This window comes from Microcebus murinus, chromosome 1 (genome assembly GCF_040939455.1).
Source record: "Microcebus murinus isolate Inina chromosome 1, M.murinus_Inina_mat1.0, whole genome shotgun sequence".
Taxonomy (NCBI): domain Eukaryota; kingdom Metazoa; phylum Chordata; class Mammalia; order Primates; family Cheirogaleidae; genus Microcebus; species Microcebus murinus.
The window spans coordinates 153953430-154021957 of record NC_134104.1 but is presented as its reverse complement, the minus strand read 5'-3'; the positions used below and the strand labels follow the sequence as shown (position 1 = coordinate 154021957).

At 51.1% G+C, this 68528-nt stretch overlaps 3 protein-coding genes and 1 pseudogene across 14 annotated transcripts in view; 3 read left to right on the top strand and 1 right to left on the bottom strand.

Annotated features, from left to right (window-relative positions):
- The window catches only part of CCDC51 (coiled-coil domain containing 51), a 16675-nt gene extending 8738 nt beyond the window's left edge, over positions 1-7937 (top strand). For 3 of the 10 annotated variants that reach the window (XM_076007375.1, XM_076007382.1, XM_012771159.3), the window contains 3 exons: positions 5285-5607; positions 6293-6457; positions 6971-7937. In XM_076007375.1, the coding sequence (XP_075863490.1) occupies positions 5293-5607; positions 6293-6457; positions 6971-7723 (1233 nt within the window). In that variant the 5' untranslated portion in view covers positions 5285-5292 and the 3' untranslated portion in view covers positions 7724-7937. Of the gene's footprint in view, positions 4-4275; positions 4345-5284; positions 5608-6292; positions 6458-6970 lie in introns of those variants that run through there. The other 7 variants (XM_076007371.1, XM_076007365.1, XM_012771164.2 and 4 more) reach the window with 5 other exon arrangements.
- Positions 7938-10300: 2363 nt separating this feature from the next.
- PLXNB1 (plexin B1) lies at positions 10301-36665 on the top strand. 3 transcript variants are annotated; one of them, XM_012771148.3, is made up of 38 exons: positions 10304-10521; positions 14287-14339; positions 14906-16018; positions 16784-16966; positions 17270-17398; positions 17524-17624; positions 17920-18052; positions 18317-18473; positions 18695-18803; positions 18878-18986; positions 19354-20034; positions 20240-20362; positions 20555-20677; positions 21038-21131; positions 21221-21393; positions 21523-21674; positions 24195-24300; positions 24484-24620; positions 24907-25083; positions 25311-25470; positions 25663-25905; positions 26591-26767; positions 26852-27000; positions 27528-27628; positions 27721-27938; positions 28045-28223; positions 28355-28421; positions 28642-28788; positions 29597-29765; positions 30033-30136; positions 30215-30299; positions 30517-30689; positions 30873-31033; positions 31123-31270; positions 33360-33424; positions 33552-33627; positions 34678-34752; positions 35940-36665. In XM_012771148.3, exons 3-38 carry the CDS (start codon positions 14912-14914, stop codon positions 36042-36044), a joined length of 6396 nt encoding a protein of 2131 aa, XP_012626602.2. In that variant the 5' UTR covers positions 10304-10521; positions 14287-14339; positions 14906-14911; the 3' UTR covers positions 36045-36665. The 3 variants fall into 3 exon arrangements, with proteins under 3 accessions (XP_075863470.1, XP_012626602.2, XP_075863471.1); XM_076007355.1 differs by lacking the exon at positions 35940-36665 and having other exon boundaries at positions 10301-10521; positions 33552-34739; XM_076007356.1 differs by lacking the exons at positions 10304-10521; positions 35940-36665 and adding an exon at positions 10568-11154 and having other exon boundaries at positions 33552-34739.
- A 2252-nt stretch (positions 36666-38917) lies between these two features.
- LOC105875082 (small ribosomal subunit protein eS8-like) lies at positions 38918-52404 on the top strand (annotated as a pseudogene).
- A 5602-nt stretch (positions 52405-58006) lies between these two features.
- The window catches only part of FBXW12 (F-box and WD repeat domain containing 12), an 11535-nt gene continuing 1013 nt past the window's right edge, over positions 58007-68528 (bottom strand). Inside the window, exons 1-9 of the mRNA XM_020280273.2 lie at positions 68272-68528; positions 67281-67318; positions 66935-67095; positions 66211-66329; positions 61591-61800; positions 60494-60652; positions 58902-59112; positions 58227-58405; positions 58007-58147 (exon numbers count right to left, since the gene is read on the bottom strand). The exon at positions 68272-68528 is cut by the window's right edge and continues 1013 nt beyond it. Of these exons, the coding sequence (XP_020135862.2) occupies positions 58007-58147; positions 58227-58405; positions 58902-59112; positions 60494-60652; positions 61591-61800; positions 66211-66329; positions 66935-67095; positions 67281-67318; positions 68272-68528 (1475 nt within the window). The remainder of the gene's footprint in view (positions 58148-58226; positions 58406-58901; positions 59113-60493; positions 60653-61590; positions 61801-66210; positions 66330-66934; positions 67096-67280; positions 67319-68271) is intronic.

The window sequence follows — 68528 nt, the reverse complement described above, 5'->3', positions numbered from 1 at the left end:
CATGTGAGTATACGGGAGTGAGGAAAGAGAGACTAGTGGGAGAAGAGATCAGAGAGGAGTGAGAGCCAGGGGGTAGATTCCCTGTAGGCTATGGAAAAAAACATGGCATTTACTGTGAGAGAAATGGGAAACAGTTTTAGGATTTGAACAGGGAAAGACATGGTTTCACCTGTGTTTTGAAAGAACCACTGGCTGCTCTGTTGACAATAGATTGTAGGATGCTGGAATAGAAGCAGGGAGACTCCTGTTGGGAGGTTCTTGGGATAATCCAGGCAAGAGATGGTCATTGGGACCACTTGGTAACAGTGGCAGAAATAAGAAAAGAAAGGGGCTGGAAGTGGTGGCTCACATCTGTAATCTTAGCTCTCTGGGAGGCCAAGGTGGGAGGACTGCTTGAGGTCAGGAGTTTGAGACCAGCCTGAGCAAGAATGAGACACTGTCTCTACTAAAAATAGAAAAATAGGCCAGGCGTGGTGGCTCACGCCTGTAATCCTAGCACTCTGGGAGGCCAAGGCGGGAGGATCACTCAAGGTCAGGAGTTTGAAACCAGCATGAGCAAGAGTGAGACCCCATCTCTATTAAAAATAGAAAGAAATTAATTGGCCAACTAAAAAAATATATAGAAAGAATTAGCCAGGCATGGTGGCGCATGCCTGTAGTCCCAGCTACTTGGGAGGCTGAGGCAGAAAGATTGCTTGAGCCCAGGAGTTGAGGTTGCTGTGAGCTACGCTGACACGGCACTCTATCTCGGACAACAGAGAGACTCTGTCTCAAAAAGAAAAAAAGAAAAATTAGCCAGGTGCAGTGGTGAGTTCCTGCAGTTGCAGCTACTTGGGAAGCGCAGGAAGATCACTTCAGCCCAGGAGTTTGAGGTTGCAGTGAGCTATGATGACTGCAGCACTCTAGCTGGGGTGAGACTCTGTCTCAAAAAAAAAAAAAAAGGAGGTGGAAGGATCCTAGTCCTGGATCTAGAAAGCCAGTGAGAATTGCTGATAGATTGAATGTGAGGTAGGAGAGAAAGTGAGGAGTCTGAGATGATGTGAAGTTTTTAGCCTGAGCATTTCGATTTGAGGTTGCTGTCGACCAAGATGGAGAAGGCTATGGGAAAAGCAGGCTTGGGAGGAGAACATCTCCATTAGATTTTCAAGCATAGATATGATTTGGGCAGTGTGATAAATGAGCCTGGAATGCTGAGCAGAGGTCTGGGCTGGAGAATTCTATTCCATTCTATTCTTCACCTCAGCCTTCTGAGTAAGTGGGACTATAGAGTCTCACTATAACAATAACAGCTTTATTGACATATAATTTTCATATCATACAACTCACCCATTCAATGTGTACGACTTGGTGGTTTTTGTATATTCACAGAGCTGTGCAACTACCACCACAATCAGTTTTAGAACATTTTCTTTCTTTCTTTTTTTGTTTTTTTGAAACAGAGTCTCACTGTGTTGCTCCGGCTAGAGTGCTGTGGCATCAGCCTGGCTCACAGCAACCTCCAACTCCTGGGCTCAAGTGATCCTACTGCCTCAGCCTCCCGGGTAGCTGGGACTACAGGCATATGCCACTATGCCGGGCTAATTTTATATATATGTATATTTTTTAGTTGGCCAATTAATTTCTGTTTGTAGTAGAGATGGGATCTCGCTCTTGTTCAGGCTGGTCTCAAACTTCTGACCAAGTAGCTGGGACTACAGGCATGCACCACCATGCCCAGCTAATTTTTTCTATATATTTTTAGTTGTCTATGTAATTTCTTTCTATTTTTAGTAGAGATGGGGTCTTGCTTTTGCTCAGGCTGGTCTTGAACTCCTGATCTTGAGCCATCCTCCTGCGGTGGCCTCCCAGAGTGCTAGGATTACAGGCGTGAGTCACCATGCCCGGCCAGTTTTAGAACATTTTCACAGGTGAATTTTAAAGCCACAGGATTGGATGAGAAAGGAGGCTGAGCACCGAGCCCTGGGGTACTACATTGTCCAGAGGTTAGGGAGATGAGTGGGGATTGGAAGCCAAGTGAAAATGGCATTTGAAGGAGGAGAGAGCTATCATGACACGTAGGCTGCTGATGACGAGGCAAGTGAGGTGAGGACTGAGAACTGATCATTGGGTTTAGCAGTGTGAAGGTGACCTGGACAAGAGCAGTTCCAGTGGCATGGTGGCCCACATCAGAGATGGTTAGACAGAATGGGAGAAGAGGAGCAGAGACAGTGAGTTCAGACAGCCTATCAAGGAGTTTCGTTATAAAGAGCATAGAGAAATGGGGCAGTTGCTGGAGGGATGTCAGATAAATTACTGAGCAATGTCTAAGGAGGGGAGAAGACTTAGGACCTGGGACATGGGTTTATCTTCCCTAGGAACCTGGATTTTTCATCCTGAGGACCACGAGAGAAGGTGGAAATGGGGTAGTTGGGAAGATGTGGTGGGAGTTTGTGGAAGTTCTCTTCCAATTTTTTATTATTTTCTTGGTGAAAAATGAAGCAAACCATCAGGTGCAAATGAGGATGAAGTACAGATGATGGAAGTTAGGAAGGGTCAGTTAGTAGGAGACAGCCATCTACATAAGAGTGGGAGAATGGATTTGGAGGGGTGAGATTCTGAACTTGGCTCTCAGGGCTCTGCTTCACCCCCTGTCCAGCCTCTTCTCTGCTTTTACTTTCCAGCTACACTGGCCGCCTTTCAGCCTCTCTGCCTTTTCCCTTTGCCAGGAAGAGTCTTCCCCTTGCTGCTTGAGAGGCCTGTGAGACATCTAAGTGGGGACAGCATGGGGGCTGAGAGATCGGCCTGGAGGGTGGGATGGTGTGGTAGAGAGGCTGAGAGGAGGGACAGGAGTGGAGAAACAACTTGGGAGTTATTGACACATTCTCTTATGAGGTGAATTCCCTGCTGTCACCAAGCTTATGTTCTAGTGGGGGGATGGGAACCACATAAACGAGGAACTGTGTGTCCACCAGGAGGAAAATAAAGCAGGTAAGATGGTCAGGGAGGGAGTGGTCAACAAAGCTTTACTGAGAGGTGACATTTGAGCAAAGACGTAGATGTCAGAGTGAGCTGAGCAGATTTTTGGAGGAAGAATAGTGTAGGTGGAGAAGATGGCAGCACTTAGTATGTCAGGGTAGCTGGAGTGGAGTATGGTGATAGAAGGATGAGGAGGAGGGCTGGGAGGTACTGGGGCTTATTGGCCACTGCTAGGACCAGTGTTCATGCCAGGTGAGATGGGAGCTGTTGAGGGTTTTGAGCAGAGGGACGTAGTCTGACTTACAGGATAACAAAGCCTGTGGCTGCCGTGTGCAGAACAGGATGTGGGGCAGAGGAGGAAGCCAAGATTGCATAGCTATAGCTGTCATCTTTGTCAGGAATGGGTGACCTTCCTGGGATCTAAGAGTGGGCAACTGGTAGAGGAGAGACTGGCCGAGGAGTCTGAAGGTTGGAGGAAGCCGAGAGGGAGCAGTGGTTTCAGAAAGAGAGGGTGTTGAAAGCTGCAGAGAGATGGGAGTAGAAATCTGAGAAGCACCTACTGGATCTAGCAAGGTGGAAGTTTTGAGGGGCCTCAAGGAGAGTAGCCTCAGTGGTGGAGTGGGATCGAGAGAGAAGGAAGGTGAGGAAGTGATGCCATCCGTGGCGGAGGGACACCTTTCTGCTGTGCTTGTTTGGTGGGACTATGGGGCTGCAGAGCTGCATGCTTTATTTGCTTTGATGAAGGATGCGTGTGCAGGGCTGGGTGCCGTGGGTACTGGCGTTGAGGCCTGGGAGACTGGCCCGACTGCTGGGGCATGGATGAAGTGCATGCACTTCTTTGGGTATGAAACCCAGCCTCATGAATGGTGGTCATAGAGATGTCCTGTTTTGTAGTTCTCAGCTCACGCCCATTTTGACCAGAAGGCATGTCCCTACCAGCTTTGTTTTCAAGAGGCCCTAAGCATCTCCAAAGATAGCTCTCAGTACAGCACAATGGGGAGGAGGCTGGGATGTTATGGGCGGCTGGCTTTTTGTTCCACATCACCTTACTTCAGGAAGCTCCTTTCTGTTCTGTACCTGGAGCTCCTCCAGTCTGTCTGCCTATCCCTGCTCCCTCTGCTTTGCTTCCCCACGCCCTGTACCTGCCCCCAGCATTTCTTTCTCTGGCCTGGTCACTTGGCCACCAGGTGTCGCCCTGGCAGCCAGGATCAGTGCTTCTGGCCTTTGAGGTGTGGTTTGTCCATAGGAGGGTGCTAGTGGCCCAACTTTTCCCCCACGGGGGAAAATAAGTCACTTGGCCCCCTCTTCGGGAATCTTCAGAGCCACTGGTGCTTTTGGACTGAGGCAAGGCCTGACTCTGGATAATGGGAGAGTCCCTGAGATGTTCAGGTAATGAGAAGTAGGAGTTGCTAGGGCCCAAACAGCAAAGCAAGGTTGAAAAGGGAAAGATTATGCCATGTGGAAGCAGGTGATAGTTAAACAAAAAAAAGAAAAGAGAAGAAAAAGGAAAGATTAAAGAAACCTAATCCGTTGAGCAGTGACTAAGGTCGGAGAGGAAGGAGAAAGCTTATGGAAGGCAGGAAATGTGAGATGGGAGTTAGTGGTCTGAAAAGTCTGGAGGTGGAGGGCAGAAGGAGAAGGGCAGGTGTGAACCTAAGAGAAGTTGTCCTCTGTGGTGAAAGCAGTTCTTTTCCCCGGGAGGAAAAGAGGAAACCTCCCAGAGGAAAGCTGAGAGTTTGCCTTGGGACACAAATGACCTGTGTCCTTTTGTCCTCAAATACAGTTGAAACTCTGCTTTTCCAGTGCTGAGGCGGCCCTTGCAGTGTCTGGGAAGTTGGTTTTGAGGGTCTTCTACAGAAATGAGCCAGGATCTTAATCTTCCCTGAACTCCCCACAGTTCCACAACTTCCCAGGGAGTCTTCATGAATCTTTGTGAGCCTTTGTCAGCAGGGACATAACTTAGGCTTGAGAACTTTCTTTCATATCAGAAAACTGTGCACCAGGATTCTCATCCAAGTCACAGCAGAGAGACCTGAGAGATGTGGGCAGGTGGGTGGAATGGGAGAGTCTGGTTGTGTGGCATGGGGAGGGAGGTGGAAGGCATGATCTACATAAGTTCTTCCCCAAATGTGTTCCATTGTCCAGGAGCACCCAGGGAAAGCCTGAACACCCTCTTGCCACAGGGGCTGCAGCCTCTGGACCCAACAGAGTGGTGCTCCGTCTACATGATTTTAGTGGAAATTAGTCTGAGCTGTGCCTAGGCCTTGAACCTGACTTTTGTCCAGCCTTTCTCCATTATGAGCTGATCTGTCTGGCATCCTCCTCACAGATCTCCCGATGACAGGGTGCAGCCCTGTGTTTGCCATGCAGCACATCGTGGGTGGGTCCCACGTACTGGTACGGAGGGGTCTCCTTGGAAGGGACCTCCTTATGATCAGGACTCTCTGCAGCCCAGGCCCCAGCCAGCCTGGAGAGAAAAGACCTGAAGAGGCAGCAGCCCTTGGGCTGTATCACCGCCTCACAGTGCTGGGAAGAGCCCTGGGGCACAGCCTTCAGCAACGAGCATCCTCCACAGCCAAGACTTGGTGGGACAGATATGAAGAGTTTGTCGGACTCAATGAAGTTCGAGAGGCCCAGGGAAATGTGACTGAGGTGAGGAGGGAGCTGGGGAGGTTGGCCCTGTCCTCTGTCTTGGGAAAGGTGGCGTGGTGGCTGCTGCCAAACAAGTCATCAGCCATGTGGTGCTGGGAAGCCACATCCAGACTTGCCTTTTCTTTTCTTTCTTGAGACAGGGTCTCACTCTCGCCCAGGCTGGACGGCAGTGGCATCATCATAATTCACTGCAGCCTCAAACTACTGGGCTCAAGGGATTCTTCCACCTCAGCCTCTGCACCTCAGGCCACTGCACTGCAGCCTGGACAACAGAGTGAGACCTTAAAATAAACAAACACCATAGTAATGCCTTTCATGGTGTTATACAGCATAAGTAAGGCAACACGGGAAGTAGCGTAGAAATATAGGTTCCTTACAGTGGTTTGTATCCGGCCAGAGTTGACTAGGTTTGGTGTGTATATTGTTTGCTGTTTTCAGGTTTCTCAGGGGCATGTTATTTCTACTTGAATGGATTAAAAATCTGGTGATTCTGATGGGCGTGGCCTGGGGCTGCACTTTGAGTACTACTGAGTGAGCCAGGATTAGTATTTAAGGGAGTTTATTTCCACCCTTTGTAGCTTACACCCCAGTGACCTCTTCTTAGTCACAACCTTGTTGGGAATGGAGGTGAGCCTGTGTGGGGGTAAAGAGAAGGGACAGATGGCCTCCGTTGTTCTCTCTGCAGGCAGAGAAAGTGTTCATGGTGGCTCGAGGGCTTGTCGGAGAGGCTCGAGAGGACTTGGAAGTTCAGCAGGCCAAGCTGAAGGAGGTGAGGGACCGCTTGGACCGTGTCTCCAGGGAGGACAATCAGTACTTGGAACTGGCTACTCTGGAGCACAGGATGCTGCAGGTAGGCACATTGGGAGGCAGCCCTTTCTCACCTGGACAGTGACTTTGGTCTGGCAGATCATGGAGGGGCCAGGTGGGAACCCTGGTGGACAGAGGCCAGAAGCCCCTATGGAAGGACAGGGCCTCAGGCTTCCAGAGCCTGTCTGCCCACTTCTTTCTATAGTACTAAAGTCAACAGTCCAGGGCACTAGACTCTGGGACCTAGATTGCTAAGGAGGGAGTCCCATGGAGGGGCTGGCCCAGGGAGTGCCAGACACTTTCCTTCCTATAGATAACGTTTTGTAGATACCAGTCCACCTCTGGACAAACCCAAGACTGCTCAGGTGGGAAGATTATGCAGCTTACTTTGACCACTCCTGATTCCTTTGCTCCCCCCACCCACCAGGTTTATGCTGCCTTCATTTGTTCAGCATGTGTTTATGGAACATGTACTCTGTGCCAGGCACAAGGTAGTGGTGGTGGCTAAGGCTGGAGGCCCACCTTGCACCCATGTAACATAGCTTTGCTTCTGCAGGAGGAGAAGAGGCTTCGCCTGGCTTATCTGCGTGCAGAAGACTCTGAGCGAGAGAAATTCTCTCTCTTTTCTGCAGCTGTGCGGGAAAGTCATGAGAAGGAACGCACAAGGGCTGAGAGGACCAAAAACTGGTCCCTCATTGGGTCAGTCCTGGGGGCCCTGATCGGTGTGGCTGGCTCCACCTATGTGAACCGCGTTCGGCTACAGGAGCTGAAAGCCTTACTTCTGGAGGCACAGAAGGGGCCTGTGAGTCTCCAGGAGGCCATTCGAGAACAGGCATCTAGCTATTCCCTCCAGCAGAAGGACCTTCACGACCTCATGGTGGACCTGAGGGGCCTGGTGCACGCTGGGCCAGGCCAGGCCTCTGGGTCACGGGCAGGTATTTTCCCCACCCGAGACAGAGACACAGATGTCCTTTCAGCTGCCTTGAAAGAGCAGCTCAGTCATTCCAGGCAGGTCCAGTCATGTCTAGAAGGTTTACGAGAACAACTTGATGGCCTAGAAAAGACTTTCAGTCAAATGGCTGGGGAGGTTCAGCTTGCAAAGGCGTTACCCACAGGCCTGGTGGAGCCAGCAGACAGGGCACTGCCCAGCTCCTTGCTGGAACAGGGGAGCATGATGTTGGCACTGTCGGATACGGAGCAGAGGCTAGAAGCCCATGTCAACAGGAACACCATCTACAGCACGCTGCTCACTTGTGTGACATTTGTGGCCACACTGCCTGTGCTCTACATGCTATTCAGGGCCAGCTAGCCCCAGGACCATCCTCTGGAGTGTGGATTTAGTTTGAGAATCCCAGCAATGAGCTGAGCTGGGGCGCACACAACCTCAGCCTGAAGGAGCACCATCTGTGTGGCTCACCAGCAGGCATACTTTGCTTTGTAGGCAACACTCATTTATATTAATTACCAAAACTTTGTGCTAATGTCCAATTAAAATGTCTTAAGTTTTTATTTAAAACAATTTACTTCAGACTGAGTTTTGTTCCTTGGAAATTGAGATCCATGACTCGAAGATTGGGCCTTGAGTTAGTGTCATCACCCCTTTGGTTCTCACATCTCTTGGTCATTTTTTCAGGACTGTTTTGAATGTCTCCTGAGGCCTGGATTTTCATTTTGGATTTCCTGGCCTGCCTTCTGCTTGTCTGACCTTCCTGTGTCAGATGGCCTGTGGGTTGCAGTGAGTGGAACCTAGCCTGCTGCCTGCTTATTGGGGACTCTGGTTACTTTCCTTCTTCTGGATCACTTTCTCTGTCATAGGGGGAGAGAAGTGACCAGAGGAGAGTAGTGAAGAGAGACTGGGGGAATGGTTGATAAATGTTGCTGGGGACAGAGCTTGGTATGGTGGCACACACCTACAGTCCCAGTACTCGGGAGGCTGAGGCAGGAGGATCACTTGAGCCCAGGAGTTCAAGTCTAGCCTGAGGCCCATCCCTTCTAGCCTGTTTCCCACAAAGCACCCTCCCTTCTTGGAGCCTCTGCTCAGACTTGGGCAGCAAGCATGCCCCAAGTGGCCCCCTGGGTTCTCTGAACCTCCAGGGACCTAGTCCTTCAGTTATTTGGTCACTCCATCCTTGATGTATAGTGGTTCCCCAGAATGGCATGGGATGGAATGACCTCTGCACTTAGTGTTCACACTCCTGATGGGGTAGGAGGTGCCATATCTGTGCACAGATGAGAGGGGTGTGGGATTCTTAAGTCCCAGATTCCTCTCTGGGGCAGGGTAGGTCCTGAAGGGTATACACTTGAGTGAATGGATTTGGGGAAGGGAAGATTCTAGGTGTGTGGAAAGGGCCCCACAAGCTGCAGAAGCAGGAAAGCCAAGGTGGGTGAGTAAGTTGGGGCAAACTGTCCTGGCTGTGATGGTGATGAGTGTGGGGGAGTTGTGGGGCTTAAGGTAGACAATGAGGTGGAGGACCTGGAGTGCCAGGTTGGGTCCCTGAGGACAGAGGCCAGGGGGAAGGCACTGGGGAGGGATGGCCATGCTGGTGCAGACAAAATGCTGAGAGCCTGGACTCAGGTGTTAGAAGTAGGGATGGAGGAAAACAGGTGACCTGAGAGGTTGGGAAAGGAGAATTTGAAAGGCACAGCCTGGAAGATGAGAGTGACAGCAGACCCTTGGTGATGGGTGAGAGGTGGGAAGAGGGTGTCTGTAGTGTTAGCTCTTAGGGCAGTGGCCAGTGTGGATGACCTCAACTTCCTGGTTGAGGCTCCCCTAGCCTGTGTAAGCCTTGGTGGCTTTCAGGTGATGTATATTTTGCCTCCCAGGAAGCTGTGCTGATGGCCTTGAGCCAAAGTCCTCCAAAAGTCCTAATAGGATGGGCTGGGTCCCGGCTTCTGAGTGTTTTGAGAATGCCAAAGTGTGAAGGGCCCTGCACAGGGCACAAACGGGCCTCAGAAGAGAACCCATCTGCCAACGTTTCCTCTGCATAAGGCCCAGGTGTTTGCCAGTGAGGGAGTCCAGACTTGCCAGGGCTTCTCAGCTTGGGGTGGGTCCAGGTACAGGCCTAGGAAGAAAGGAAGGAAATGAGCCCTTGCTTGTGCACCCTGCAGCTGAGGGGCCCCGCTGTAACAGCCCGACTAGGTGGTATTGACCCCACTTGCCGGTGAGCAAATAGGCATGCGGGGGGAGGGTGTCAGATTACACGGTTTAGTGGATAGCACGTGCCCAGGTCCAAAGCCTGTGCTTTCCTCAAACAGCCAGAGGTGGGGGCCGGAAGGAGGGGCTGGCTGTTGGGGTCTCCTGGGAGAAGGGGCGGTGGCCCGAGCCGGGTGCGAAAGGGAATTCAGGTAAAGAAAGTTGGGGGAGGACGACCACGGGAGGCGGGTACAGGAAGGGAAAGGGGAGCGCTGGGCAAGGCGGGCAGAGGGCGCGGTGGCTAGCAAACAGGCCCGGCAGGTGAGCAACGCGCAGTGCGACCCGACCCCGGCGGGGCGGGAAGAAGCCGGGGCGCTGCACCACCTGCACCTGGGGTTAGGGGCACGACCCCTACTTCAGCCCCACCCATCCCAGGAGAGCGCCCAGTTCCAGTTCCAACGCTCCCGCAGGTGAGACTCGGCGGGGGCGGGGCGGGGCCGCCCACGCTCGGGACTCGGCTCCTCACCCTCCCCCGCGACCCACGTTGCCATGGCTACCGCCGCTGTGCAGCCTGCCCCTCCCCCACGCGGGAGGGGTCGAGCCCCCCGCCCTAGGCAAACGCGGAGCCCGCGGGGCTGGAATGCGGGGTCCCGGGCGGCTCGGGGCCGCGTGCCCGGCTCTCCCGGCTGCTTCCGGCCTGGCCCGGGCGGCGGGCGGGGGGAGGGCGGCCCGGCGGGCGAGGGGGGAAGGAGCGGAGCCGGCCCGGCCGACGCGGCTTTGTCTCCTTTGTTCCCGGCGGTGGCAGCGCCGCGGCGGGAGGGGCGGGCGGCGGGCGCAGTTTTCCGCCCCTCGGTCTCCGGGTAACAGCTGCGGCTCCGCCAGACCCACCTCTGCGGGGGGAGGCCGCGCGCAGATCCTGCGGCCGGAGCGGCCGGCGCCCGCCTCGGCGCGCACGTCCCGCGGGCCGGCCGGTGGTGAGTGCAGGGCTCGGGCCGGGCGGCGGGCACCCAGGCTCCGAAGTGGGGTCGCCCGAGGCCTCGACCCGCCGGGCAGGGGCAGCCCGGGCGAGTGGTGGGCGGCTTCGGTCCTCAGAGTTGGGAGCACACTTCTCCGCGCGAAGGGAAACTCCGGCGGCTCCGCCTGTAACGCGATTGGGAGACTGAGGAGGTGGAGCTGCTCCTCCGCGCCCCCTCCTCGCCACCGCCGCCGGGGACCGGCCAGCCCCTTCCCCGCCCTTCCAGGGCCACTGGTGGGGTCCTCGCCGCGCGGGCCGGGGGTAGGGAGGAGGGTCGAGGCTGCCCCTCAGTAGGAACAGTCCTTCCTGGTTGTGCCTGGTGGGATTGACAAAGGCAGACCTCTAGCCTCTGACACCCAGGGAGGGACCCTCCTGTCCATACACCAACACTTTCGCTGGGTGATTGATGAGCGCCTTGGGTCATCGCAGGTGCTTGGTAAATGGTGGAGCTCCCCGCCCCGCCTGAACACGCAGAAAACGGCGGGCAGCGCGCACTACTGCACTGTCAATGAGTAACTCACCTCTTTGGTGGACTCTGGAGTATCAGGAGTGGGGAGAGGGAAGGCCAGGTTCCCACTAACCACCAGACAAGGTAAATGTGAGTTGTATAGCCCCTCTGCAGGTAGGAAAGGGCCAAGTTAGTGAGCCCCTTTGGTTGGTGAGGACAGTTCCAGGGACATCTTGAAAGTGCTTACTCTTTGCAGACAGAAGTTAGTCAGTCTTGATTCCTGCTGAAGAGGTTCAGAGAAAGGTGGGCCCAGAAGAGACCGCCAGGCAGGCCTGGGCACAGGCAGAGTTAGGCTTTGGCTGTGAGCCTGGACAGGGCCTGAGATGTGGGGAGTGTGCAAGATTGGCCGTGGAAGTTGGGGATGTGAGGCCTGGTTCCAAATCAGCCTTTTCAGTCTGCTCTGGCCTGGTCCTTAATAAAAGTGAGGCCAACAGCTTGCCCTTTGAGAGGGACATAAGCTTGGAGAGGGACATAAGCCCTGTATCTCCCCTAGTGGCTGAGTTTCTTTGGCTGTGAAATGGGGGTTCATTCATCATGCAGGGAGCACCTGCTCTGTGCTAACATCTGTGTAAGTTGCCGAGGCCTCCGAATCATACTCCTTGCCTTCCAGTAGCTTCAAGTCTAGAGTGGGATGGTGAAACAGGGAGAAAGGTGGTCTTGGTTGGTGCCACTAGTGCCAGGAACACACTATATCACATTTACTGGTCAGAGCATTCCTGCATCCCATTCTACAAATGGGAAACCTGAGGCTCAGAGAACCCCAGGCAGAGCTGCCATACACCCCTCGGTGGTGGCTGGATATGTCCATTCCATCCACCATACAGAGTGGCCTCCTTAGGAGCCTGGGGGGGGGGGAACAGGGGGCTCCCCAGGGAGATGGTGGTTCAGCGTAGGAGTTAATGGGATAGAGAGGGAGTGGGCATTCCAGGCAGTGTGAAGAGCCGGTGGCAGCTGGAGGAGTGAAACGGCCTGCAGTTCATGCCAGCAGGAACGAAGGGCACGTGTGGGGGAGCACTGGCATGGGTCGGGTGGGAGAGGTGTAGACTGGAGGGGTTAGGCCTTTATCCCTCGGGCTCTGGGGTGCCCCAGAGTCTCTGGGGTGGAGGAGATATACCCTAATTCTGCTTATGGATGATCCTATGAGGTTTGATGGGTGCTAGGTTGGAGGGGCTGAGGGCTGCTCTGTGGCGGAGGTTAAGTTAAATGTGTGCCCAAAACAGAGGAGAGCAGGTCACTGCCCTTCTTCCTTTCCTCCTGCCCTTACTCAGGGCATGCGGGAAGGGGAAGGAGTGCCAGGCCTGGTTTCAGGGGAGGACTGCCACTGAAGAAGCCAGACAGCTTTCCCTGTCAGGGGCTGGGTCAGCCTCTGACCTCGTATGTGGTCTGGCCAGGGGCTGTTCTGATCCCGCCCATCTCTTCCTTGAGGCCCCTCAGTCCAGTTGTGATTTCACATTTGGGGAGTGGTTTTATTGCTGCCCCTTGAGAGCTGGAGATCCTTGGCAGGCAGTAGGCTTTGAGCAAATATTTGTAAGCAAATGAAGTAGTGATTGTTGGTCTAACTGTGGGACCCTATGCCCAAGGCACATCCCTGGCATGAGGTGGCAGGAGGAGGGAGCAGTAGCCAAATGCAGGAGGTGGCTTCTGCCTATCCTTAGGCGGGCCCTGTCTTCCCAGAGCAAGAAACTTTCTTTCCTTGTCCCTTGGAAACTAGGTGGGGGCTCCTGGGCAGCCTGGCCTTGCCACAGTCCTGAGATTCTGGCCGGGTTCGAGACTTTCCCTGCTGCCCCCTCCCCCTCACCCCCTTGGGTGGCAAACAGAGGCAGCCTTGTTCCTGCTCCCATAGAGCTGCCCTGTTCTCTGCACACTAAAAATGGAAACCCCCAAGCTATTTTGGGAGCAGTGCCCAGCCAGGCTGTGGCCAGGGCCCCCCTGCTCCCACCAGGCTGTGGCCACAGTGTCCCTGCTCCTACTAGGCTGCAGAACCCTCCTTTGAGCCTTGCCCCCCTCCTTTGAGCAGCCCAGCCCTGCTCACTTTGGGGCAGCCTCAGGAGTACCCTCCTCAGGCCTGTGCCGGGATGAGCCGACTTGGGCTGAGAGAAGCCTGTGCTTGGGACGTTCTGCACAGACAGCCCGGCTGCTGGGTGGTGGGAGGGGCTGGGCAACGTGGCCTGGGCACAGGCAAGGAGAGGAAGTGTCTCCCAGTCTGGGATGCATGGTTTGTCCCAACACTTCACCAACTTTGGTGCTCCTGGCTGGGGACCACTGAGGGCTGGGGAAGGTAGTGTTGCCATGGCTTCTCGGTTCTGGGACTCAGGAGCCTCAGCTGGGGCCCGGGGAGGGGTCTGTGAGGAGAGCAGGCACCCAAGTCTGGGAGGTCCTTTGGATGCATGTGGGGATGGGAGGCACAGCCAGGCATGGTGACTTCCTCTAGAACACTACCCTCTGCCCCCTTATCCCTCATCCTAGGCACTGGCACTACTCCGGCTGGCAGGAGAGGAAATAGCAAGGAATGGCCTGGCTTCTTCAGCTCTTTAGGAATTAGGGCTCGAACTAGGAAGTTTGTGTGTCTGTGGCGTCTGTGGTGGGTGGAGGTGACATGCCTGTGCTGAGTGTGTTTCTGTGTGTGTGGGGTTGTCTCTATATGGATGTATCTTTATTCGGCATCTGAACGTGGGGGTGTGTCTGTTTCTGTGTGTGTTCACTCTGCTGTGTGTACAGACTATGTCTGTATGCATCTGTGTGTGTGTTTGAGTGCCGTGTGGGGGGTGTGCGTGCAGGTGGGTGGTATGTGAGCAAGTGTGTATCTGCCAACGTGCTGGTGGTCGTTTGAGCTAGGACAGCTCCTGGCCTGTGTGGAAGTAGTATACCTGTGTGCCCTGACAGGGTAGAATTTGGGCAGAAAGAGGGACCCCAGAGGGAGAGGGCCATGCTGGTGGCCTGTGGGCCCTGCTGGCCATGGGGCTCCCTCCCAGCTGACCTTTCCCAGGCCCCTCGGGTGCTTGGCTCTGCTGCCCTCCCCCTCCTCGTGTGGGCTCCGAGGAGGCGTGCTCTGTGGAATGTGTTTGGTGGCGGAGGGCCAGGCTAGGCCCAGTTCCACCAGCAGGCAGGGCAGTGGGGAGGGGGCACTTTCGTGTCGCCTCCCTGGTGGGGAGCTTAGGGCTCCCACATGCCTGCAGACCAGCTCCCAGCTTGACACTTTGCTTTCCCCCTGGCTAGGTGACTCCCACACAGGTCATGCTGTTATCTGCTGATCCAGCCAGCCCTGCCAGGTGAGCCTGACCTCACACCTAGGCATCTAGGAGCACCTCTCCGAGGTGCAGCCCAGCCTTTCAGGCCCCACCCCTCCCAGCTAGAACCTCCCTCTTCTCTCAGGTCCATTGGCTCTGTGGTTATTACCCTTCTGGATTCCTGGCCTAAAAGGCCCTGAACCCAGTTCTTATCTTGCTCTAACATTCTGGTGGCCCATGAGACCCCACCCTCCCTCTTCCTTTTGCCTGGGAAGCTGACATCCCTGCAGAGGGCCCTCTCCCTCCCTGGGGTCTGGGCCCCTCCTTCCCATCACCTGCTCTCCAGCCCCTTCCAGGCCGTCGCCCTCTGATCCTTGTGGTAGTCTGGGGCAGTGCAGGGGGCAGGGGTGGAGTAGGTCTCCCAAGAGAATGGGCAGTGTTGAAGTTTCCAGGAGAAGTGTCTTCTGTTTCTGACCCCTGGCTGGTGTGTGGTCCTGGGATCCTCCTCTGCTCACCCCTTGGGTTAGGAGGGGCATCTTGTCCCTCATCAGTGGCTCCAGGGTGCTCTGGTGTCCATGTGAGCCCCACTCGACTTCTCTCCCTACCAGGTGACCATGCCTGCCCTTGGCCCAGCTCTTCTCCAGGCACTCTGGGCCGGGTGGGTCCTCACCCTCCAGCCCCCTCCACCAGCTGCTTTTACTCCCAATGGCACGCATCTGCAGCACCTGGCAAGGGACCCCACCTCAGGCACCCTCTACCTAGGGGCCACCAACTTCCTGTTCCAGCTGAGTGCTGGGCTGCAGCTGGAGGCCACAGTGTCCACTGGCCCTGTGCTAGACAGCAGGGACTGCCTGCCACCCGTGATGCCTGATGAGTGCCCCCAGGCTCAGCCAACCAACAACCTGAACCAGCTGCTCCTGGTGAGCCCGGGGGCCCTGGTGGTGTGCGGGAGTGTGCACCAGGGTGTCTGTGAGCAGCGGCGCCTGGGGCAGCTTGGGCAGCTACTGCTGAGACCAGAGCGGCCTGGGGATACCCAGTATGTGGCTGCCAACGACCCTGCTGTCAGCACAGTGGGGCTGGTAGCCCAGGGCTTGGCAGGGGAGCCCCTCCTGTTCGTGGGGCGAGGATATACCAGCAGAGGTGTGGGGGGTGGCATCCCACCCATCACTACCCGGGCCCTGCAGCCGCCGGACCCCCAAGCCGCCTTCTCCTATGAGGAGACAGCCAAGCTGGCGGTGGGCCGCCTCTCTGAGTACAGCCACCACTTCGTGAGTGCCTTTGCACGCGGGGCCAGTGCCTACTTCCTGTTCATGCGGCGGGACCTGCAGGCTCAGTCTAGAGCCTTCCGTGCCTATGTGTCTCGAGTGTGCCTCCGGGACCAGCACTACTATTCCTACGTGGAGTTGCCTCTGGCCTGCCAGGGTGGCCGCTACGGGCTGATGCAGGCTGCAGCTGTGGCCACGTCCAGGGAGGTGGCCCATGGGGAGGTGCTCTTTGCAGCCTTCTCCTCAGCTGCTCCCCCCACCGTGGGCCGGCCCCCATCAGCAGCTGCTGGGGCATCTGGAGCCTCTGCCCTCTGTGCCTTCCCCCTGGACGAGGTGGACCGGCTTGCTAATCGCACACGAGATGCCTGCTACACCCAGGAGGGCCGCGCTGAGGACGGGACTGAGATGGCTTACATTGAGTATGATGTCAATTCCGACTGTGCACAGCTCCCAGTGGTGAGTGCCAGCACTGCCCCAGCCTTTTCCCTTCTCTGAGGCCACTGCTCAGGGAGTCTGAAGGGAAGCTGGTGGTGGCGTGGGATGATCAGGTTGATAGATATTAAGTGCTTTCTTTTTGCCTGGGGCGATAAAAGGGACCTTAGCACAGGTGTGGCATTCGCGTAGCAGAGAGTAGTACAGGGATTGGATTGGATCAGGGTGCTGAAGGGGTGGCACTTGTTTTTGTGTAGGTGGACTGAGAGGGTATTTGGGGTTCTCAGGCAGGGGCAAGGACCCAGAATGTGGAGATGAGACCTGTTGTTTTAGGTTCTTGAGTAAGAGAGGAAGGTGAGGTTGGGACTTGATTGGCTCTAGCCTCAGGCCAGATAAAAAGGGAAGAGGCACACGTGGGGACAGAGCCATTGCGAGGCGGGAGAGGGCCCAGGTGAGTGGACTCGGAGGTGAAGATGCAAGCTGTGGTCCAGGAGCCAGCTGACCACACAAACTGGAGGAAGCAGTTCCCAGGCCAGGGATGGGACAAGGTGGGGCCACAGGCAGAGGTAGGGACCAGAATGGGGCAGGAAGCCAGTGGATACTGTCCAACGTGGCTGGAGAGTAGTGTACTGCGGCAGGACTGAGGATGTGGCTGTGGAGATGGTGTCCAGGGAGGGGTGTCAGGTAGGGTGGGTAGAGAGACTAGGGGTGGGATGAGGCTGTCCAGGGAGGATGGGGCGGGGGAGGTTACCCAGGGAGGGCCTTACTGATGCTTCTTGCTGCCTGCAGGACACCCTGGATGCTTATCCCTGCGGCTCAGACCACACACCCAGCCCCATGGCCAGCCGGGTCCCCCTGGAAGCCACGCCAGTTCTGGAGTGGCCAGGGGTTCAGCTAACAGCTGTGGCAGTCACCATGGAGGATGGACACACCATTGCTTTCCTGGGTGATAGTCAAGGGCAACTTCACAGGGTGAGCCCACAGGAAGTACCGGGCCCTCCCCATGGTCTGGAGCGGACAGGCTGCTGGGGAACCAGCCTGGATGGAGCTATCCCTGTGACCCCTGGGGTTGAGAGAGATAACCTGCACTCCTCTTCCCAGGACTGGGTAGTATTTACCTGTGACTTCCCTCTAATCTCTGGGCTGGTTGGTGTGACCTCTGACTGGTCAGAAGGAAATTTTGTTTGCAGATTGCTTCAGTGGTGGGGGGTAGGAGAGGGCACAGGGCCTGTGGCTGTGTACTTGGATCCCAGACCCTGTGATCTCTGATCCCAGGTCTACTTGGGCCCAGGGAGCGATGGCCACCCATACTCCACACAGAGCATCCAGCAGGGGTCTGCAGTGAGCAGAGACCTCACCTTTGATGGGACCTTTGAGCACCTGTATGTCATGACCCAGAGCACAGTGAGTGCCAGGCATGAGCCAGGGCATGGCTGCTGGGAGGGGCCCCTAGGCAGGGCCGTGGACCCATTTGTGGGTGAGCCACTGGTGTTTCAATTACTAGTCTCACATCCTTTTTGCTGTCACAGCTTCTGAAGGTTCCTGTGGCCTCCTGTGCTCAGCACCTAGACTGTGTGTCTTGCCTTGCTCTCAGGGACCCGTACTGTGGGTGGTGTGTGCTCCTTGGCAGGTTGGTGCTCCACTGACCCTTGACTCCTCCCAACCCCATCCTCATGCTGTCAGTGTTCCTGCATAATTGTCCTATCCAGGATTCCTGATCTCAGCCCCTGATTCCCAGATCCTACGATCTCCCACCCCCATATTCTACCCTGGGCATCAGTGGCCTGCCAGGGCAGACAGAGGAACCTGGTGCCATGATCCACTCTAGGGCCCTGCCCAGGTCCTCAGGATTATAGGTGTCCCTACCCTATGAACTCTCAGTGGCCCGTGAAGGTCACAGATAGACGCTGGTCATTCTTGCTCAGGTGCAGTCGCCACTCGGAGTGCTCGAGGGGCCAGGGCCCAGAGCAGTGGCTGTGGAGCTTCCAGCCTGAGCTGGGCTGTCTGCAAGTGACAGCCATGAGTCCTGCCAACATCAGCCGAGAGGAGAGGAGGGAGGTGAATGACCAGATCGGTGGGCCCCTGGTGGGGAGGGTTCTAGGGATCAAGGTTGTCAGGTACACCAAACACCACGTGGTCTTGCACAAGTCACTTCTCCTAGAACCTCAGTTTCTTCATCTGTTACTAACTCAGACCAGAGGGTATTTGTGAAGACTTGGGGGCTGGTGGCTGCTGGTGCCTGCCCACATTGGTGCCCCACAAATGTGAGTCCTAGCCTGCTGTCCAATGGTCTTGACAGTGTATTCTGGGCTTTCTTGGCAGGTTTTCTTATCGGTGCCAGACCTGCCACCCCTATGGCCAGGGGAGTCATACTCCTGCCACTTTGGGGAATATCAGAGTCTTGCCCTGCTGACTGGTTCTGGTGTGATGTGCCCCTCCCCAGACCCTGGTGAAGCCCCAGTGCTGCAGAGAGGAGCCGGTGGGTGAGAGAGGGGTCAGCCCTGGGACTTGGGAGCCCTGCCCTCTCCCAGGGATGTGGTTGGGGCGATGTGTGAACCCAGGCAAGAGCTGGTCCCCAACTGCCCAAAGTTTCCATTCTGTGCTTGGGTTCTCCTCCCCATTCGGCATCTCAGGATGTGGGCTCTGGGTCTGAGCGCACCTCGCCATTGCTCAGCCCCGGCCCTCTCTCCCCCTTTGCAGACCACGTCTCTGTGACTGTGGAGCTCAGGTTTGGCACCGTCGTGATCGCCCAAGCGTCCCTCTCTTTCTATGACTGTGTGGCAGTCACTGCGCTCCGCCCATCTGCACAGTGAGTGCCTCACCCTTCCCCCAGCCCTGGGCTCCCCCATGGTGAGCCGTGCCCCATGGCTGTACTCTGTGCAGGTGCCAGGCCTGTGTGAGCAGCCGCTGGGGGTGTAACTGGTGTGTCTGGCAGCACCTGTGCACGCACAAGGCCTCGTGTGACGCCGGGCCGATGGTGGTGAGCCAGCAGGTAAGCATACCTCTGGGCCGGGCCACATGGGGTGGGGGGGGGTTGGGGTTCCCAGTGTGAGGGTTTTCCTGATGGCTGGGGGTCTGTGTGTGACAGACTCGCTGGCGAACGGCTGCTGATACGTCCTGCCTGTTTCGGGAGAGGACTTTTATAGCTGAGAGGCAGGGGAAGTGTGGCCTTCGTGCCCTTCCTCAGCACAGACACCCCTGGATCCTGCACCCCTTCTCCTTTTGAGAATTAATGGGCTGTTTTTGTTTCTCTTTTCCTTGGTCTCCTTTCCTCTTAACATGCCCTTTGCCTGCCTGCCTCCTGCTCCTGCGCCTGCCTGCTGAGTGGCCCTTCCCGTCTTTCCCTGCCTCCCCCTCAGAGCCCGCTTCTTTCCCTAGCCCCTCCTGCAAGAGATGCACCCACCCCCTTCCCACCCAGAGCCCCCAAAGTCCCAGTCACCCCTGCTCCTGACACCCTTCCTGTGGCACCTGGGGCTCCCTCCATAGCCATAACCTCAGACTTCCTACCTGGGGCCAGGCCTTCCCCTCTCAGCCCCTGGGGGCCGTGGGCAGGTCCCGGCCCCAGGCCTTCCCCCGCCTCCACAGAGTCACCTCTCCATGAGAAGCCCTCCCCCCCCAGCTCCCCCAACAGACCTGGAACCACTGTCCCCGCTCCCGCTGACTTCGGACCCACGGCCACATCTGAGGACCTCTCAGCCGCTCCCCCATCACCCTCAGATGCAGCAGCAGTGCCCCCCGCAGACCCTGGCCCTGAGGCCTTTCCCTCTGTGGTACCCCTGGACCAGCCCCCTGGCACTGCTCCAGCTACCCCTTTCCCAGGGGCCACGGGCTCCACGAAGCCCGCTCTGGACTGGCTCATAAGAGAAGGCGGCGAGCTGCCCGAGGCGGACGAGTGGACAGGGGGTGACGCGCCCACCTTCTCCACTTCCACCCTCCTCTCAGGTGATGGAGACTCAGCAGAGCACGAGGGCCCGCCCGCCCCCCTCATCCTCCTGTCCAGCCTCGACTACCAGTATGACACCCCCGGGCTCTGGGAGCTGGTGAGGCCCAGCCCAGGAAGGAGGCCTCGGGAGGGGATGTGGGGAGACGCAGCCCCCTGCCTGCCTTGCGATTCTGCACTGGGGGATGGAGGGGCAGGGTGGGGCCTGCAGCCCTGCACCAGCCTTGCCCCTGGAATCTGGCAAGGCAAAGGGCTGTGGTGGGCAGGGTGGGCTCCATAGGCTACCTTGCTCTTGGTGCGTGCAGGAAGAGGTGAATTGGGGGGCAAGCTCCTGCCCTTGTGTGGAGAGCGTTCAGGGTTCCACGCTGATGCCTGTCCACGTGGAGCGGGAAGTCCGGCTGCTAGGCAGGAATCTGCACCTTTTCCAGGTGGGTGTGTCCTGCCTGCTGCTGTCCTTGCAGCCTTCTTGGCTGTTGACAAACTATACACAAGCCCTGGGGCCGGGAATAGGGCATGGCCCCAGGGCTCAACCGCAATCCAGAGGCTGTGCCGGGGGACCTATGGGACTCTCTGGGACCAGCTTCTAAAGCTGCCCCAACAGCTGTGTCCTCTGTCCCCAGGACGGCCCAGGAGACAATGAGTGTGTGATGGAGCTGGAGGGCCTCGAGGTGGTGGTTGGGGCCCGGGTTGAGTGTGAGCCACCTCCAGATACCCAGTGCCACGTCATATGCCAGCAGCATCAGGTGCAGACCATGAGTACCTGGGTGGGCAAGGGTGCCCTGGCCACAGGCTGGCTGTCAGCCTGAGTTGGGTGTACCACATTTGTCCAAGCGATTTTGGGTACCCCATCTCTGACCTCTGACTGTGTGCCCCCGGAGTCCCTGTGTCCCAGTTCTGACATCTAACTTGAGAGCCCATGGGGTCCCTATACTCCACTTCTGCCTTTAACCTCCAACCTTGTGGCCCCATGGGGTCCCTGTACTCCAACTTTGGCTTCTGCCCCTGTGTTCCTGTAACGAGTCATTTTGGTCCTTTCCTTGACCACCACCTCCCCAGGCCTGATGCTTCCCCACACAGGCTCTGACCCACTCTCGTTTCTCCAGCTTAGCTATGGGGCTCTGCAGCCAGAGCTCCACGTAGGGCTGTTTCTGCGTCGGGCCGGCCGTCTGCGTGTGGACAGTGCTGAGGGGCTGCATGGTGAGCTCGCTGGGGGCCGTGGGGCTGGCTGGTGGTGGCAGGGCTACCTCTCCAGGCCTGCCTCTTACATGTGTCTCCGCCACCCCCAGTGGTACTGTATGACTGTTCTGTGGGACACGGGGACTGCAGCCGCTGCCAGACCGCCATGCCCCAATATGGCTGCGTGTGGTGTGAGGAGGAGCATCCACGTTGCGTGGCCCAGGAGGCCTGTGTCAAGGCTGAGGCTGTGGCCACCCAGTGCCCTGCGCCCCTCATCCACTCGGTGTGTCTAAACGCTGGCCTGTCTCTTCCTCACTGTTGCCCTGGGAGGGGAGAATGTGGGGCCCAAAGGTGGGAAACTGGAGCTACCTCTCTAGGTGCATGGAGGTGAGCGGTCCTTGTCCTGGAGCAGGTGGAGCCACTGACTGGACCTATAGACGGAGGCACTCGAGTCACCATCAGGGGTTCCAACCTGGGCCAACACGTGCAGGATGTGCTGGACACGGTCAGGGTGGCTGGAGTGTCCTGTGCTGTGGACGCCCAGGAATATGAGGTCTCCAGCAGGTGAGCTGGGCCCATCAGGAGCAGGGCACACCTCAGGGGACACCATGGCTGGCTCTCCTGCCCAGGGCATCCCACCCACCACTTGTCTGCCCTGCCTTCTCCTTCTTTCCTTGATTCTGGTCACAATGTCTCAGTGCTGGGGTTGCCGTTAGGCCCGGAGCACCCACCCTAGCTTCCTGCTCAGACCTGCAGGTTCCTGGTGTGGCTGTTGGGGGATCATTCCTGGGCCTCTCTGGGGCAGGGTCACTGCCCAGAGCTGACTGGTGGCTCTGCTTCCAGGCTCTGCCTAGGTGTTCTTATCTGGCTTTCTGAGTGACTGTGGATATAGTCATGGCAGCAGGGGCCTCAGATCCCAGACAGCAGTGTTCAGGAGCTGCCCTTATCACCAGCTGACCCTTCTTCCCCCAGCTTTGCCCTGGGTCACTGGGCTCCTCAGGAAGGTAGACTTGTGGCACACTTGCTGAGGGCCAGGCCCCTCTGTCCCAGTCTCTGGGGATCCCTTTTACCTTCTTGGTGCTCATGGCTCACTGAGATTCTGGGTCATGGTAACCTGGCCAGCAGTTGCAGGGTCCCAACGATGCATGAACGGGACATTCCCAAAAAAGTATCAAGCAGCAGAGCCCAATCCTGGCTCAGTGTCAGGGTAACCCAGAGAGCCTGTCCAAAATCAGCACAGAACAGATCCTCACTGTACCCTCAGAGATCTGGGTGCAGGGGGCTTGTGGTGGGTGGGCCCTGCAGTCTATATTTGAAGCAAAGAACTACTTTGCTAAAGCACAGTTTTCCCCGAATGTGTTATAACTGAGAACTAAAGTGAGTGTCTAGGCTGGGCGCCGTGGCTCACGCCTGTAATCCTAGCACTCTGGGAGGCTGAGGCAGGCAGGTTGCCCAAGGTCAGGAGTTCGAAACCAGCCTGAGCAAGAGCGAGACCCTGTCTCTACTATAAATAGAAAGAAATTAATTGCCCAACTAATATATATAGAAAAAATTAGCCGGGCATGGTGGTGCATGCCTGTAGTCCCAGCTATTCGGGAGGCTGAGGCGGGAGGATTGCCTGAGCCCAGGAGTTTGAGGTTGCTGTGAGCTAGGCTGATGCCATGGCACTCACTCTAGCCTGGGCAACAAAGCGAGACTCTGTCTTAAAAAATAAAAAATAAAGTGACTGTCTAGACAGTTAATGATTCCATAACCATGAGAATACAGTAACTTATAACATGATTTTTTTTTTTTTTTTTTTGAGACAGAGTCTCACTTTGTTGCCCAGGCTAGAGTGAGTGCCATGGCGTCAGCCTAGCTCACAGCAACCTCAAACTCCTGGGCTCAAGCGATCCTCCTGCCTCAGCCTCCCGAGTAGCTGGGACTACAGGCATGCGCCACCATGCCTGGCTAATTTTTTCTATATATATTAGTTGGCCAATTAATTTCTTTCTATTTATAGTAGAGACGGGGTCTCGCTCTTGCTCAGGCTGGTTTCGAACACCTGACCTTGAGCAATCCACCCACCTCGGCCTCCCAGAGAGCTAGGATTACAGGCGTGAGCCACCGTGCCGGGCCTAACATGATTTCTTATGAAGAGATTAAAATATATTCTGGGCCAGGCATGGTGGCTCACTCCTATAATCCTAGCACTCTGGGAGGGCAAGACGGGAGGATCACTCAAGGTCAGGAGTTCAAGACCAATCTGAGCAAGAGCGAGACCCTGTCTCTACTAAAAGTAGAAAGAAATTAGCTGGGCAACAAAAAATATATAGAAAAATTAGCCGGGCATGGTGGCACATGCCTGTAGTCTCAGCTACTCGGGAGGCTGAGGCAAAAGGATTTCTTAAGGCCAGTTGCTGTGAGCTAGGCTGATGCCACGGCACCAGAGCAAGACTCTGTCTCAAAATATATATATCTATTCTGGATGGAACCTCCCCTGAGTAGTTCACACATCACTTGTTCTGTTTTCCTGGAGTGTGTACAGTGACCGTGACAATGTCACAGGGTCAAGCCACCGTAGGCTTAACATTCTGGAAACTGATTTGCTTGAGCTTCTGCTTTCTGGCTAAGAACCAGCATTTTCTTAGACTGTTCACTATCCCTTCACTTCTATTCTCCAGATCTGACTAGAGGCTTTCAGGGACTTTTTTCATGAAGAAATCAAGTTTCTACCACTTAGAGTGTGGGCACTGTGCACGTGGTCATGGTGGAGGGCTCAGGCGGCTGGCAGGGCCGCTCTCTGGCTCAGCAGCTCACCCCCACAGCCAGCCTTACAGGGCTCCTTTGTAAATTTATGAGATAAATTCCTCCTTGTTGGGGGCCTCTGGGGTTGAACTTGAATTGTTGAAACCACAAGTATTCTCAGATGCCAGGGCCGCCTGGTGTGCCATAAGGAAGTCCCTCCAAAGTGGGGGAGGGTCTCTATCCATCCTGTGGGGAGGGGAAGACCACCTGTCAGTGGGGCAGGGAGAGGGGCCACCAGGTCTGTTTGAGGGGCCCTTGGCGCAACCTGGCACCCCTTAGCCTGTCTTATGCCCACAGCCTCGTGTGCGTTACCGGGGCCAGTGGGGAGGAGGTGGCTGGCGCTGTGGCGGTGGAGGTCCTGGGAAGAGGACGCGGCATCTCAGAGCACGACTTTGCCTATCAGGTGCCTGACTGCTGAGCCACCCCCAGCTGCCAGTGGGCCACCCCCTCTGGTGGCTGCTCTCAGCCCATCTCGTTTTGCCTTTGCGGGCTCCCCACCCCAGGCCATCTTGTGTATCTCAGCTCTCTCTCTATGGGATCCTTCTGGCCTGATGCTTGTCTGTCTCTCTTTATTCTTCTCCCGTAGGACCCGAAGGTGCATTCCATCTTTCCGGCCCGTGGCCCCAGAGCTGGGGGCACCCGCCTCACCCTGCGTGGTTCCAAGCTCCTGACTGGGCGGCTGGAGGACATCCGAGTGGTGGTTGGAGACCAGCCTTGTCACTTGTGAGGGCCACTTCCTCATCCTACAACAATCCATGCACTCCAGGGAGAAGACAGAGGGGCTGGGGTGCTGGGGAGAGCAGAGAGCGGGGACGGCCGAGTCTGCTCCTTCAGAAAGTAGCCAGGCCCTCCCTTAGCAGGGCTGCTGTGGTCGTGCCCCTCCAGGGCCACCTATTGGAGACTGCAGTCAGCACCCAAGGGAAGGGAGCTTGAGTGGGTCCCAGTTTCCTTTGCCCTTGCTCCTCTGGCCCAGCCTGGCCAGCCATCCACTCCCACCTCCTCTCCCCAGGCTGCCGGAGCCGCAGCCTGAGCAGCTGCAGTGTGAGACGAGCCCATACCCTGCGCCCACCATGTGCCCTGTGGCTGTGTGGTTTGGGGGCACTGAGCGGAGGCTTCAGCATGGCCAGTTCAAGTACACGTCAGATCCCAACGTCACCTCTGCTGGCCCTACCAAGAGCTTCCTCAGGTGCTGAACCAAGGGCGTGGCTGCATGGCGTGTGGCAGGGAGATCTTCGCAGCTGCACTGTGTTGGGGGCTTGCAGGGCTTTCTGTGGGGACTGAGAATCCCATGGTGCTGGTAGGGACAAGGGGTCATGTGGTTTGGGGCTGGGCTGAGCTAACCTAGCTGGGACTGGGCTGTGCCTTAGATCCTGGATCACCTAAGCTGTGAGTGGCTCATGGGCTGTGTTTCAGTGGAGGACGTGAGATATGGGTCCGTGGCCAGAATCTGGATGTGGTGCAGATGCCAAGAATCCGAGTGACCGTGGCCTCAGGAGTGCAGCAGCCCAGCCGGGGGCTTGGACGGAGGCGCCGAGTGGTCCCGGAGACAGCGTGTTCCCCTGGAGCCCTCTGTGTCAGTCATTCCGTAGGACATTCTTGGGCATTCCTTGCCTGCACTGGGCTAGCCATCACTCTCCCCTCGCCCCCCACCACACCCTGGGGACAGCCCTGGGTGGCTGGTACCAAAGGAGGCCCTTCGCGTCTTTGTGCGGCCCCCTTCCCACATGGCCCCTCGGTTAACCCTCCTTTGTCTTCCGTCACCCAGTTTGAGGAGCCATGCCATGTGAACTCTTCCCAGCTCATCCTGTGCCGCACACCTGCCCTCCCGGGCCCACTCAAGGACCCTTGGGTCCGGGTGGAATTTATCCTTGACAACCTGGTCTTCAACTTTGCAACACTGAACCCCACACCCTTCTCCTATGAGGCTGACCCCACCCTTCAGCCCCTCAACCCCGAGGACCCCACCGTGCCGTTCCGGCACAAGCCTGGGAGTGTGTTCTCCGTGGAGGTACTGCTCCTACTTGGACATGGCTGGGTCTAAGACCCTGCTCTCTGCTGGGCAGTGTCACTATGTGTGGTGGAGAGGCCAGGACAGCCAGGCAGGGCCAGTGGACAGGCATAGCTCCTCATCCTCGCTGTGGTGAGGGCAGAGGGGCTGGTGGGGGAGTGCCCAGTCTAGCACCTGGCAGAGGTTTGGGTCTGACTGCTTAGCTGGTGGCCCGGGTCTTGACACACTCCATGGCAGGTTCCTGAATGACAGTGTGTAAATGGGTGGTGTGGTGTGAGGTAGGCGCCCGGGCTGATCCCCAGTTGGCAGCCTGGCTCACTTGGACACAAACCAGGCACACGTTCTGGACATATGCAGGGGGTGTAGGCGGGCACTCAGGCCATAGCTCAATCCACCATCACCCATCTGGCGGGCCATCAGCTAGAGTAGGGGCTCTGGCTTTGTTAGTTGACTGGGCAGGATTTGGGGACAGCTTTATGTTCTTTATATTTTTGGCTCTGGAGAAGAAAGATAGGGATGGGTCGTGGGAAACAGGTAGAAGGACGCCACCGTGACTGTCGGCCCCACGTGCTGGGGAAGAGGTGCCGAGCTCTTGAGGGGGGTGTTTTAGGACCATCCTCCCCACATTTGGGGGTTAGGACCTGAGGAAGGGTTCTGGGTGACTGTTAGCGATCCCTTGTTCCAGGGGGAGAACCTGGACCTTGCAATGTCCAAGGAGGAGGTGGTGGCCATGATAGGGGATGGCCCCTGTGTGGTGAAGACGCTGACACGGCATCACCTGTACTGCGAGCCCCCTGTGGAGCAGCCCCTGCCACGGCACCATGCCCTCCGGGAGGCACCCGATGCTTTGCCTGAGTTCACGGTCAGTGGGCAGGCCCGGGCGGGCTGGGCTGGGCTGGGCACCAGGCATGTGCTGAGCCCTGGCTCACAAGCGGCTCCCACACAGGTACAGATGGGGAACCTGTGCTTCTCCCTGGGTCACGTGCAGTATGATGGCGAGGGCCCCGTGGCTTTTCCTGTGGCAGCCCAGGTGGGCTTGGGGGTGGGCACCTCTCTTCTGGCTCTGGGTGTCATCGTCATTGTCCTCATGTACAGGTGGGTGCAGCCAGATGTGGCTGGGCTGGGGCAGGTCGTGGGGTCCGGCTGGACTGGGAAGGGACAGACTGCACCAGGGGTCAACAAACACTTTCTGTGCAGGGCCAGAGAGTAAATATTTTAGGCTTTGCAGGCCAGGTAGTCTCTGTTGCAGCTACTCAATTCTTCCATTGTGGCACAAAGGCAGCCATGGCAGTGCGTAAACACAAGTGTGGCTGTGTTCTAACCAGTCTCTGCTTACAAAGATAGGTTGTGGAGCAGATTTGGCCTGGTCATAGTTTGCTGATCCCTGGCCTGGGCTGTGCTGGGCTGGACAGGGCGTGGGTGGGTGGGTGGGTGTGACTTGCTTGGTAGCAGGCAGGCTGAATCTCTCTGGGCTAGGCCTTGGCTTGGCTGGGCATGGACAGTCAGACCGTGTGGACAAGGCCAGGTGTGCCTGCGGCTGGGTCAGGTAGGCCTGGGCCAGTGCGACCCAGCAAGGGCTTTGGCCTCATGCGGCTTTCCCTCCTGACGTCGGAGCTGAGCAGGAGGAAGAGCAAGCAGGCCCTGAGGGACTACAAGAAGGTCCAGATCCAGCTGGAGAATCTGGAGAGCAGTGTGCGGGACCGCTGCAAGAAGGAGTTCACAGGTGAGTCCACAAGAACACCCTTCAGGGCTCTGCCCAATCCCACTCCCATCATCAGGGGTTGGCACCCAAACCTGCCCTCTTTTGCTCAACAGACCTCATGACCGAGATGACCGATCTCACCAGTGACCTTCTGGGCAGTGGAATCCCCTTCCTTGACTACAAGGTGTATGCTGAGAGGGTCTTCTTCCCTGGGCACCGGGAGTCACCTTTGCACAGGGACTTGGGTGTGCCTGAGAGCAGACGGCCCACCGTGGAGCAAGGGCTGGGGCAGCTGTCCAACCTGCTCAACAGCAAGCTCTTCCTCACCAAGGTGCCTGGACCCTCCTTACCTGGTCTTGCCCATGACTGCGCTCTCCTGGCCATGGTTTCTGAGTCTGCCCCTCCCTCCCCACCCCTTCCCTTCTCCCTGGCTGCAGTTCATCCACACGCTGGAGAGTCAGCGGACCTTCTCGGCTCGGGACCGTGCCTATGTGGCGTCTCTGCTCACCGTGGCACTGCACGGGAAGCTTGAGTACTTCACCGACATCCTCCGCACCCTGCTCAGTGACCTGGTGGCCCAGTACGTGGCCAAGAACCCCAAGCTGATGCTGCGCAGGTCTGTGGCTGTCCGGGCTTGGCGAGCTGTGGACAGTTGGAGCGGGCGCAGGGCCTTGGGTCTAGGGGTCTGTGGAATAGAGCCCCACGGCCCCACCTGCTAACTCTGCCTCTCCATCCCTGTCGTCCCAGGACAGAGACTGTGGTGGAGAAGCTGCTCACCAACTGGATGTCCATCTGCCTCTACACCTTCGTGAGGGTGAGGGAGGCAGAGGTGCCTGGGGCTCCCGTCCAGGCAGGGTCAGGCCCACCAAGCCTCGGCCCCCACACAGCTTGCACGTTCGTGTTGGAGCAGAGACTCCTGCTCGCTTTTCCTCAGTTACCTTAATCGTGTGTCCTGTCCCCTTCCCCAGCATGTGTCATGTCCCATGTACCTCTGCCACCCCGTCTGGGGGTCCTAACTGCCTGCATTCCCCCAGGACTCAGTAGGGGAGCCTCTGTACATGCTCTTCCGAGGGATTAAGCATCAAGTGGACAAGGGACCAGTGGACAGTGTGACGGGCAAAGCCAAATACACCCTGAACGACAACCGCCTCCTCAGAGAGGACGTGGAGTACCGTCCCCTGGTGAGGGTGTGCGTGTGTGTGGTCTGCAGTATCGTGCTGATGAGGGCCGGGGCAGGAGGGAGTGCAGGGGTGTGGAGCTGGGGCACCAGCCTCTGGTGTCGGAGTGTGGACAGAGTCCGCCTGACCTCTGGCTGGGTGCTGGAGAGAGCGCTTTGCACCGGCTCAGCAGGATAGAGGTTTGGGCCAGACCTCGAGGATAGGCCCTGGATGTGTACCCAGGCTTGGGATAGGACCAGGGTAGGCACAACCAGCGCCTGGGAGGAGCCAGCCCTGCCCCGGGCCCTGGGCCTGAGCTGTGCCAAGGCTTGACCTTGTCTGCCTGACCACGCCCCCAGGGGTGCGGCCTTGCCCACAAAGCCAGAACCACCCTGGCAAACAGGGCGAACACTTTTCAGGGTTTGCTTCCCCCAGTTCCGCATGAGGACTCCTTTGGGGAGATCTCACTCAGGCTCTGCTGAACCTGCTCTTGCCAGGAGGGGTGGGGTACTCGCTCGTGCAGCCTTGCCTCCGGCACTTCGGCCTGGCCAGCTCAGCCAGGCACCGGGGATCCGAGTGAGGAGAGATTGGTGCTCACCTGTTCTGCCATCTTCCCTGTAGATGTTTACAAGTGCACCACGCTAGGTCCTGGGGTCACCAGGGAGGAAGCTGCTGTCCCCGGGGGGGGAGGGGGGCAGGTAGGTGAAGAGACAAGAATTAGGGACTGCTTGGTGCTTGGGGGTCAGAGGCAGTGGCTGTCTCATGGGTTGTCCCTGCCCTTGGTCATCCTGAATATACATGAACCCTGATGGCTCCCACATGTCCTGTGTAGACTTTGAATGCGCTGTTGGCTATGGGGCCTGGGGCGGGAGAGGCCCAGGGCGTGCCTGTGAAGGTCCTGGACTGTGACACCATCTCCCAAGCCAAGGAGAAGATGTTGGACCAGCTTTATAAAGGAGTGCCTCTTGCCCAGCGGCCAGACTCTCGCACCCTGGACGTTGGTGAGGGCATGGAGAGCCCTTGGGGACCTGAGCCAGTGTTGGGCCTGGGCTGCTCTGGGACTGGCTCTGTAGGGACAGCTTATCACTCAGGGTGGGTAGGGTGTTGGGAGTCACCCCCTGGTGAGGGGTCCCTGCTCCTGGTCTCTGGAGAGATTGAGTAGGGCTGCCCCCGATGGAGGGGCCCGTGTCCCTGTGGAGGAAGACATGGGCTCCACTGTGGGAAGGGTGTCTTGGAAGCCCTGGACGAGTCCTACCTTGCCCTTGCAGAGTGGCGTTCTGGGGTGGCTGGGCACCTCATCCTGTCTGACGAGGACGTCACTTCTGAGGTCCAGGGTCTGTGGAGGCGCCTGAACACCCTGCAGCATTACAAGGTGGGAGGGGTGAAGGTTGGAGGAGGGGTGTGGGTTGGGAAGGGGGCTGGCGGAGAGATCACCAGCTGCGGTCAGCAGGTCCCAGATGGAGCAACTGTGGCCCTCGTCCCCTGCCTCACCAAGCACATTCTGCGGGAAAACCAGGATTATGTCCCTGGAGAGCGTGAGTACTGGCTCCCATCACGGTCCTCTGCCCTTGCTATGCCCAGTCCTGGGTAGTGGGGAAGGGCCTCTGGGCTCCGGGGCAGGCTTGTTCCTGTTGCCCTTCTGCCCAGAGAAGCCCTCAACCAGGTGCCCCCACTCCGGGGAAAGTTGGCAGGACCCAGGGGCCTGGGGAGGTGGCAACTGGTGAGGGGTATCAGTGTGGGCTTTTGGCACAGGGACCCCAATGCTGGAGGATGTAGATGAGGGGGGCATCCGGCCCTGGCACCTGGTGAAGCCAAGTGAGGAGCCAGAGCCGCCCAGACCTCGGAGGGGCAGCCTTCGGGGCGGGGAGCGTGAGCGAGCCAAGGCCATCCCCGAGATCTACCTGACGCGCCTGCTGTCCATGAAGGTGGGGCAGCCAGGGCTGGGCAGGGCCGGGGGCAGGGAGAGGACAGGCAGTGGGGTCTGGCTGTGGGGAGAGTGGACGCTCGTGGGATTGGGGTGGTGTGGGGCTCGCAGGCGTAGTGCCAGGAGGTGTCTGAGGCTGGGCTGATGCTGAGGTCCCCTTGCCGCTCCCCCCACCTTCCCACAGGGCACCCTGCAGAAGTTTGTGGACGACCTGTTCCAGGTGATTCTCAGCACCAGCCGCCCGGTGCCACTCGCTGTTAAATACTTCTTTGACCTGCTGGACGAGCAGGCCCAGCAGCATGGCATCTCCGACCAGGACACCATCCACATCTGGAAGACCAACAGGTGGGGCAGGGCCTCTGGGCCCTCGAGGTGTGTGGGGGCCCCTCCTGCCTCCCCAGCACACTCATTGGCCACGTCTGCCCCTCCCGCAGCTTGCCGCTGAGGTTCTGGATCAATATAATAAAAAACCCTCAGTTTGTGTTCGACGTGCAGACGTCTGATAACATGGACGCGGTGCTCCTTGTCATCGCGCAGACCTTCATGGATGCCTGCACCCTGGCCGACCACAAGCTGGGCCGGGTGAGCGGGTCGGGCAGGCGTGGGGGCTCGAGTGGGGATGGGACGGTGTGGGCTGGGGGTGGACAGTGCTGGGCACGCCCAGATTCCAGGCTTTCCTGAGATTTTCAAGGAAGAGGGTTAGGGAGACCTCTGACATCCTTAAGCCAGGCCTTGTCCCAGGGGCTCCCTAGAGGGTGGCAATGCCTCAGTCTTAAGGGATGAGCAAGGGTAGGGGGCATCGTGTGCCAATTCACAGGGTAAGACATGGGCAGCAAGCACAGCCTGGTGTGGCTAGGGCACGGGTCCTCAAACTATAGCCCGCAGGCCACATGCGGCCCGCCGAGGACATTTATCCCGCCCGCCAGGTGTTTTTGCCACTGCTGCCTGTCCTGCTTAGCAGCCGACTCGTCCTGGGCCCACAGCGCGCATGTGTGGAATGTGCGCCGTACTCTCCAACGGCCCTCCAATGGTCTGAGGGACTGTGAACTGGCCCCCTGTTTAAAAAGTTTGAGGAACCCTAGACTAGGGCATAGAAGCTGGCAGGGTGTGGCAGTAGGCCAGGGCCACTGGTCAGGGCTCACTCTGAGGGCAACAGGGGGCCCCAGAAGGCCTGGGAATGGAGCCGTGGTGTGGTTAGTCCTGAGAGTTCCGTGAGCATCCTAGCAATTGTGCAGTGGGAGGACTGGAGCGTGGGAGTCCAGAGAGGACAAGCTAGTGGCCAGATTCAAGCTGGGCAAGAGGGTGCTGGGCAGGCAGAGCTGTAGTTTGGATGTGGGGGGATAAGGAAGAAGGAGCGGTCACATAGGATCGCTGGGCCTCTGGCTGTGGAGAGCTCAGACTTGGAGGACATGAGCCTGGTGTGTGTGAGGCCACCAGGTGGTTTCCAGGTGGAGATGTGGACTCTCCAATCCCAGAGCCTGGTGGATTTGGTTCCTTAGGGTGATGCGGGTGTCTGCCTGCCAGTGCGGCAGTGCAGAGTGTGCAGGGGAGTGCCAGGTTTGAGGGGTGTGCTGAGCAGCAGGGAGCTGGGAGGCACGGAGGAGAAATGGAACGAGCTGTCTGGTGGCACAGTGATCTGGGGTGTGTTGTCATGGTAGTGACAGCCAAGAGTCCCATGACATGCAGGGTCCCCAGTGTGTCGGGCAGGGACCTCGTGTGGCTCTGCTTTGCCTGGACCCTTGGGCCACAGATGTCTTTTGACCTCTTCAGAGAGGTATCTCTAGGCCTCTGAAGAAGCAAAATGGGAAGTTGCACCCTGCAGCATTTGCGCATGCTCTCATCATTCTGCCTGCAATGAGCTGAGAACGACAGGGCCACACCAGGTCCCACGTGGCTGCCTCTGGGGCTGGGTGCTATGTCATGGCTGAGTTTTTTGCCAGACCTTTCCGGTGCCTCCCCTTCCTGGCAGAACAGCAAATGGTTCCTGGGTGGCTCAGGAATAGTCCGAACCAGGAATGAATGCCACGGGCCCTCCACGGAGCGCTGATGAGAAGGCACGCGTCCTGACCCTGCCCACGTGGGGCAGCACTGCCTCACGGTCTTTCCCGCCTTCCCCGCAGCTTCAGCAGGAGGCAGAGGCCCTGAGAATAGAAGTGTGCTGCCCAGAGCCCACGGCTGCTGGGAATTGCCTCTGGGTGTGTTAAGTGACTTGAGAGACCTGCTTCAAATCCCAGCTCAGCCACTCAGCAGTGAGGTCGTCTGTGGCAATTTACATAATTTTCTAGGTCCCAGTTTATGGATTTTTAAAATGATTACATGGAGAATAGACACCATGCTTCCCGCCCTATGTGCGGGCGCCCTGCTAAATCCAGATGGAGACATGTGGAGCTGAGAAGTGACCTCGGGGTTATCCGGGAGTTAGCTCGACCAGGGTTAGCTCGGTCGACATCAGAGACTGGCTGTTGGTGGAGGGTGGGGAGCGGAGGAGGCTCCTGCAGAAGGAAGTGGGCTAGGGCGACCAGCCGGCCTGGTTTGCAGGACTGAGGGGCTTCCCGGGATGTTGAACTTTTAGTTTTAAAACTGAAGCAGTGCTGGGAAACCCAGGATAGTCGATCACCTTAACAGGGGCTCTCATCCTTTCTTCTTTCACTGCCCTCCTGCTGGCACCCAGGACTCCCCCATCAACAAACTTCTGTATGCTCGGGATATTCCCCGTTACAAACGGATGGTGGAAAGGTACTGGAGGGGCCTGGGTGGGTGGAGATTCGGGGGTATGTGCAGCTGAGGCCGGGGGTGGGCCTGGAGCGGGGGTGGGGGAAGTGGTTGTTTGCCCAGCAGCTGCCGCACCCTGGCTCTCTGGCAGGTACTATGCAGACATCAGACAGACCGTCCCGGCCAGTGACCAAGAAATGAACTCTGTCCTGGCCGAGCTGTCCCGGGTAAGGCCTCCCTCTGCTTGGGTTGGGCACAAGCCTCCTGACACCACGGCCGTGCCGCGTCACACTGCTCCTTTGCAGGGAAGCCCTTGGGACCTCAGCAGCCCTGTGAGCTGGTTGGGGCAGGACACAAACCTTCATTATAAGAGCAGAATGTTCCAGGTGCCACTACAAAAGGCCAGGGCTCCCAACATCTCATCACAGAGCAAGCAGGGGTCTTGTCCTGACAGCTGCCACCTAACCTGACTCAGCCAGGTGCCTGGTGCCTGCAGCCCTTGCTGTGATCTGTGGATCATAGATCTGGGATTTGGCCCCAGGCCTGCCTGGCTCTGCCTGCACACGTCTTCCCACTGCTCTGCCTTCCTTGGTGGTATAGACATGCCACACCTACTCCTGGTACAGCCCCTAAACAAAGCTCTGGGGAATTTATAAGTAATGTTTCTGAAATGATGATGATGGTTGGTGACAACCGCATTACAATACAGCTACCATTTTAGGGTGTTGGTGTGTGTGCAGCCCTTCGTGGGACACTTTGATTATCTCGTTTGATCCCCAGAAGAGCTCTACAAGTTAGATGAGATGACTTCATTGTCCCGATGAGGAAGTTGAGGTTCAGAGATGTCCCCAGGGAGGGGCTTGAGAGTGACTTCAGGAAATACTGGAGTTAGACCAGAGCAGAGTCATGCTGGCCTTGCAGCCTGCAAGCAGCGTCTGTCACACTTGCCTCTGTAATTGTCTGGAATGGCAGAGGGCCGGGGCCAGAGCCTCCGAGGCACAAGACAGGCAGGGCCCCAGCAGAAACCCCAGGCCTTGCTGAAACTGCAGACCAGGCTCTCTTCCTACCACAGAGGCTCTCTGGCCCTATCCTGCCCTAGCTTGGTACGCCTCGCCCGCCCGGGGTCTCAGGTTTGCGAGGGGCTCTGCTTCCCACTGCAGGGCTTATCCTTTCCTCCACCTCAGGCCCCTCCTTCCGTCCCTCTTCCCTGGGGTCCTGGGCTGCTCCATGCTGGCGGCACCCCTCATCTCTCACCCCTCATTTGGCCTTCTCCCTAGAACTACTCTGGAGACCTTGGGGCGCGAGTGGCCCTGCATGAGCTCTACAAGTACATCAACAAGTACTACGACCAGGTGGGCAGGCCCTGGGCCCTGACTGGGTGGCCAACCTTGAGACTCCCTGGAGGTTGAGGGGATGGATCTGAGAGGGGGTCTGGCCCTGCGACTCAGGGTGTGGGGGCTCTCAGGTCTCCCCCAGGTACAGTGTGAGGCGGGCTTGGACCCTTTGGGGTTCAGGAAGTGTTCTTCAGGCATGTCCCCGGCATTGGCTGTGCTCCTCCATGTCTCTCACTCCCTGTCCCCACTCCTCTGTGGGCTCCCAGGCGTGACGCTGGCGGTTGGGGGCTGGGAGCTCTGCCAGGGCCTGGAGGTGGTGTGCGGGATGTGCTGGGAGGGACACAGCTGCCCCCTGTGCCCGGCCATGCACCCACTCAGTCCCTGCCGGAGTCTGATGCTGACAGTGTGTTGCACGTGGCCACCTCTGCAGGCGCAGGCCTGGCCTGGCTGTGTGAGCCACCAGAGAGGACTTGCGGGCATAGGACCAGGGTGGGTAAGGGGACAGTGGAACTGGTGAGGGGGCTTTCTGGGGATCCCTGGTCTGGGCCTGAAGATGTGAGCGCCCACCAGCCAGCCTGTTGAGTGCCTGATGGAATTGTCTACCCAGATGTTTGTGTGGCACCAGCGACGTGGCCAGTGCTGTTCAGAGATAAGGAACCCGCCTCATGGCCAGCCTTCCTCAGCATGGTGTGGGCCACCGTGTGGGGGAGGTGGGAGTTCGCAGTCACGTCCCCTCCTGGAGACATGGGGGGCGATGGCTGTTCTCCCCCAGTCCACTGCCCTCTCGGTTTCCACCCCTTCCCCGAGTGGCAGCCCTGTTTGTAGTTATGGAATTGCTCGTGTTTGATCAATATTTGTCTCTCCGTCCACATTCGTCTGGTCCTTATTGGGTCCCTGTCCTTGCCTGGTACCTGGCTTATGGGAACTCAGGAAGTGCTGTTGTGCTAGGTGGGCTTCTGAGGGGCTCAGTACTGAGTGAAGTGCTTCATTCCCCACCTTAATGCTCCTTAAAACCCCAGGGTGCTTTTGCTCTTAGTATCCCTCCCGCCGTGGCCCTGAGGTCGCAGGAAGTAAGCGAAGCAATTTGCTGGGTTTCTTGGGCTCCTACCCCAGTTGTGCTGCAGCAGCTCAGGAGGCCTGTTGCAGTCGGCAGTAAACGTGTAAGCCAAGGCAGTCTCCCCTGATGGTGCTGGTCTCTGTTCCAGATCATCACGGCCCTCGAGGAGGACGGCACGGCCCAGAAGATGCAGCTGGGCTATCGGCTCCAGCAGATCGCAGCTGCTGTGGAAAACAAGGTCACGGATCTATAGGGACCCGGGAGCCCTGGCCTGCTGTTGCCTCAGCCCTGCCTGGGCAGCCCTGGAACCTCGAGGGAGAGACCACCTTCTTAGATGCCTGTAGTGACTGACAAGCAGAGTTAGTAGAAGGTGACTCCCAGTCTCCTGGTGGCTCTGGCCTCAGCCCTGCTGGACTCAATGCAGGCCTGGGGCCCTAAGGCTCGTGGGGTAGTACCCAGCCAGCCCGCTGAGCCGAGTGACCCTGTGCGCCACTTCCTGCATGACACCAGTCTGCAGGGAGTTAGGGACTAAGGGCTTCCAGAGAGTGGCCGGAAGGGTCCCCAGGCCCATGGGGAGACTGTACTGTTCCTCAGTACGGGCCTTTGTCCCACTGGGATTCCGAGAGGAAGGAGCGCCCACGCTTCCTGCCCTCCTCCGTCATCCCTGACCTCAGTTTAGCTGCCTCTGGCCTTGTTGCTGCTGCCATGTCCTAGGTCCAAGAGATGAAGGCCTCTCTGAGGCCACTGCAGACAGACCCCTCAGCAGGGCTGGCTGCCTCAGGGCTACCCCTGTGGGGAGGACATCTGCTGCTGGGGGCCTTGGGGAGAGTGGTGGCACCACTGACCCAGCTCTTCATTAAAGGATAACACACTGCCTGGAGTCTGATGTGTGGGCCTGGCCCAGCCCCTCCCTGAGTATGAGGGTGGCAGCTGTGCCTGGCAGGCACCAGGGGGAGGTGGCATCTGCACCCCAGGAGAGTCTCATGGTCCCCATAGACTCGTGCTCCCAGACTGCAGGACTGGCTGGGGTCTCCTTAGCTCCTGGGCAGGGTCTACTGGGGTCAGAGCTTCCGTGAAGGAAGTGAGAACCATGTCTGGGGCAGGGTTGAAGGAGGCCTGTGCCCCAAGGCAGAGGGGTCTACAGTCTCTTCAAGGGGACCTGCCTTATCTGCAGTTTGGGTATTCTCACTTCTCTGTCCACGTTCCATTTGTCTTGAAAGGAACCAGGAAAGGACGGCATCATTACAGGCAACTCTGGGCAGAGTAGATCATGAGGACCCTTTTCCCTGGTCCTGTTTCTGGGCTTCTGGCTTCTCTGTTGCCTTCCAAGTCAAGGCATCTTAGTCCTAAACTGCCTGTGCCTGCATGAAGGCCACCTGGTGTGGTTTCTCCTGGTTGGCAGCTGGAGGTGAGCTCTGCGCTGCCTCAGCAGGAGGCAAGCCCCCCACCCACCCGGGGAAGAAACGGGAGCAGGGCCCTTCAGCCCTGAGGTCTTCAGAAGGCTCACTCCCCTGGCGCTGTGCTCACTGCCATAACCCTGTGACCCCAGCCTCCCTTGCCCTCTGGCACTGAGGCCCCGTCTACCTCTTGGAGGTCTTTAATGAGGATTTGAAGAGATGGAGACTGATGAGATTCTAGGAGGAGTCCTCTTCCCTGCTTCTTTTTGGCCCTAAATAAAGCCGTCTACAAAGTCCTTGTCCCTAACACAGCAGGAGCCATGTTGGTCTTGTCCATGCCAGGGGTGGTTGCAGCTGCTGTTCTCCGCGGGGCTCTAACATCCCTCCTCCCCCATTTCTGCACACTGGGGGGGGGGGTCACAGAGACAGATGAGCAGTCAGGCACCATCTTTTGAGAGCAAGTCCTTCCAGTGGGTGCTCCGGCCAGACTTTCACAGCTACTCAGAACGGTTCTGACTCTCCCCAGTTGCCACTCTGGCCAAAGCATGGAATTGATCCCCGGGGTGACAATCTCAGGGTGCAGGGCCGATGGTAACTCAGAGGTGGGCTTCAAGCAGGCACAGAGGGAGGCAGCCTTGGTCCACACCACAGGGACCTGGGCAGAGTCGTGCCTCTGTTCCTGGCCCAGGCCTCTGCAGGTTTTAGGAGGCCCATAGCCGGGCAGGGGAGGCTCTTGGGGGAGCAAGGCCGTGTGCCGGCATGCCTGGGCACGCACACATGGGAGGGGTAAGTACTGAACATGCTCTGAGTCATCCACTTTCATGGCTCAGCCCTCACACGACATTGTTGTAATACAAGATACAAAGAAGAAACACCTAGCATGATGAGATAGGAAACTCTAAGTCCTGACTCAAAACCATGGCCAAGAATGGAGATTCCAACACCAACAGAACTTTGTGCTTGCTCACTTGGGTGTCAGCCACAATTTCAGTGTAGAATGTTTATAATTCAGTTTGGTCAATCTTTTCCTAATTTTTTTCTTAATCAAGATTGCAGGGGTGTGCCCTCATCACTGTTTTCCACAAATCTGTTAGCATACAAAGGCCTTTGTTTCTCATTGGCACCTGTGGCTTCTTGAGTTTATTCAGTGACTTTCTTAAAAAGCACTTTCACCAATTTAAATATTGGAATCATTGTCCAAATGGTTAGAAGACCCAGGAGTTTTGTATTTTTATTAATTTTTTGATACTGAAGAATTGCATGCTAGTCTAACAGCTTAGTTTGTGCTGATGAATGTTGGAATTATCTTGAAGCCGCTCAAAACATTGGGAATGGCAGACCGACTCTGGGTCCGACTGGCTGGTGCCAACAGGGGCGCCTGGCTGTGCTGGGGCCATGGGGTGGGCCTGGCTGTCCAAGCTTTTCCACTGGGTACTCATGACTGCTGGTGCTCGTGCTTCACCTGCCAGGTTCCCTAGGATAACTCATTAAAGAACAAATAACAGACTCCAAACCAACTGGCTTTGCTGACTGATATTTTAGGACCTGTTTTTAAAAGTGTTCTGTCCTAATTAAGGATGATGGTTTATCCAATTCCAAAGATTTACCAAAAATCTAAGATAAGGATATCACCATGATGTTTGAAAGGAATGTATCCCTTGATTGCCATGTCAGGGTAGCATTTATGAGCTTGGATTATCTGGCTAATACATGCACTTGTAAGGAGACAATGGTCTCCGGGCTGGCCAGGTGGCTATTACAGGAACCCATGCAGATCCTGGAGTGTGAGGCTCAGGTTGCCGAGTCCCGGCTGCAGGTGAGCTGGTGAGGTTGGAGTAGCAGTGTGCTGCCATCTTCTGGCCACGTTGTAGAATTCATCAGAGGCGGCTACAGTGTTACTGTGTCTGGAGCTTTTTATAAAATTACCACGGGATTCAGTAGTGCTGGGGTTTGGTGGGTCTTCTTACCTTGTCTCTACGTGAATTCTGATGAGCTATGTCTAAGGACAGAGTTGAGATGGTATAACAGTGAGTGACTAGTCAGGAGAGCAGAAACCACCCTAGGTGGTTCCAACAGAGGGAATTTAAATATAAGGGATTGATTACAACAGTGTTTGAAGGGCAAAAAAGGACATAAAGTTATTCAGGGATTAGTGGCAACAGAATTCTCTATCACCTCTAAGGTGGCATAGGGGGCAGCGGTGTTGCCCATGGCCCCTGGAGCCGGAGTGAGTGAGAAGCTGGGAGCTGTGTGCTGGCTGGTGCCACAGGTGCCTGGCACCTGGCCCCACCACCGAGGCCAGGGCACCCTGCTGCCCCATTGAATGGCACCACCAGGAAAAGAGGGTTCAAGCCCCTCTTACTCTGAGACCGCCCATACCCCAGGCTCCCCAAGACCTCAGGCCGCTAGAAGCCCAGGGAGTGGAGAGACAGGAGTCCTGCCCTGGGAGGCAGGAGACCTGGGTTCTGGTTCCTCCTCCCCGACTGGGCCTCTGGGAAAAAGGGCAGAGATGTTCTGGCCTGTGGCAGGAGCCACCCTGTGTCATGGGGTTGGATGATCCCAAGCTGGCACCTGGCAGGATTTAATGAGGAAATGTTTGGCAAGGCAGGAAACAGATCATGAACTGGAAACCACGTGGCTGGAGGGAGTTTAATGAGGGGACTCCTTGGAGAGCTGTGGGCATAAGGGAAGCCAACCAGGGTTGGGGAAGTGCAGTTGTTCTCAGCCCTCAGCTACAAGGGGCAGGGACAGAGCAGTCATCAGGACCAGTGGGGCTGTGGCTGAAGGAGGAAACTTTCAGGGGAGGATGCTGATAATTACTCCGGCCTCTTGCCCCTCCCGCTGCCCAGACTCCAATCCAGTTGGCCAACTCCCGACCTGGTTGGCCAAGCCACCTAAAGCCAGAGGGCAGGGGAGCCCGTCTGGCGCAGATGGGAGGGCAGCTTTTGGAGTGCTGAGCGGTGGGCAGGTGGGCAGAAAGGGCCTGGTGCTGCCTCCAGCTGAGCACCTACAGCCCTGGGAGGCACCCAGTAGGTGCTTTGTCATTCAAAGCCTCCGGGAGACTGCCATCTCAGGAGTTGGTTCCGGCCTCCCAGCTCCTAGGATTTCCCACCATACCCCATGCCCTGGTGCTCCGTGGGAGGTGCTGCACAGTCGACCTGAAGGATCTTGGAAACCCCAACTTTTTAGGGCTGATGGGGCCTCCTCACTCTCTCTCCAGATTGGGTGGGATGTTGGGTGTGCAAATAGCAACCCAAGGAAGACATGCATTTAGCAGGGCAAGGCACGGACCCATCCAAAGGTGAGGGAGGCCAGGGCACCTGTGTTCCTCGCACCCCGACATGTGTGCAGCGCCCCAAAGCCCCCATGCAGAGAGGACCCCTCTCGCCTACGCCCACCCGGGCTGCTGACCGGAGTGGAGGCGGCAGAGCTCCCCGTGTGGGGTAGCGTATTTGTGCACATTGTGTGTGGGCGGGTGGCTGGCCCTGGGGATGGGGAAGGCTCTGCTCCCTGACGAATGAGTGATGCCCTGGTGGAAAGCCCCATGGACTTGGGGCTTGAAAAGTGGGCCTTTAGGCCAGGCCCTGGCACTGACCTCCTTGGGACAGCTGTCTCTTTTCCAAGCCTCCAGTTCCTCTTGTGTAAGATGCAGGTCCCTAACCACCTTTCCAGACGTGAAAGCTGTCACAGGAGGAGGAAGGGCCCTGGTGACCCTCACAGCTTCTCCCTGGGATTGTTGCAATGCAATTCTGAGCAGGCTGACTCACAGTAAGCTGACAACACCACGTTAGAGACCCCAGCCCGACCCAATCAGACCCAGTTTGGGTGACATGATAACTGCATCTTGGGGTGGCATGAGGTCACCTTGCCTGTCCTCTCTTGCTGTAGCCTGCTGTCACCCACCACAGCCTGCCAGCCAAGTCTCACCCGAAGTGATACTAGCCTGGGAACATCAGGGATAACTTCTGTGGAAGCCCCCTTCCTCATTTCTCTTTCAACACACTTTGAAAAATTTCTCTTCATTTTTCTTCTATTTCATATCTTTCTCCTATATCATCTTATTTTCTATTTTTCTCATTATTTTTTCATTTCCTTCTTTCATTATCCATTGCTGTTCTTTTTTTCTTTTTTAAATTTCTTTATTTTTTTGAAATAGAGTCTCACTCTGTTGCCCTGAGTAGAGTGCCATGACGTCAGCCTAGCTCACAGCAACCTCAAACTCCTGGACTCAATGGCTCCTTTGCCTCAGCCTCCTTTTTTTTTTTCTTGTCCGCCACCCCCCTCAGCCTCCTGAGTAGCTGGGACTACAGGCACACATCACAACACTTGGCTATTTTTCTATTTTTAGAAGAGATGGGGTCTCAAATTCCTGACCTCAACCAATCCTCCTGCTTCTGCCTCCCAGAGTGCTAGGATTACAGGTGTGAGCCACCATGCCTGGCCATTGCCGTTTTCTTATACTTCCTTTTCTTATCCATCACGCCCCTTTTTTATTTTTAACTAAGTCCATTGCATTTTTATTCTCTTTACTTCCTTTTTTTTCTTTGTAAAGGAATTTTACTCTCAAAACTTTACCAATCGTTTCACTTTTGTTTCTCCGACCTCTATTTATTCTAATTTTCCTAGTCTTTTTCTGACATACCGCAGCAATTTGGTCAAATATTGCTAGAGCCAGACACCCTGGGTTGAGCCCAGCTCTGCCTCCCAGCAGGGGCTGACCTTGGGCAAGGCCCTCAGCCTCTCCTCTGTCAAACGCGTGTCTCTGAAGGGTGACACACGCCAACGCCTGTGCAGTGCCTGGGTGGCGCCGGCCCACAGCGCTCCAGGTAGAAGGGCTTGCTGTCACTATCTGCCTGTTGTCACCTACTCGCTGCTCAGTTTCAGTCCTATCTTCCACCCCCAAGCACTCCCCTCAGACTGCTCCTATTTCCTCTTGGTCTCCTTTGGATTCATCTACTGTTCTCTTACCCTCTCCATTCAGCTTGCCCTATACCCTCGTTTCCAGCTTTTCCTACGCTTAGAAATTACGGAGTTTCATTTTAATGTTCACATTCTCACTTCTTGTCTCATGTCTTTAACATGATTCATGTCTGTTTATTCCACGACTGCAGCACACAGATCTCTCTTTTCTTTTAAATCTCTTTTCCTCTCCCCACTTCCCACCCATTTATCCCTCCCTTTAGGTAAACTGGCTGATATCCTTCCACTGCCTCTTTCTCCTCGGTTGTCTTGTGCTTCCCTGGCTCTCCTGCTCTACAAACCCATTTCTTCTGGAATTTCTTTTCTGATATTGTTCCCCTATTTTTGTTTCCTTTCTCTCCTCTCATCTTTCTACATTTTCTGTTGTGAAATTCCTTCTCCCCACCTCTGTGTCTTTGAATTAATTCTTCCTTCTTATTTATCGTTTACTCCTTCTGTGCTTTAATCTTAGCTGCTGATGCTTCACCCTAGGTCGTGTTCCTCTTGTGTTTCCATTTTTACTCTATGCATTGCTGTCAACGCAACCTCCTTTGCCATCTCTCCACTCTTGATGCTCTCTGCCTTATACTCCACCCCCACCGTTTTGCGCTTTTTCCAATATTTGACTTTGACTTTGCACTCTATGATTTTTCCATTGATAGTTTCCAGTTATCCCCTCCTTTATTTCACACACTAATAAGAATTTGTTGAGCATCTCCTAGGTGACACACGCTGAAGGCTCAGAATCAAAGCTGCACCTCAACAGTCTGACTCAATTTTAGTGGAAAGAGCAGAAAAATAATTTCAATATGGTGTGGATGATGCCACATTAGACAAAGGCACAAGATTTAAAAGAAGATTATATGGAACATTATGTGTCTACCCTCTTCATTTTTATATACGAGCCTTCTAAAGGTTTTCTCTTTCCTCTTTGTAATTTTTTTCTTTGTCTTTGCTATTTTACCCTATTTAATATTTTCTTATCCTTAACAGAAAATATTTAAAATGTGTAAAGGAAAATTTAGAGTACTATAAAATTTATATTAATGAACTTCTATATGAATAAAGACATAATGTTTCTGTATAGAAAATTTAATCTTACATTATAAGTTTTAGGAATTACAGTTGTAATCACAAGTATTATATTTGGGACAGGGAGCAGTGGCCATGCCTGTAATCCTAGCACTTAGGGAGGCTGAGGCAGGAGGACTGCTTGAGGCCAGGAGTTCAAGACCAACCTGGGCAACATAGTGAAACCCCATCTCTACAAAAATTTTTTAAAAATTAGCCATATGTGGTAGTGGCTACCTGTAGTCCTCATGAAGCTGAGGAAGGAGGATTGCTTGAGCCCAGGAGTTCAAGGTTGCAGTGACCTATGATGGCAGCCTGGATGACAGGGCAAGACTCTGTCAATTAAAACAAAAAGATTTGAGAGCATTTATAAAAATAAGAATTGCTTATTGCAGAAAACATGTAAAAGGAATTATAGAGAACATTTTTCAATTTAAATATTCATAATTCTATCATATAAAGGTGAGCACATTTAACTTTTTTTTTTTTGAGACAGAGTCTCACTTTGTTGCCCAGGCTAGAGTGCTGTGGTGTCATCCTAGCTCACAGCAACCTCAGACTCCTGGGCTCAAGCGATCCTACTGCCTCCACCTCCCAAGTAGCACAGCCTCAAGACGAAAGTCTGGGAGAGGCTCAAGAGCAACAGACACAGAACTCCTCCCTAGAAGGTAGAGCTATTCAGATTATCTTTTGCTTGGTGGCATGTTTTGTTAGTTTTGAAGAAGTTACTTCCATATTGTGTATTTATCTATGGCATCTCAAAAAGATATTAATCTACAAGGTGTCATTTCCTGTTACTCAACTTCCTGTTGATTAGCCTTTGGGTGCTAAGCAACAGTGACAGTAGAATCCAGAAAGTGCTGTGTGCTCTTATAAGGATAAGGGCCCAAAAACAGCTAATTGATGGATATCACTCCAACTCTTCCTGCTGATCCAAGGATCCCATGTGTAGGAGACTCTCACTGCAAAGCAAGATTCTACTCAAGGATATTTTAATGGACACATAGTCACTCTCCAACATTCTGACACATTCAATTCCAATAGAGCTGTGTTTATTATTTTTTGATTGTTTATTATTTTTTTTGAGACAGAGTCTTGCTTTGTTGCCCAGGCTAGAGTGAATGCCATGGTGTCAGCCTAGCTCACAGCAACCTCAAACTCCTGGGCTCAAGCAATCCTCCTGCCTCAGCCTCCCGAGTAGCTGGGACTACAGGCATGCGCCACAGTGCCTGGCTGATTTTTTCTATACATATATATATTAGTTGGCCAATTAATTTCTTTCTGTTTATAGTAGAGATGGGGTCTCGCTCTTGCTCAGGCTGGTTTCAAACTCCTGACCTCGAGCAATCCACCCACTTCGGCCTCCCAGAGTGCTAGGATTATAAGCATGAGCCACCATGGCCAGCCTATTTTTTGATTGTTTAAGTAGAGCTATGCTAAGACTGGTTGAAGATAGAAGATTGCATTTTTACTTGTCAACAGAAGTAAAATTATAATCTGAAGACAATATTACTTGAAATAAATTCGTTGAGGCATAAGACATCTAAATGTGCTATCTTTTTTTGTAATTCAGTATAGTATTAAATGCACTGATAATGAAATCTTGGTTTTGTTATGGTACATTAGGAACCAAGGCTCTCTTCCATTATTGTAATCCCTGCAGTGGTATCAGAGAAGACCTGAAAACATTAACTCTTTTGTTAAATTAACATGACAACCTAACATGATTCAGATTAACTTTCACTTAGAGCAAATAATTTACAGCTGGAGTTTCCCAATTTTTGTAAATTCTCCATTATAAAAGAAATACATATAAACATCAAAGATCTCAATCTTAATAAAGTATTATACGACTTTATGATATAATTATTCTAAAAGGAGGGATTTCTAATTACTTGGGAATTTCGTTACAGGGAAATATATAGAATGTTCTAGAATTTAATACTTGATTAATCAGAGAGTTCATGAAGTGTTAAAAAGAATGAAACCCTCTTTAATTCCTGAAAGACTAAGGTTTCCTTGGGATTTACTTCTTCCTTCCAGTACTTACTGATCCATGGCCAGATCGCATATAATCTCATAAAATTAAATTCATAAAAATGTTCTACCTTTTGTATGATCTGCACTGACATAGCCCTAGTCACTATGTGGCTGGGTTGGATCCTTGTACTGTGTGCTGAAAGTTTGAGAAATGCAACACCGTAATAGATTCAGCATGCCTTCTTTACAATGCTGAAGTTGGTATAATGTGTCGTGGCGTCAGCCTAGCTCACAGCAACCTCAAACTCCTAGGCTCAAGCAATCCTTCCGCCTCAGCCTCCCAAGTAGCTGGGACTATAGGCATGGGCCACTATGCCTGTATATATATGCCAACTATATATATTAGTTGGTCAATTAATTTCTTTCTATTTATAGTAGAGACAGGGTCTCGCTCTTGCTCAGGCTGGTTTCGAACTCCTGACCTTGAGCAATCCACCTGCCTCGGCCTCCCAGAGTGCTAGGATTACAGGCGCAAGCCACCACGCCCTGCATAATGCATTCTTTAAAGCATAAGTTTTTCCAAACGGCCAATGGATATATGAAAAGGTATATAATGTCACTAATCAGGGAAATGCAAATCAAAATCACAATGAGATATCCCCTCACACCTGTTAGGATGGCTATTATCAAAAAGAGATAAGTATTGGGGAAGATGTGGAGAAAAGGGAACCCTTGTACACTCTTGGTAGCAATGCGTGTATAGTCATTATGGAAAATAGTATGGCGCTTCCTTAAAAAATTAAAAATAGAGGCTCATGCCTGTAATCTCAGCACTCTGCGAGGCTGAGGCAGAGGATCCTTTGAGCTCAGGAGTTTGAGCTCAGGACCAGCCTAAGAGCGAGACGACATTTCTACTAAAAAAAATAGAAATTATCTGGACAACTAAATATATATATATAAAAATTATCCGGGCATGGTAGTGCATGCCTGTAGTCCCAGCTACTCGGGAGGCTGAGGCAGAAGGATTGCTTGAGCCCAGGAGTTTGAGGTTGCTGTGAGCTAGGCTGATGCCACGGCACTCTAGCCCAGGCAACAGAGTGAGACTCTGCCTCAAAAATGAAATATATATATATAAATAGAACCACCATATGATCCAGCAGCCCCACTTTTGGGTATATATCCAAAGGAAATGAAATCAGTATGCTAAAGAGACATCTGCACTCCCATGTTCATTGCAGCAGCATTCACAATAGCCAAGATATGGAAATAACCTAAGTGTCTGTCAATGGACAAAGAAAATGTAGTATATATATGTATATAATACCATATTCAGCCATAACAAATGATATCATGCCATTTATGACAACTTAGATGAACCTGAAGAACATTATGCTACGTGAAATAAATCAGACACAAAGACAAATACTGTATGGTCTTACTTATATGTAGAATCTAAAAAAGTTGAACTCACAGAAGCAGAGAGTAGAATGGTTGTTGCCAGGGGCTGAGGATAGGACAGTGGGGAGATGTTGGTCAGAGAGCACAAACTTATAGTAAGATGAGGAAATTCTGGGGATCTAACATACAGCATGATGATTATAGTTAATGCTGTATTGTTTACTTGAAATTTGCTGAGAGTGGATCTTGTGTCCTCACTTTTACCCTATACACATGTGCACACACACAAATACTTGGTATGTGTGAAGGATAACTAAATTGATTGTGGTAATCATTACACAATGCATATGTGTATCAAATCATCACATTGTACACTTTTTCTTTTTTCTTTAAAGTCATTGCCTTTGCATATATACAAATATTTATTAATTATACCTCAATAAAACTGAAAAAAAAAAAAAGAATGACTTAATTTTTTTTTTGAGACAGAGTCTCGCTTTGTTGCCCAGGCTAGAGTGCCATGGCGTCAGCCTAGCTCACAGCAACCTCAAACTCCTGGGCTCAAGCAATCCTACTGCCTCAGCCTCCCGAGTAGCTGGGATGACAGGCATGCACTACCATGCCCAGCTAATTTTTTCTAAATATATTAGTTGGCCAATTAATTTCTTTCCATTTATAGTAGAGACAGGGTCTCGCTCTTGCTCAGGCTGGTTTCGAACTCCTGACCTCAAGCAATCCGCCCACCTCAGCCTCCCAGAGTGCTAGGATTACAGGCGTGAGCCACCACGCCTGGCCAAGAATGACTATTTGAAACAGCAATAACGTTTTAAGGGGTTTATGATATAATGGAAGTACAAAATATAAAAATACCAAAAAAGGAAGAAAAAGTTATACTTTTTTTTTATTTCAGTATATTATGGGGGTACAAATGTTTTGGTTATGTATGTTGCCTTGCCTCCCCTCACCGAGTCAGAGCTTCAAGCGTGTCCATCGCCCAGGTGGTGCGTGTCACACTCATTATGTATGTATATACCCATCCCCTCCTCCTTCCCCCTCCCACCTGCCCGACACCCAATAAATGTTATTTCTATATGTGCACTTAGGTGTTGATCCGTTAATACCAATTTGCTGGTGAGTACATGTGGTGCTTGTTTTTCCATTCTTGGGATACTTCACTTAGTAGAATAGGTTCCAGCTCTATCCGGGAAAATACAAGAGCTAGATCACCATTGTTTCTTCTTTTTTTTTTTTTTTTTTTTTTGAGACAGAGTCTCACTTTGTTGTCCAGGCTAGAGTGAGTGCCGTGGCGTCAGCCTAGCTCACAGCAACCTCAAACTCCTGGGCTCAAGCGATCCTTCCATTGTTTCTTATAGCTGAATAGTACTCTATAAATTGTTTTAAAAATTTAAAATTTTTAATTCATTTTTTAGAGGCAGGATCTTGCTCTGTTGCCCAGGCTGGAGTACAGTGGCATGATTATAGCTCACTGCAGCCTTGAACTTCTCGGCTCAAGTGATCCTCCTGCCTTGGCTTCCCAAGTAGACTACAGGCCCATGCCAACACACCCCGCTAATTTTAAAAAGTTTTGTAGAGTTGGGGGTCTTGTTGCCTAGGCTAGTCTCAAACTCCTGGCCTCAAAGGATTCTATTGTCTCGGCTTCCCAAATGCTAGGATTACAGGCATAAGCTGCCGTGTCTGGCCTACCTCCCTTTAACCTAAATTATTTGGGAATCACAGATTCTTGTGGGATCCTACTTATTCCTGTTTTCTTTGGCAAATGACATTCTTTGTATATGGTTCTACATATTTCTTCCTCTATATCACCTTCTACCTTGGTCTCCACTGCCCTCACATTACCTTTAGAATCTATTATCTCTTATAATCAAGACAGTAGCTTAACTAGATCTCCTAAGTCACTATAACTACTTTTATATCAATTTTACAAAAGGCAATGAAAAGTTTCTTTTAAAAGCATAGGTCTAAAAAGGGGTTGTTTTTTTTTTGCTACATTGCTAAAAACAAAACAAAATCCAAAGTACTCAAAATCTTACCATTGTACTTAGTATGTGTTAAATATTTGGATTATATTCTGCAAATGTCTTCACAATTTGACACTTCCTCAACACTCCTCATCATTGATTTCAGCCACAGACTGACTTTGTCTCTGAAATAAACCAAACACATGACTGCCTCACCTTTCCCAGGTGTTTATAATGCCTAACGCGATGTCTTCTCTACTCAACCTGTTCTCCATAGAGCATTCATTGGGCTTCCTTTCCTTTATTCTGCTGGTCACAGCTTCAGGTTTATTCCCACAGAGAGGGGACAGTGGGTACTGCCCTCTGGGGAAATCTCTCGTTGAGATGATATTCCCATGAGAGTATGATCCCCTCTCTGATTATCTTTCTTCTACCCTCCCCAAAGACAGGAGAGCAGTGTCTCGGGCTTGAATGTTACTGTTCTCCCCTAGAACTCCAAATCCTTAGCTAGCGATACAAGGACAGCTGGGTAGCTCTTTGGATGTCCATCACAGTGGCTATGGTGATATGCAAATTGAAACTTTCCTGTGGTTTTAGCATTTGATATATTTTCTATTTCCTAGCCGTCATGAGCACCTTTATTCCCATCTATATTCTAAGCCTCTTCTAACCATCTCTAATTCTTAACCTCTATGTGTTTTGTACACATTCCTTTTTTGCTTAAATTTCACAGAATGTGTTTTTGGTTGCTTATAGGCAAGAACACTGACTGGTATAAATGGTTCACTTTTTTTTTGTTTTGTTTTTTGTTTTGAGACAAAGTCTTATTCTGTTGCCCAGGCTAGAGTGCCATGGCATCAGCCTAGCTCACAGCAACCTCAAACTCCTGGGCTCAAGCAATCCTTCTGCCTCAGCCTCCCGAGTAGCTGGGACTACAGGCATGTGCCACCATGCCCTGCTAATTTTTCCTATATATTTTAGTTGGCCAATTAATTTCTTTCTATTTATAGTAGAGATGGGGTCTCATTGGTTTCGAACTCCTGACCTTGAGCGATCGGCCCATCTCGGTCTCCCAGAGTGTGATGCCTTCACTTTTAAACGAGGCTTGATCTAAATTCACAATCTCAATTTTCCCCCATAATATGCTTCCCTTGAATGGTTTGGAATTGTATATTTGTGTGACCATTCATATTTTACTTTCTTAGTACCCTATACTCACTGTGATGGCAGGAACAAAGGATAAGTTGTTCCACACTGTATCTGTGTGGAGCCTGTCCATGGTCTCTGTCACAGTGCCTAATTCGCTGTAGATAATTAAGTCAATACTTCTTAATGTCACTAAAATAAATATTCTGGGCTTGCAAACACAATTATCTTTACTACATTGAGGAAGATGATGCAAGGTTAATTCCATTAGTTTCCATTTTACATATGCAAAGAATACATCACCACATTGCTGAATTTAGCATAGTTTGACACCATGTGTACTATGCTCACATTATCACATATTGCCTTGCAGATATACCTGCCAACAGAAAAAACAAGATCAGTAAGACAAAAGAGCAAGTAGGTATATCCATTGTTGATACTAAATTAGAACTTGACTAAAACAGGAATATTCTTCCCAAATTAAATCGGTCCTTTGATCACACTCTTAGATTTGATTTTGAATAACTGCATAAATTTCACAAAGTTACATTGATTATCATTTGCAGGAGCAGCAATTCCAACCTGCTCTGACATCACTGCCAGAAATTCTCAATATCTCTGATTTGAAAGATTATCTGGCTTAATGACTAGAGAGAAAGGATTTTTATTTTAAAATAGAATTCTTCTCCTTTTTGACAATACCTGCTCTACTCCAAGTGACTACCATAAAAAGTGACATATCTCCCTCCCCATTGAGAGATGTGGAAATGGTGGGACGTCCCCTGGCAATGATTCTCATTCTGTATTAATGAGGTGGCACTTTTATTCCTCTCCACTAGGAGCTCAGAAACTGTATGGGGTAGAGCCCTATTGATAATCCCTGCCTTGCACTAATCTAAGCAAAGTTGGCTCCTGTCCCCCTCCCCACCTGGGCTTGCAGGCACTGTGAAATGGAACCCTGTTGGCCATCTCCTCCCCTGAAGTAAGGTGATTAGAACTGGCATCCCTTCCTCTCCCCACCAACCACTGCAGAGACAAGTAGTAGCTGAAAACTTTCCCAAATTGGTAAATTTACAGATTTAAAAAGCTGATCAAATCCAAACACGTTAAACAGGTAAAAAAAACCCTCACACTAGACACCTCATAATCAAATTTCTGAAAGTTAAAGACAAAGAAAATAACTTGAAATCAGCCAGAGAAAAATGACACATTATCTATAGAGGTACAAAGATTACAATAACAATGGATTTCTCATCAGACATCATGGAAGCCAGAAGGAAGTAGCATAACATTTTTTAAATGCTGAAAGAAAAGAAGTTAATACACCAGTTAAAAGAGTGTAGAAAGACCCAAAATAGCCAAAGCCATCTTGAGCAAAAAGAACTAGGGTAGAGGCCTTACACTGCAGGATTTTAATATATATTACAAAGCTATAGTAATCAAAACAGCATAGTATTGGCATAAAAAACAGATACATTGACCAGTGGAATAGAATAAAAAGCTCAGAAATAAACTCACATTTATGATCAATTGCTTTTTGACAAAGGTGTCAAGAATACACAATGGAGAAAGGACAGTTTCTTCAATAAATGGTGTTCAGAAAATTGGGTATCCACATGCAGAAGAATAAAAATAGACCCTTATCTTACTCTTTATACAAGAATCAACTCAAAATGGATTAAAGACAAATGTAAGACCAGACACTGTAAAACCACTAGAAGAACACATAGGAGAAAAGCTCCATGACATTGATCTAGGCAGTGATTTCTTTCTTTATCTTTTTCTTTACAAAGATATCACTGTTTTGTTTTTTTTTTTTAAATATTTTTAATTATGGGCACATAATGATTGTATATATTTATAGGATACATGTGATATTTTGGTACAGGCATACAATGTGTATTAATTGAATCAGGGTAATTGGGATATCTATCACCTTAGACATTTATCATTTCTTTGTGTTAGGAACATTCCATTCCATAAGTAATGATTACTTGGACATGACCCTAAAAGCACAGGCAACAAAAGCAAAAATAGAGAAATGAGATTGCATCAAACTAAAAAGCTTCTGGCTAAGCAACGGGCATCTCTCGGGACAACTGGAACAAACACTGCAAGACCAGGGGCAAAAGAAAGCCTTACCACAAGAAGTGAAGTATGAGCTGGGATGCCCCACTGCTAACATTAAGATTGGCCCTCATCAAATACATGTGTGTGGAGGTAACAAGAAATACTGTGCCCTGAGGCTAGACACAGGGAACTTCTCTTGGGGCTCAGAGTGTTGTACTCACAAAACAAGGATCACTGATGTTGTCTACATTGTGTCCAATAATAATCTGGTCTGCACCAAGACCCTGGTGAAGAACTGCATTATGCTTAATAACAGCACACTGCACCAACAGCGATACAAGTCCCACTGTGCATTGCCCCTGGGCTGCAAGAAGGGGGCCAAACAGACTCCCAAGGAAGAAGAAATTTTAAATTAAAACAATCCAAAAATATTCAGAAGAAATATGATGAAAGGAAAAAGAATGCCAAAATCAGAAGTCTCCTGAAGGAGCAGTTCCAGCGGGACAAGATTCTTGTGTGCATTGCATCAAAACCAGGCCAGTGTGGCTATGTGCTACAGGGCAAGGAGCTAGAGTTCTATCTGAGGAACTCATTCCTCTTGTCTAATTGAAACTGAGTTCTGGTGATCTATTGCACAGTATGGTGACTATAGTTAATGATAATGTATTACATAATTCAAAATAGCTAAAAGAGGCTGGGTGTGGTGGCTCACGCCTGTAATCCTAGCACTCTGGGAGGCTGAGGCAGGCAGATTGCTCGAGGTCAGGAGTTTGAAACCAGCCTGAGACCCCGTCTCTACTAAAAAAAAAATAGAAAGAAATTAATTAACTAAAAATATATATACAAAAAATTATCCGAGCATGGTGGCACATGCCTGTAGTCCCAGCTACTCAGGAGGCTGAGGCAGTAGGATTGCTTGAGCCGAGGAGTTGGAGGTTGCTGTGAGCTAGGCTGACACCATGGCATTCACTCTAGCCTAGGCAACAAAGTGAGACTCTGTCTCAAAAAAAAACCCAAAAAATAGCTAAAAGAGGATTTTAAAAGTGTTTTTGCCATAAATAAATGATGGATATGTTAGTCTGATTTGACCATTCCATAATATATCCATGTAACAAAATGTCACATTGTACCCCATAAATATAATTTTTTTTGCCTATTAAAAAAACTTAATGGGCCAGACACTGTGGCTTATGCCTGTAATCCTAGCACTCCAGGAGGCTGAGGCGGGTGGATCATTTGAGCTCAGGAGTTTAAGACCAGAATGAGAAAGAGTGAGACCCCTTTCTCTACCAAAAATAGAAAAAATTAGCCGGGCATGGTGGCACATGCCTGTAGTCCCAGATACTTGGGAGCCTGAGGCAGGAAGATCGCTTGAGCCCAGGAGTTTGAGGTTGCTGTGAGCTAGGCTGATGCCACAGCATTCTAACCAGGGCAACACAGTGAGACTGTGTCTCAAAAAAAAAAAAAAAAAAAAAATTAAAAAAGACTTAAAAAACCCAGAGATTAGCATAGTGGGGAAAAAAGCACTACCCAACTAGATGCTGTCTACAAGAAACTCACTGCAAATATAATGCTATAAGTAGGTTGGAAGTAAAAAAAAGTGGAAAACAATGTAACATGCAGGAATTAAAAGAAAGCAGGAGTGACTAAATTAATATCAGGTAAAGTAGACCTCAAAGCAAAGAAGATTGTCAGGGATTCCATCAATTATTGAGAGAAAATTATTGAATTTCCTAACTGTAATTATAGATTATTCACCCTTCCTGTTTTATATTAGTTTTTACTTCAGGTATTTTGCAGCTCTGTTATTTGATGCATATACATTTGGGATTAATATGTTGTCTTGGTTAATTGGCCCTTTTATTTTTGTACAATATTCCTTGGTCCCTGGTAATCTTCTTTCCTCTTTTATATCCTTTCTGAATTTCAGTGTAGTGGTTCCATCAATTAATGAGAGAAAATTGTTGAATTTCCTGACTGTAATTATAGATTATTCCCCCTTTCTATTATATTAGTTTTTACTTCAAGTATTTTGCAGCTCTGTTATTTGATGCATACACATTTAGGATTAATATGTCATCTTGGTTAATTGGCCCTTTCATTTTTGTGTAATGATCATAACCAGTTTTATAAATTGTCCTTTATAAAACATTGTACCCAACAGAGAATAATACACATTCTTTTCAAACAGGCATGGAAGATTCACCAAGACAGACTATATCCTGTATCATAAAACAAACTTTAACGAATGTAAAAGAATAAAGAACATATGGAGTATGCGCTCTAACCATAATTGACTTAAAATAGAAATCAATAACAAAAAGATCACAATAAAATCTCCAAACATTTGGAAATTAAATACTTTTTTTTTGAGACAGGGTCTTGCTCTGTTGCCTAGGCTAGAGTGTAGTGGTGCAATCATTAGCTCATTACACCCTTGAACTCCTGGTCTCTGGTGATACTGCTGCCTCAGCCTCCTGAGTAGCTGGGACTACAAGTACACATCACCACGCCTGGATAATTTTTATTTTTTGTAAAGACAGAGTCTTGCTACTGGCCAGGCTGGTCTCAAACTCCTGGGCTCAAGTGATTCTCCCACCTCAGCCTCCCAAAGTGCTAGGATTACAGACATGAGCCACCACACCTGGCCTGGAAATTAAACACACTTTAAAATAATCCATGATTCAAAGAGGAAAAGGAAATTAAAAAGTATATGGAACTGAATGAAAATGAAAATCAAACTCTGTGGGTTGCAGCTAAAGCAGTGCTTAGTGAGGGAATTTAGAGCATCAAATGCATATATTTAAAAAGAAGAGAGGTCTCAAATCAATCAAGCTTCTATTTTAAGACACTAGAAAAAGAATAAAATAAAGCAAGCAGAAATAAAGATAAAGATAGGAGCTGACAGATAAAATTGAAACCAGCAAAAGTAAAAAATGAAACCAAAAACTATTTGAAAAGATAATTAAAATTGATAAACCTCTAGTAAGACTTACAAAGAAAAAAGAGAAGGCACAAATTACCAATATCAAGAATGAAGTAGTTGAAATCAGAACTGATTCTGCAGACATTGAAAAGATTGAAAAGAACAGACTTATATACACAAGTTTGACAAGATAAAATGATAAAATGACTAATTTCTAGAAAATCACAAACTATCAAAATTCACCCAGCATTAAATAGATAATCTGAATAGTATTGTAACTATTAAATGTTTAGTTAAAAATTTTCCAAAAAACAAAAAAGAAAGTGATCTCTAGGTGCAGATGGTTTAAATAACACCAATCCTACACAATCCTTTCCAGAATATGGAAGATGAGAACACTTCCCACTCATCTTATGGGGCCAGCATTATTCTAATACCAAAATGAGACAAAGATCATTTTTTAAAAAGCCTACAGACCAATATCCTACATGAACACAGAAGCAAAAATCATCAACAAAATATTAACAAATGGAATTCAGCAATATGTAAATGAATACTACAAAATGACCAAGTGGGGTTTATTCTAGGAATGCAAGGCTGATTCAATATTCAGAAACCAATCTATACAAAAAATAAATGAAGAAAATTCCTTTTACAACATAAAAAATTATATACTTAATAAATTTAACCAAGGAAGTGAAAGATCTGTGGACCAAAAACTATAAAATATTAAGAAACTGAAGACATAAATAAATGGAAAGCTATCCTATCTTCATAATTTAGAAGAATATTGTTAAAATGTCTATACTACACAAAGTGATCTATAGATTCATTGCAATCCCTATCAAATTTTCAATGACACTTATAACAGCAATGGGAAAAACAATCCTAAAATAAGTATGGAACCACAAAAGACCCCAAATAGATTTAAAAAAAAAAAAAAAAGACTGCTTTGAGACAGTGTCTCACTTTGTTGTCCAGGCTAGAGTGAGTGCCATGGCATCAGCCTCACTCACAGCAATCTCAATCTCCTGGGCTCAGGCGATCCTACTGCCTCAGCCTCCCAAGTAGCTGGGACTACAGGCATGTGCCACCATGCCCGGCTAATTTTTTCTATATATATTTTTAGTTGGTCAATTAATTTCTTTCTATTTTTAGTAGAGACAGGGTCTCGCTCAGGCTGGTTTCGAACTCCTGACCTCCAGCAATCTGCCCGCCTCGGCCTCCCAGACTGCTAGGATTACAGGTGTGAGCCACCACACCTGGCAAGTTAAACCAATCTTGAGAAAGAAAAGCTAAGCTGGAGGCATCACACTATTTGGTTTCAAAATATATTATAAAACTATAGTAATCAAAACAGCATGGTATTGGCATAAAAGCAGGTACATTGACCAATGGAACAGAAGAGTGAGCCCAGAAATAAACCTACACCTTTAGAGTCCATTTTTGACAAAGGAGTCAAGAATACACAATGGGGAAAGGACAGTCTCACTCTGTTGCCCAGGCTAGAGTGCTGTGATGTCGGCTTAGCTCACAGCAACCTCAAACTCTTGGGCTCAAGCAATCCTCCTGCCTCAGCCTGCCAAGTAGCTGGCACTACAGGCATGTGCCACCATGCCCAGCTAATTTTTTCTATGTATTTTTAGTTGGCCAATTAATTTCTTTCTATTTTTAGCAGAGATGGGATCTTACCCTTGTACAGGCTGGTTTCCAACTCCTGACCTTGAGCAATCTGCCCACCTCAGCCTCCCAGAGTGCTAGGATTACAGGTGTGAGCCACCACGCACGGCCCATTTACATAAAATTTAAAAAATATATACACTTATTTATATGTCCAGAAGCAGATCGATGGTTGCCCGGTGCTGGAGGTGGGATGGGCTGCAATGGGGCATGAGGAAACTTTGGGAGTGATGTTCCACGGTTTTATTGTGCTTCTGATTATAGAATTTTACATTTTTACCAAAACAAACGGTGTTGAACAACAGAATTGTATTTGGGAAAAATAAAAATTTCTCTGCCTTGTAAAAAAATTCAGATAGATAAAAGATACAAAGTTATACAGTACCGGACACCTGACATGATGGGGCAGTATTAGAAATTATCGAAAGGAAATGAGTATTTATGATTGGTGTAGGCTAAGATTAGATACGATACATGCAACAAAAAACATGAAAGTATGCTAAACATAATTGCATCTATTTAATTGTAACATTTTTGCCTCAAAAACACCAGAAATAACTCATCTTAACATAGAAATTGCACCTCTATAAAACATTGACAGCTGCACGATACTCCATTTCAATTACTATAGTAATTTGGGTGGTTGTTTGGGTGGTTAAGTAGTTTCCAGCATTTAGCAGTCACAAATGACACTGTAATAAATGGCCAATGTATTTTTAATCATTGGATTACCTTCAGAGTAAATTCCTTTTAGTGGCATTGGCAATTCAAAGGGTATATGTATTTTGTTAGATATTGCAAAAAACGCGCTATAAACATTACAATGACAAATAGTCTGAAAGAAAATATTTGTAAAGTATATAAAAGACAAAGACTTCTATGTATGCTATGTAAAATCTCAAGGAAAATAATTTAAAGGCAAGCAAACCAGAGGGAAAATTAGCAATTTTGAGATAAAGGCAGCTCAGTAAAGAAGCAACCCAGATGATGAATGAACTCAGAAAAAGTACAGACCTTCGGCCGGGCGCGGTGGCTCACGCCTGTAATCCTAGCTCTCTGGGAGGCCGAGGCGGGCGGATTGCTCAAGGTCAGGAGTTCGAAACCAGCCTGAGCAAGAGCGAGACCCCGTCTCTACTATAAATAGAAAGAAATTAATTGGCCAACTAATATATACAAAAAATTAGCCGGGCATGGTGGCGAATGCCTGTAGTCCCAGCTACTCGGGAGGCTGAGGCAGGAGGATTGCTTGAGCCAGGAGTTTGAGGTTGCTGTGAGCTAGGCTGACGCCACGGCACTCACTCTAGCCTGGGCAACAAAGCGAGACTCTGTCTCAAAAAAAAAAAAAAAAAGTACAGACCTTCAAGTAAAGATAGGATATAGTCTTCCATACACTGCTTGTGGGAGTATAAATTGACAGCCACTTTGGAAAGTCTTTGGACATCTATTGCAAGTTCTGTGACTTCCAAGAACTAGCAATTCTCTTTCCAGGCATAAGTTTATTCCTATCTATCCTCAATCAGAATCGTGGGATAAAAACCTACTCGCCCTTTATCTCAAATGTGGAACTTACAAATCTTCAGGGAGAGTTTAGGCCACAAAGCAGAGCTTACCGCATCGGCCACGGCTCACAATACTGCCCGCGTCCCAGGTGATAGCAGCTCTTGAGGTAGGGACAGCCGCCTTTCTCCTCCCACATGTACATGTGCAAAGAGTCGTCCATGGATGCAGTGAGGACATGGAGCGAATCCTTCAAAGGACACCCTGAGTGAGTGGCCACAAAGTCAGAGTCAGATGGAAAGCAGTGGGAGGCGAAGGGTCATACGCACCACCCACAGGTTGACGATGAGCGTCTGGTGGTGCTGCAGCTGTTGCAGCTGGAGGCCGTCGATGGTGAAGAGGAACAGGTACAGCCCACTCGTGCAGACGATCAGGCCTTCAGCCGCGGCTGCCATCTGCAGAGGACTCCTCACGCCAACTGCCAGCTGGAAATTTGCGACCTGATGCGCTGTTTTCACACAAAACACATACGTGCACACACACACACACACACACACACGCAGGTAAACATGGAATCATTTCGTCAGAACAACATCCTTACACTGAATGGAAAAACATACTCCCTACTCCCATGGGACTTCAGCCCTGTGAGGAAAACAGGGTAGTCCGGTGGCCCGACAGCACGTCTGACCACAATCGCGGGGGCCATGTCGCAGGCACAGAAGGCTGTGGACGACAAATAGCAGCTCGGGCATCGTGGGAAGGCCTGTGGTGGGACGGGGCATTAGAATCCAGGCCCTGACACCTGAGGGAGACCTCAGCACGTGCGCCCAGGAGAGCAGCGGTCAGCGTGGGTGCTAGTGTCACACCCGCGTGGCCTCAGCCCCAGCCAAAGAAATCCCCTGCTCCCTTTCCACAGACGGACCCACCGACATGAATCCACAGCTGAACGCCAATGCACGTGATAAGGAAGAGGAGCAAGCGCCTGACGTGCCCTCGGCTACCTCGGATGACCGTGTGGCCCTCAGTGCTCTTGGTTGCTAGATCGAAGGTGGTGAACCCCATCGCCTTGTCAGCGCCTCTCTGGAACATCAGTGTGATCCTGCTTTCCGCCCTTGGGGTCCAGCAGGCGCTGCAGCACGACGTGCACGGGAGCTCCAGAGACAGGGGGACGCTGTCCTCCGACGGCTTCAGTAAGCTCTCTGCGAGAAATACCTGAGGAGACGGTGTCACACTGGTCATCAGGTGAACGGGGAAGTTGTGCCATCTTGGTGCAGAAGTGACTCCAGAAAAACCTCCTTAAAAATAATCCCCATCCTGGCCGGGCGCGGTGGCTCACGCCTGTAATCCTAGCACTCTGGGAGGCCGAGGCAGGAGGATCGCTTGAGCTCAGGAATTCCAGACCAGCCTGAGCACGAGTGAGACCCCCGTCTCTACTAAAAATAGGAAGAAATTAATTGGCCAACTAAAAATATATAGAAAAAATTAGCCGGGCATGGCGGCACATGCCTGTAGTCCCAGCTACTCGGGAGGCTGAGGCAGAAGGATCACTAGAGCCCAGGAGTCTGAGGTTGCTGTGAGCTAGGCTGATGCCACAGCACTCTAGCCCAGGCAATAGAGTGAGAATCTGTCTCAAAAAAAAAAAAAAAAAAAAAAAAAAAAGAAAGAAATTGGCCAACTAAAAACATATATAGAAAAAATTGGGCGGGCATGGTAGCACATGTTTGTAGTCCCAGCTACTTGGGAGGTTGAGGCAGGAGGATTGCTTGAGCCCAGGAGTTTGAGGTTGCTGTGAGCTAGGCTGACGCCATGGCACTCTAGCCGGGCAACAGAGTGAGACTCTGACTCAAAAAAAAAAAAAAAAAAAAAAGGCCCCATCCTGTGGCCAAAGCTCTATTTTGCATCTCAGGAGGGGTTGAGCAATTGCTGCTCGTCACTTCAACATACAGGGAACTGTCTATCCACTCCGTCACGTTCACAGGTAGAAAGGAGTCCCTGAAGCACGGCAATGGCAAGAGGTTACGAAACCACCTTGCCACATTGAACGCCTGATCTAGTTGAGGCTGATGCTTTTGGAGCACTAGTCAAGGGCTGTTTTGCTTTTACTACCTCTTGTCTTAACTCCTTGCTCTTTGGTGCCCAGTCCATGGGTGCCATGCTACAGATGGCCTGCTCAGAGGCCAAAGACTTCCTCAGAATGACAGAGCTGATGTGGATTTATTTACTTGTGGGCTTCTCTGTGCTTTCCAGCCAAGGCAGATAAAAGGAAAGCAAGGAAAGCAAAAGTGTACAAGGTTACCAAAGATCCCAATTTCTTGATACCTCTTTTCAACCTCTTTCATCTCTGCAGATTCAGGCTTCCTGAACAAATTTTCTTTAACAAACATTTGCCGTGGCAGCTGGGTATGATCGTTTGACAGAACATTGTTTCCCGACCGTATGATGCATTCCCCTTGTGATATGGTCTTAGAGAGGAAGGAGCAGTATATGCCTGGTCCTCACTGACCTCTGTAGTTTCTCTAAATATTTTTTAACCTGACCTTCCTCATGCTTGAGCCCCGAATCTGGAAGTTGTGGCACACAGAGCCGCACCTACCTTTGGCAAGATGTGTTCATGTATCCCACACGCAAAGACCCATTTCTTGTCAGGAGAGCAATGTAGAAGATTAACACTATGTTGAAATGCATTGACTTTTGAAATATTCTTTAACCCAGGCAATGCAAACGCGTAGATGTCCCCTCCAGAATCGCCAACCTGAAACGAAAGCATCCTTGCCATAGCAACAGAGAGAAACGTAAAATCCTAAAGTACACAGGAGGCAGCACTGTCTGCTGCAAGATAGGCCACGTAAGGAAGATCAGAACCTCTGGGCAGCCGGCCTCACACATTGTTGGGATGATCCCATAGAATAAAATTTTCTAAGCCCCAAAGCACTCTTCTCAAGGATAGTTATTCATTAGCATATTAACACTATACTTTTTCTCAAGGTCTCCCCAAACCCATCTCTCCTTCCACTGTCCCTGTTCAAGTTCATGGATTATACAGCAACACACACTTGAAAGAAGAGATATATATGATATAATTCAGGAAGTTTTCTGCTTCTTTTTTCTTTTTTTAAAGAATGGCTGAGGAGGCTGGGCGTGGTGGCTCACATCTGTAATCCTAGCACTCTGGGAGGCTGAGGTGGGAGGATCACTCAAGGTCAAGAGTTCAAAACCAGCCTGAGCAAAACAGAGACCCCGTCTCTACTAAAAATAGAAAGAAATTAATTGGCCAACTAAAAATATATAGAAAAACTTAGCTGGGCATGGTGGCGCATGCCTGTAGTCCCAGCTACTCGGGAGGCTGAGGCAGCAGGATTGCTTGAGCCCAGGAGTTTGAGGTTGCTGTGAGCTAGGCTGACGCCACGGCACTCTAGCCAGGCAACAGAGTGAGACGGTCTCAAAAAAAAAAAAAAAAAAAAAAAAAGAAAGAATGGCTGAGGAAATATACTTGAGTTAGGTCAAAGGCCAAGACGGTATGGAAGTTTGTATGGCAATATCCCTTGGAATATTGTGACTGACTCTCAGGGTATGTGGAAGGATCAACTCCAAGATGACAGATTGGGATGTGACAGTAATGGGAACTTGACACCTGTCAAGGCAGCAGACATTTTAATTTGTGGGCCCCTTCCAGATTCAGGGCTCACTTACCATTAGGAATGGCCCATCCTTTGAAAGAAAAGCTTCCATGGAAGAACAGGCCCGCGGCATGGCAAACACAGCCAGAGCCTCCCTGTCCTGACAATTCCACACTTTGATAGTCCCCTTGGTATCCAGAGTGATTGCGAGATTCATCTGAGGGATTGTTGCCAGATACTCGATTCTGGACCGCTGGGCTGGGCTCGACCACAGCACGACGCCCTGGAGAACGAGAGTAACACTGTGTCCAAGGAGCTCTTCGTACCTACTGTGCTTTCTTTCTGCCCATGTACATTTGGAAGCCTCTTCAAAATCAGATCCATTTCTTGCTTCTGGGAAAAGGATATGAAAATTCTAAACGTTTCAATTATTTGCAGTCAGTGAACATGAAAACAGGAACTGTGCAATATACTCAAAGACAGGAACTCACTACATGACAGGCATAAAGAATGATCAGACTTCTTGGGCTCGAATCAGTCCTGCCTCTTACGAACCATGCAACATTCAGCAAGGCACTTACTCCCATGGCTTCTTGGCTTCGTATGGGGCTGTTATTACATTTCACAACACATGAAACATACTTAGAATTCTGCCTAGGACACAGTAGGAGCTCAAAAGGTATTACCTATAATGCAAATTGTTATTCCATCATCAACTTTGTACATTGCAAACAAGACAGAATAGTTTCCTTTCTAGACTTTTCTTCAGCCTTCTTGAGAAAAATGTGAAGTATATAATAAAGAGTAAAAACATAAATGTAAAGTTTAATAAATTTTTATTAATATAAGTGAATACCAATGTACTACTTCTAAGCCCTCCCCAAATCCCCTTTGCACTTATTCAATTTAATAATCCCTCCAAGCCAGGAGTGGTAGCTCAGGCCTGTAACCCTAGCACTCTGGGAGGCCAAGGTGGGAGGATCACTTGAGGTCAGGAGTTTGAGACCAGCCTGAGCAAGAGTGAGACCTGGTCTCTACTAAAAATAGAAAAAATTAGCTGGGCGTGGTGGCATGTGCCCATAGTCCCAGCTACTTAGGAGGCTGAGGCAGGAGGATCACTTAAGCCCAGAAGTTTGAGGTTGCTGTGAGCTAGGCTGATGCCACAGCACTCTAGCCTGAGCAACAGAGTGAGACTCTGTCTCAGAAAAATAAAATAACCCCTCCATCCCTCTCAAATGTAATTACTACTTTGATTCCTAACACTATAACAGGTTTCCTGTGTAGTGATATCTATTGCCATGCAGAAAATGCTCTCAAGATTTAGTGGCTTAAAACAAGCTTAATTTCAAAGTTTGTGTTGGTCAGAAATTCAGGTGCAGGTTGACAGAATAATTCTGGGTCTGAGGTCTCTTGAGGTTAAAGTCAAGTTTGAGTTTCAAGATGGCTCACTCATATGGCTGGTAAGTCAGTGTAGTCAACTGCCAGGAATCCTCAGTATCTCACCACACAGCTCTCTCTGGAGGCCTGCTTGAGTGTCCCTATAACATCGTGGCTGGGCAGTGGCTACCCAAGATCATGACTTCTATGGGCTAAGGAAATTGGGGTCATCTTAGAGATTGGCTGCCACAGTCTACCCTGTAGGCCCTAATTATTCACTTTCCTCCTATATGAAAAAACACTCACCATCTCCCAATGCCCCAAATGTCTCATACCATTATAGCATCATTGCAAAGTCTAGGATCTCATTGTTTAATTAGGACCAGGTGTACATGAATCTCTTTAGATTCAGTTCATCTTGATAGGAAAATCTTTGAACTAAATATACATATTATCTTCTTCCTATACCCCCAAAGTACAAGGGTAGGCATAGGATAACATAACCACTGTCATTCAAAATAGGTGAAAATTGGGGCTGGGTGCAGAGGCATATACCTGTAATCCTAGTTATTCAGGAGGCTGAGGTGGAAGGATTGCTTGAGGCCAGGACTTTGAGATCAGCCTGAGCAACATAATGAGAACCATCTGGGGGGGGGGGAAGGCAAAAATAGAAAAACGGGGGAAGTGGGGAAGAGAAGCACCAGTGAATCCCCACTACACAGAAATTTTGAAATCCAGTACAGAACAATGACAGTTTTTTTATTAGGATTTAAGGCCTGAGAAAGATTCTTCATGACTCTTGGCTCTACTTTCTAGGTTCTTAGTTCCGTCTTCTGAGTCATCCTTCCCTTTCCATATATGGTGGCCCAATTTTGCAGCCAAGTAGCTTTTGTAGCCTGCTTCCTATCTGTAAAAGTTTGGGGATCCAAAGATTTTTTTTCCTTTTGTAATGTTTCAGCCCCTTTAAGCCCAAGCTGGCAGTGTTTCTGACAATGTAATTCTCTTAAAAACTTTGTGGATCTCTTAAGAATCTTATTGGAGCTTACACCCTAGACACAAGCCACACAAGTCTTTGTAATAAATCCTTTTATATCTTGGGCTTGTGCTGGGGGTGCTGAGGATAATGCCTTAAGCTTTTTAGAAGCCCTATTGCTTAACTGAACAGTTCTCTGAGGCACCTCCTTAGATCTTTCTAAAGTCTGACAAAGAATTTTGCAGCCACCCCTTTGGCCTCATCTTTATAATTTACTGGCACTCTCTGGATAGATCTTTTCTTGTAATCTATTTTTTTTTTTAATTTCAGCATAATTTCCTATCTGGGTATTTTCAAAGCTAGCAATTTCTACTTCACTTTAATTTAGTAGTCTTTATCTTCTCTCTCTCCTCTTGTGTTTTACTATAAGCAGCAAGAAGCAACCACATTGAGAATGCTGCCTGGAAATCTCCTTAGTAAGATTACTCAATTCATTAAATACATTCCTAAATTTTCACCTCACCATGGATCACAGTGTTGTTAAACTTTTGCTGCCATATAACAAGGGTCCCTTTTCTTCCAGTGTCCAATAATATATATATTTTTGAGACAGTCTCACTCTGTTGCCCGGGCTAGAGTGCCATGGCATCAGCCTAGCTCACAGCAACCTCAAACTCCTGGGCTCAAGCAATCTTCCTGCCTCAGCCTCCCGAGTAGCTGGGACTACAGGCATGCGCCATCATGCCCGGCTAATTTTTTCTATATATTTTTAGTTGGCCAATTAATTTATTTCTATTTTCAGTAGAGACGGGGTCTCACTCTTGCTCAGGCTGGTTTTGAACTTCTGACCTTGAGCGATCTTCCTGCCTCAGCCTCCCAGAGTGCTAGGATTACAGGTGTGAGCCACCGCACCCAGCCTCAATAACATTTTTTACCCTTTCCTTTAAGTCCTGATGGCAGAGAATTCGATTTTTGCCAACAGTCTCTCCAAGGCCCAACACTCTCCTTAGAGTTTTTCCGACTTTCCATTGCCTGCTTTCAAGCCTTCTTTAACATTTTATGTTTTTGTTATGGCAGTGCCCGACTTCCAGGTAATGAAAACTATACTAGTTATCTCTTATTGCATAACAAGTTACTTAGCAACTTAAAGCAATAAACACGTTATCTCACACAGTTTCTGTGGGCCAAAAATTCAATGGTGGATTAACTGGGTGATTCTGGTGTAGGGTCTGATGAGGTCGTAGCAAGACATCAGCTAAGGCTCAACTAGGGCTAGAGGATCCGCTTCTAAGATGGTTCACTCACATGACTGCAGGTTGGTATTGGCTGTTGGCAGAAGATCTGAATTCTTTGCCAGGTGGACCTCTTCATTGGGCTGCTTGAATGTCCTCACATACATTCAATTTCTCCTAGAGGAAAATTATTCAAAAGATACCCTTCTAGATTTTTTTTTTTCTTTTTGAGACAGTGTCTCAATCTGTCACCCAGGCTGGAGAGCAGTGGCATGATCATAGCTTACTACAACCTCGAACTCCTGGGCTCAAGTGATCCTCCCACCTCAGCCTCCCAGATAGCTGGGACTATAGGTGCATGCCACCACGCCCAGCTAATTAAAGAAAATTTTTTTTTGTAGAAACAGGGTCTTGCTATGTTGCCCAGGCTGGTCTGGAACTCCTGACCTCAAGTGATCCTCCCACTTTGTTCTTCCATAGTGCTGGGATTACAAGTGTGAGTCACTGCACCTGGCCCCCTTCTAGATTTTTAAGTCATTTCCCTGCCACCCCATATATTCATAAAATAGTATTTATCATACTTCAAAAGACCCTGAGTCAGAGTCATCCAATTTTTTTTTTTTTTTTTTTTTACAGGGAGGAAAAAAAATCCAAGAAAATACAATAATTTGGGACCCACTTTGGGATCTTCCAAATCCCTATTTCAGTGCTTCTTATGCTACTTGTCCCTATAAGACCTCTGTGCTTCTTGGAGGTCATTTGAGTTAGAGACCACTTTCTGAAAAAGCTCATATAATAAATGCCAAGCATTGACAAAAAGATGGTGATAAGGAGGCATATAGCCAAAAGATTGTTTCACAAGGTCACTTCATCTTACTGGTAGAAAGTAAGTCCTGGTACAAGTACATATATAGAAACATATTAAAAAGTGAATTCTCTATGTCTGTGATCTAAATGAAAAGGTTACAAATTACAACCTAGAAAATCTGCTTTGAAACTTTGTTTCTGTTACTACTTCTGAGTATCACTGTCTTTTAGCATTTCTGTTTTGCATGTGCAGCAGGGTGGACGCGGGTATGCATGACTTTCGCTACTCACTGGCCGGGCTCACCTCTTGCACATCCAAGGTATAAAACATGCACTTCGAAGACACAACACAAACAATTGACCTCTTTTGTCCATCCACTGTGAAGTCATTTCGTGAGAGATAAGCCACCTCTTCAAAGATTTCTAGAAGGAAACACAGAAAATACTTGGCCACTAGATAGTTGAGGGATGACCCAAACCAAATAAAGATACTTTTAAGTTTTCCTGTACTCTCACGGGAAGATGGAAATTGGGCTTCAAAGTCAGCCAAACATGGATTCCCTTTGCAGATTGGCCATTTGAGAGATACCGGCCAACTTGTTTCTCCTCTTTAATCTCAGTTTCCATAGGCAGATATAAAAATCTATCAGAGAACTGTTCTGAGTTTTAAGAGTTATCAGGAATAAAGTGAGCATTAGAGCCTATGTTATTTCAGAGTTTCCCACTAATTTTTTTTCAGATTTTTATTCTAGGAGGGATGAGAAGCCTTTGGGAAAAGGGAGACACAGGGCCTGATTTTACGTTGTGAAAAGATCACTCTGGTTTCTTCATCCAGCAAAGAGCACCGGAAATGAGAGGAAAGGAGTAGTTGGGGGAGGGCTAGTCACATGGCTGCCACAGCAACCCTGACCTGTTACATTTTAATTCCTTTTCACTGGATGAAAACACAGAGCTATATACAAGAAAAATAAAACCGGGTGGCCTTCTGACAAGTTTATCGTGTTCCTCTAGGGCACACGGCCCCATACCAAGGTCCGCAGTTACTGCTCTGCAGATAAAGTCATCTGGTCGTGCCAGTGCCATCTGACGCTCTGCCTTTGTTTGGTGGAGGAACAACTGCTTCCACGTCTGCGTGCCCAGCTTCTCAGACGTGAGGTTGCACACGCCCCATCTCTTCAGATACAGTGTTCTGTAGACAGTCACAGTCCCGTCAGGCTGCCCTCAGCTCCCGCCTCAGAGCCACTGCTACCCCTCAGGACCCCGCACTCTCTTGCCGCTTGCCTCCCTCGGCACAGGCCTGGGGAGAGCGCAGGTGTGACCTGCAGGCTAACGTGGCCTCTCCCTCCCCGCCGCGGCTGCCCCTTCCCCACTCACCTCCACAGGTGGTCACTGCCTGCAATCCTATTCCAACACTACGGAGGAGAGAAAGGAAGAGATGAGCAGGCTATCAGCACCCAAATGTGGGCTCCTCCCCTGCTAGCGTTTGCTCTGGGAGCTGGGCCCACACGGGTTCATCAGGATCCGGCTATCAAAGCTGGGGAGACAGAGATGGTAGCAGCAGAGACTATGGCTGCTAACACAGGCACTCCACATGCCAACCAGAGCTCAGAGGAAGAAGTGCTGATTTCCTAGGGCTTGAAATGGGAGCCTCAAGGACCGTGCAGGCCCAGCGAGGTGGCTCACGCCTGTAATCCTAGCACTCTGGGAGGCTGAGGCGGGCGGATTGCTCGAGGTCAGGAGTTCGAAACCAGCCTGAGCGAGACCCTGTCTCTACTAAAAATAGAAATTAATTGACAAACTAAAAACATATATACAAAAAAGAAAATTAGCCGGGCATGGTGGCGCATGCCTGTAGTCCCATCCACTCTGGAGGCTGAGGCAGTAGGATTGCTTGAGCCCAGGAGTTTGAGGTTGCTGTGAGCTAGGCTGACGCCATGGCACTCACTCTAGCCTGGGCAACAGAGTGAGACTCTGTCTCAAAAAAAAAAAAAAAAAAGGACTGTTCAGTCAGCACAACTTCTGTTTGTCAGCTGGTCCTTTGTGTTTAACAGACTACAAGCCCCTTGGGGTGAACAATGTGAACTCCCAGCTGCTCAACCATCCACCCCTGCTGTTTTGCAAATTGGTGCTCAAACTGCTCAAGAGAAGTGACTGAGCCTCAGGGACACTGGTATAGCAGAGCTCCATGGGTGGGTCTGAACAAGGTAAACTTAAGGAATGAAGGAAGGCTGTGTGGGTCTGGCCAGATGCTGCCTGGCCAAGATCCCATGGCTGGGGGGAGGGTGGCAGGGGCGTTGTGCAAGAACTGACAAGGCAGAGGGTGTGGGAAATTCAGACAGAGCAGCGGAGGGTGGGGAGCTTTTACCTTGTTCACTTGGGAAACCTGCAGCAAGCTGAACGGGTCCAGGAAGGAGAAGATCCGTGCAACTGGCAGGTCAGGCAATTGAGTCTCCATTTTACATGGCCGGAGCCCACATCCAACCCCTTCTCTTCTCCAGGTTGCTCTGAATTTAAAGGCTTGGCCAAAGTCTGCAGCACTTGTAAGGATTTCCACCCACAGCCCATCTGGCTCTGATAGAAACAAGCTACAGGTGTGTAGACCCCGGGCCTGGCCTCCACTTT

Bases quoted from the DNA above. Each gene is read 5' to 3' on its own strand.
- PLXNB1 (XM_076007355.1), top strand. From the start codon at position 14,912: ATGCCTGCCCTTGGCCCAGCTCTTCTCCAGGCACTCTGGGCCGGGTGG. The intron at 16,967-17,269 runs GTGAGCCCACAG...CTCTGATCCCAG, and splicing joins GTCAAGGGCAACTTCACAGG to GTCTACTTGGGCCCAGGGAG. The intron at 27,629-27,720 runs GTGAGTCCACAA...TTTGCTCAACAG, and splicing joins CTGCAAGAAGGAGTTCACAG to ACCTCATGACCGAGATGACC.